General features: G+C 38.7%; 1 protein-coding gene across 1 annotated transcript; it reads right to left on the reverse strand.

Moving 5' to 3' along the window:
- Window positions 1-28,448: 28,448 nt before the first annotated feature.
- LOC115427997 (TBC1 domain family member 20) lies at window positions 28,449-52,839 on the reverse strand. The gene is given in 11 exon segments (XM_075353497.1): window positions 28,449-28,932; window positions 28,935-29,012; window positions 30,728-30,825; window positions 37,095-37,279; window positions 38,860-39,001; window positions 42,717-42,818; window positions 42,924-43,110; window positions 45,717-45,797; window positions 46,276-46,406; window positions 48,535-48,589; window positions 52,628-52,839. Coding segments are annotated over 11 exon segments (1,215 nt in total). The 5' UTR covers window positions 52,698-52,839; the 3' UTR covers window positions 28,449-28,846.
- Between the last annotated feature and the right edge of the window lie 19,250 nt (window positions 52,840-72,089).

Below are 72,089 nucleotides of genomic sequence, written 5' to 3' on the forward strand. Positions count from 1 at the left end.
AGCTTGTAAATGTAAACATTTTCATGTAATTTTGTTTTTTTACACTCAAACAAAGAGACACATTTGGAGTTGTCAGTATTTAGGTTTTTATGATAGTATTTCACTGGTCCGGTCCACTTCAGATCAAATTGGGCCGAATGTGGAACCTGAACTTAAATGATTCTGACATCTTTGACTAATATCTGTTAATATGCTCAGTGTCATTCTTGCAACAGTTCACCCCACAGCCTGGACTGGACCCTTTGGACCGGTTTTGGCCCACGGGCCGTATGTTTAACACCCCTGGGCTATGGTCTTAAACTTCTGATCAGCTGATGAACAGCCTGTTTAAAGTTACTCTTTGTGTTTGTCTCTTGCTCCAGTTTCTTCTTTTTGCATTTTAAATCTCTAATTACATTGGAAAATGTGAATTGCTGCAATTGTTTTGTTTTTTTTACCCAGTTTTAAGATTTTGCTCAGGAGTGTAACGTCTTTCTCCTGCTCATGTTTAATCGTTCACTGTCACTGTTTTGCTTCTTTCTGTGTCTGTCAGAAGCAACAGAAAATGTAAGTGGTGAAAAAAGAAAATACAATGAAGCTCAAAGTTCTTCTACCCATCTGATGCTTATGGGATTTCTTGACTGTGATGACACATAAGAAGAAATAAACAAAGAAGAGGAGTGTGATGGAGGGAGTGGGGCAGCAGAAGAGGACTGACTCCCCTTTTAAATGACGAGTCTTAGCTGTGCTTTCAACTGGTCACACTGAGGAAATTCCAGGTTAATTTCCCAGTAGACTCATGCAGGCTCTTTAATGGTGCACAGACTGTGCAGTAAGGAAAAGTAGAATAATGTGTCGGAATCTATACAAACAACCCTACTGACCCTTTGCACGTTACGTCACGCTCTGTTCATGCCACAAACGAGCGCCATGACGGACGGTGGAAGCACACTGGACGGCAGACCAGCTAATATCGAATTTGAACTGAACATTCTTGTTTTTGTTGGTTTTTAACCCTGCTTTACACGTCCAGTGGTCACACACAACAGTTCCATCCATGGTTTCAGCTGGTTCCAGACAGAACCTGTTCTATCTGTAATATCAGGTCCATCAGATCCAGGCTCTGTTTGGGTCCAGAGCACATTAGCTCCACCAAACGCTAGCTTGATGGCTAGACTGGGTTAACTACTATGATCCACTGTGTTCCAGTGTCTGTCATCAGTCCCTTCAGTATCAGCTCTGCTGTTCTAGTGTCTGCCTTTGGACCAGCTCCACTATGTTCTATAAATACTGTTCTTGTCCTGATGCTGTTCCATCTGTTCTAGTGGTGGAACTGTACATATGACTGTGTGTAGACAGTACAAAGGCAGACACTTCAACACCAGCGCTAATACTGTAGGATACTGAGGACATACACTAACATTATTACACAGTGTTCGTTCATTAGAGCTGCTTTTGGTTTCAGTTTACTTGAGTTTGGATGGCACGATGGAAGAAACATGTTAAAAACATACACAGCTAGCTAGCTAACGTTAGCTGTATCTGTCCTTTACCATTATTAGATCCATTCCTCTGCCGTGAGCGCAGTACAGCGACTGGGTAATTGAACCTGAGACTGTCAACTCTCACCAGATGGAATGTGACCCACACTTTCCAAACAGTCCAATGTTGGTCTGGTCTCACACAATATTTACCCATAAGTCTTGAGGATCATCCAGATGATTTTTGGTAAATATGAATCAAAGCTTTGTGTTCTTTTGGTCATCATTGGTTTTGACCTTTGACCTGCTGCACGGGGTCAGGGATCAGTCCATCTCAGCCCAGGTAGTGGGACAATACGACCAGTCTGGGTCAGTACTGGTGCTGGAACAGCCCATGAAGGAGGAAACATGTCACTGACCATGACTGACTGACGGAGCAGTGACTGGACAACGGGCTAGAGCGGAAGTTACCGGACAGAACCGCGAGGGTTATACAGGGTCTTTTGACATAGCTTGCAATGAACATTCACTACAGGTACCCTTTAGATGTTGTCCTGGTTCTGTAGTTCTTCTGTTGTTGCAGTCCTGTTGGTGGTCTGTCTCCTTTAAAGGCTCACCGCTGGTCCAGGTTGTCTCCATTTGTGGATAATAGTTCTCACCCTGGTTCCAAAGCCTTAGAAAGGCTGTTAACCCTTTCCAGACCAAGGTTGTAATAGTTTTGGATTTTTCATTATAGTTTAGTTTTATTTTAGTTTTGACTTTTTTTTCTCTAATTCAGTTAGTTTTAATTCGTTTTTAGAGCAGGTTTGCTAGTTTTTATTAATTTTCATTTTTTTCTAAATGCTTAGTTTTAGTTTAGTTTTAATTTTGTCGTATTTTTTCTCTTCTTCTCCGTCGTATTCAAATAAATCCCAGACAGGACTCTGCTGCTTTAGTCTCCATGTTTCCAGGTAGAGTGGGGACCAGGAGACGACTGGAAACCACAAGTGATGGACCATTAAATATCATATGGTGCCAGCAGCTAAAACAAAATAAACTGGTTTCGTATCAATCCAGCGTTGACAAAGACAAAAACGAACGAAATTTTAGCTATAACTTGTATCCATTTTAGTTAGTTTTGTAAACAAACAATACAGTTTCAGTTAGTTATCATTTTTGTCTTTTACTTATACCTTTTATTTATTTCAGTTAAAGAAAATGTTTTTTCAATTCTTGTTTTTGTCATTTCGTTAGTTTTCATTAACGATAATAACCTTGTTCCAGACCGATACATGTCAATGACTCTGTTTCATCTGTTGTTGAATTCCTTTCAATGACACGATGGGTTGTGGTTTTTTTTAGACTTTTTATCCTTCTTCACTTTGTCAGACGTGTTCTGTTGGAGTTATTTCTTGATTCAACTGGTCTGGTACTGATCAGATGGATGTGGACACTGGAACTGAACTTTAAAAAAAAAATAAAAATGTGGTTAATCACAGTTAATTTGTGATGTAACAACATAGGGCCAGGAAGGTTTACGAATACTTTTTCCCTTAATAAATTAAATCATCATTTAAAAAGTGCATTTTTATTTACTCAGGTTTTCATTGTCTAATATTATAATTTCTTTGATTATTTGAAACATTTAAGTGTGACAAACATTCACAAACGTAGGAAATCAGGAAGGGGGTGAATATTTTTTCACAGCGCTGTAGTTGAACCCTACAGAAGCGTATTCACATGAAAAAAAAAAAAAAAGGTTCAGTTTTTCTGAATTAACAAGATAATTTTCTCAGTTTTATGAAAAAATTTAAAATTGTCTGTTTTTTTTTTTTTTTTTACAAGATAAGTATTCAATTCAGAAAAAACAGCTGATTTTTATTTTTCCATGTGAATGCATCACACTGTAGAACCCTGTCTGTTTCAAACTTCAGTAAAAGGTGTTTCTAATGATTTACAATGAATAATTATTTTTAAAAATTAAATAAAAACTGGCAGCGTAGTTAATTTGAAGACCTCTGTGTGTGTGTGTGTGTGTGTGTGCTGATCTCCCTCGTCCTTACTCTGTGTTAAACTAAACCATTCTTTTATCTGTACACATTCAACTGTGTCGTCGTCTCTGCTTTTACAGAATCAATACTCATTAAAGTCCAACTGAATTGATTTGTCAGAGCTATTTGCTGATTGTTCAGACTAAACACTCACACCAAATGAACTCCAGGTCCACCTCTGATGGTATAGGTGAACAAATGTGCACGGGGGGGGTGTATGTCACATGTTAAAAGATCATGTCCCTTTACCAGATGATTCATGTGTTTATTTGGTCAAACATTTAAGAATAAGGCTGAAGTGGACTGGAGGTAACCGTACTAACCACTGTTGTCTCCATGGTTACTTATTATTTTTTGCTGAAAAGCTCCTGATTTGGAGTTCTAGAATCATCTCATTAATGACCACTGAACTGTCAGTTGTTGCCTAGAAATGTAATTAATTAACACATGTACAGACCTGCAAAGTGTTTCTGTTATTCTGATATCCTCCTGCTCTTCCAGTCTCAGCTGGTCCAGTATTCCCCCTAGGCCCTCCTCTTCTTTGGTCCTTCTCAGTCTGTCCTGTCTTTGTCTCTGTGGACAACACCCTTACCTGCTGTGCTTTTCTTGCTCCTTCAGTCATGTGACCTTTAGTCTATCTGTTTCTTTCCTTCACTTGTAACTTCGTTGACCTGCCTCGTCTTCTGAAGGTGGAGGGGGGATGTGATGTATGCCATAAACCAGTCCAGTTCTGTAGGTCTTCTTGTGTCTAGGTTCCAACCCCAAACCAGAAGTGTCCTAGTGTCAGTGCAGGAGATGCAGACGCTCTGGAGCCATGACCAAAGGGGAACTGAACCTGTTGGCAGCTGCTGTTCACCAAACTGACCTGGAAAATAAAGTTTGAAGGCTGAGAAACTCTGTTGTGTTGCTTTAAAGCCTGTTCTCTCTCAGTCCTCTTTATGCTGTCCGCCGGCTGTGGCTCAGTTGGTAGAGCAGGTCGTCCTTTGACTCAAGGGTCGGTGGTTCAAATCCTGGCTCTGACTGTCCACATGTCAAAGTGTCCTTAGGCAAAACACTGAATCCTAAATTGCTCCCAGTAGAGTCTGACAGCAGCCGCCTACTGGTGTGTGAATGTGAGGAATTGTAAAGTGCTTTAGACACCATTAAAGGTGTAGAAAATGTGAAATATAAGTTCAGTCCATTTACCATTTGGTGCTTAAGACAACAGCAAGGGACCCCCACCTGGTAAAGCCTGGGGTTCAAAAGACATAAAACATTTTAGAAAAACAAAATGTTTTTGTTGTGGCTGTGGTTCAAAGTCTTTTAAGGTTAATTAGAAAGAAACAGATATAGAGGAAAAAGACATGTACATGCATATTATTAGTCATAGGGATGGGAGGAAAGGAACAGTACTGAAGTATGTGCATGAACATGTGCATGTGGTAGTGCTTTCACATCAGGGACATACAGTCAGTCTGCACTGTTCAAAAGCTATAAACAAACATTTAAATCTACAGTCTGAGGCCGCTTAAGCCCAAAGGCAGTTCCAACTTTGGAGTGGATCTGCTCTGAACTGACAGGGGAATGGGATTTAAAGTAATGTGGTGTCCAAAGCTGTGACAGTGTAATCAAACATGGTCAAATACACACTCAGATATACTTATTTATAGTGTAATCTGTAGCCCTGGGTGTGGGCTTATGGCTTTGGATAGCACACACATTCACCCAGTCCTATCATTTATCCTGTTACTGGTAGTGTAAAGATAACTGTGACCTCTGCAGGGAAACAAAAAGGACATTTTTCCTTCTGGTGACTTTATAAAAACAGACTCATCTCTGGCAGATCTTATCACAGTCTCTTCATTTCTCTGTGTTCTTTAAATCAGTGTATGACTTTCATCACAATTTTTTTTCGAATTTGCAAAACCCCAGTGATAGTGTAATTCTCTCTGATCCATTCGTCTGTCTGTGCTTCTGCACCTGAACCACTTCCCTCACGGTGAACAACACTGAAGATGCCTCCATCATAAACACAGTCCGCTTGTTTACAGAACCAGTGGCAGTTTCTGGTATGTGCGTTATGTGTGGCCACACAGGGGGGCATTGCTGGGGGGGGGGGCAATGCACCCCAAAATACAAGAAAAAATGACTATGTGAAATGGTTTTCTGCTGTTTAATAAAGTGTCTCTCAACCTTTTTTGAACAAAGCCCCACTAACGGCAGCATCAGCCTTGCCTCCCTTATCCCCGGAAAAATGTGGGACTGTGTGTGGGGGGGTACATTATTCTATATGAAGTACCACAACAGACCTATTTTCAGAGGACACCACCTCCCAAAAATAAGTTTGTGACGGGTGGGGGGGGGCATTCAAGCTACCACTCACACTGTACATAAACTGAAATGTCACTCAGGGCCTTTTCGGAAATTTGGTTGAGAAGTGCATTGTGGGAATGGGAATTTCACACAGCAGCAATTTCACTGTCACTTGGTGAGTGTTGAACCCAAATGTGGCCTTTACCCCCCTCCGCCGACTAGACCAGAGGTTTCCACCTTTTTTTGCCTCCTGACCCCATTTTAACATCACAAATTTCTGTCGATCCCAGACATTCAAAACAGAGACATTTTTTTTGCTTAAATTACTTTGTTTTTGATCCTGTAATAATTTTCTATACTATGTTGCAAATCCAGGTTAATGTTAGAGGACATTTAGTCTGTATAATGTCTATTATTGTGGACAGAGGCAGTAAATCCAGGTGTAGATTACTGCACAAAGGGAGAATTTGATTTTCCTTGGTCAGGATCTGTCCAGTCAGTCCAGCTGTGATTTACCAGGAGGACAATTAATACTGAACAAACAAGAACTGAAACTATGAATTATGAAAGAGCTGCAGCATCTGAAACTGACCACAGTGAACATTTGACACACAAACAGAACCACGGTGCTGCAGTTTCACAGTTTGTCATGTCTGTTATGTACTGGGATTGTCTCTCTTAACTCACCATATATTTTTTATTTGTAAGTTGTTGTTTTGTTTTGGGTTTTTTTTGGTTTTTTATCAATAACTAGAAATTTCAGGCGACCCCATTTGAATTCCAGGCAACTCCACGTGGGGTCCTGACCCCAAGGTTGAAAAACACTGGACTAGACCCATTCTTTAAAACAACCCTGGTGGACTGTATAATTTTATGTTGTAGTGATCTGGATCATTTTCTTGCCGAATCTGTGTGAAACTGCTTTCCCTTGGTCACCATTCCCACATTGTACTTTGTGAAAAAATTTCCGAAAAGAGCCGAGTGACGTCTGGGTTTATTCTGTAAACAAGTGGACTGAGTTTATGATGGAGTCATCTTCAAAGCCGTTCACCATGAGGGAAGTGATTCAGGTGCAGAAGCACAGACAGACGAATGGATTAGAGAGAATTAGGATAGGACTGGAGTTTCACAAGTTTGAAAATATTTGTGATGAAAGTCCTACGCTGCTTTAATGTCCTTTCATCCTCTTCCATCTCCTGCCATTACTGTTAATGGAGCTGACAACAAAACTGGAGCTTTAAATCTCCCCTTGCAGCAGTTCTTTTAGTGAAATTATGAAAACAGTGCAGTGTAACTACTGAACCCACAGATAAGGTTTGTTACTGGGAATCTCTGCTCTTTTCAAACACGTGTTTTGTTTTGTGATGTAACTGTTAGAGCAGGAATAACGGAACTAAAGTGTTGAAACTGGGAACACTGAAGCACTAAATGTGTCATGTAGAGGATTCTAATCCTTTACTCAGTCACCAGGTTCAGTCAATAATATTAAACTGTTGGCTTTCACAAGCGTTCCTGTGTCTTTTTACACATGAATGTTGAGTCCATGTCCTCAGACAACCTGGAGAACATCTTAAAGAACCATATATAGAACCCACAATAAAGCACAGAGGGGTAGTGTCATTTGTTTTTCAATTTAAAACCAAAAATCATAAAACAAAAAAAAAAAGACTTTTTTTGTGTGTTTTTTTTGTTTTTCATTTTCAAAGCCAGAATGAAAAATGGATAACAGTTCATTTTTCCATTTCCCGATTTTGTGCTCAAATGAAAAATGGAAAAAACGGATGATAACCGTTTCATCCGATTTTGCTATTTTTAATATAGTTAAGTTGTCTGACCCGGAAGTAGTCATTACTGGGGAAAAAATAAACAAACAGAATCATGGCCGGACAGGACGAATATTTTGCTCTAATTAAGCAGTTGTTTGAGGACGGTAAAACACACACTGAGATAGCCATGGTGCTTCAGCAGACAGGTGTGCCCAGATGCTCGGACATGTCTGTAAGAAGATTCTGTGTCTGACACCAGCTCAGGCCAAAGGGCCATGTGACAGATGCACAACTGGAAAGTGCAATCAGGTCATCAGTTGATAAGGTAAGCGTTACAACATTAACGGTAACTGATCTGCATTTCATATTCATTATTCAGTGGAGATGGTGTTATTGTGTTATCAACACTTGAGGTGCTGGTTTAAGTCCAGGTTGTGAAGATATCCCCACCACTCCCACTCCTTTTCCTATCTTTGGAATATTTAAAATTCCCGGTGCACTGTGCCTAATTTCTATTTATTTATTTTGTATTTATCTATTTAGAATGTACCATATGCTTTCTGTAATTTTGTAAATTACACGTATATATTCTTTTTTACAGAAGTGTATTGCTTTCACACAGAAAAAAAAATTGGCTCTATTTTTCCAAATTAACGAGATAATAATCTCATAATTACAAGAAAAAATAAGTTAAACAAAAAAAAAATTCAGCTCTGTTTTTGTGATTTAACGAGATACTCTTTTGTGAAAAAATTTAAATTCGGCCGAATTTAAATTTTTTGTAGTTTTTTTGTTTTTCAATTTTAAATTGAACAATGAATGAATGATACACATTTGTCATCATATGGGGATGTTTTGTAGGTGATGAAGGAGAAGGTGTTTGAAGTAAAGGATGTGATGAAGGAACAGTTCCATCCATCCTCCAGGACCAGGTTCTTCCATCTGGACTGAGACTTATGGGTGTAAAGTTTGTGCTGAAGCAGGACAATGGCCCTTAGAATCTGTCCTCCTCTGAACTGGCCTCTTCTGTGTCCACACCTCTGTCCACTTGAGCTTGTGTGGAGCGAAGTGGATCGATCAGTCAGAACAGTGGGCCGCTCATCCATGAACTTTAAAAAGGGTGGAATGGAATTCAGTGAAAGCTGCAGAAAATATTTTTGGTGGGTCGCAGTATGCAAGTCAGTGTTCAGATGCACTTTAACCACATGTCACCACGAGGATACGGCAAAGCACTGTGTGTGTATGTGTGTGTGTGTGTGTGTGTGTGTATCTGCACAGTTCTGAGAAATGGAGATGTTTGTAATTGGCCAATTTGGTTCCTATAGTTGAGGAGCAGTCCTATCTCCACATGAAATATCTCAGCAAGTTATAAGACCAATATTTTGGGAGATAGTAATAATAATAATAATAATAATAATAATAATAATGATAATAATAATAATAGATTAGATTTTCTATAGTACTTTTAAAGGCACAAAATTATTGCTCCATTATTCATTCGCTCTCACATTCACACTCTGATAGTGGTAAAGTACATTTGACACCACAGTTACTGTTGAATACAGTAGCCTTACAATCATGTTGTTCAGTTGATGGGAAGTGCAGTACCACACTGCATGATGGGAAATGAAGTGAAAAACAGGAACAATGCATTTACTAGGTTCAGTCCTTAGATATCAGTATTAATATGACCTGTGGTTCCCCACAGAGCAACGCACTAGTTTTACAATACTGATTTAAATTAGCTTATGGGCTAACTTGTAATTTAGATGTTAGGATAAATTTGTGATGATGTGGGATTCAACAAAGTTTGTTTTTCCAGTTTTGAAGAATGTACAAAATGTATAATAAATATAAATGACATGTAAACAGTGGTACAAATGTATTGAAATCAAATCAGGTGACATATTTTGGTGGATTGCAAAAATACTTTACGGAGCTGATGATGGAAAGACTAAAAACCTAAAGACCTAAAGACTAAACTCTACTTCAAGCTAAATTAAATTAGACTTTTTTTTCCCAACACCTACTAAAGTTACACCTGCTACAAAGACTGATCTCATGAAATCACGTTATATGTCACACCAGTTCTTATGGCATTAGGCGTGCTATACGTACGCATTTTTGCATGAATTCAACACCATTTGATTGCGTATCAATTTACGCCAACATCTCTGGTTCACATAACCCTAACCCTCTGTGCGTGATATTTAATACAATGTGAACATACATGTGGAAAGCTTAGAATACGTACAGATAACGCAACAATTAAAAGTGTTGTGTATATTTACATATAAGTCATGATATCTTGTTGTGCTACAAGAATGGAAGGAGGTTTGAGAGGCAACAGCAGCAGTGATGAAGAGACTGTTTATCAGTTTTGTTGATAAAAAGAAAATATACTGATTGTGACTGATGAGCTCTGCCGCAGTAGGAGACACTTATTTACAAAGATGTTTTCCTTTTTTGTGAAGGCATTAGTGTTAGAACAGCATGGAACATGCAAATAAAAAATAAAGCACTGATATTAAAATGTACTTTGACTTGAAGTGTTTATTTGTAATCTTGCTTTTGTCTGTTAACTTCCTTCTGTCAGTGAGTATCCATCCATTCAGGCTGAAAAATATTCAACAAGAAGTGGGGACAGGGACAATTTAGATCTAATAAATAATTAGAATAACATAATAACAATGGGAGTAAAGACTCACCTGTTTAGACTGGCTTTGAACCCTTAGTACTGAGACACTGTTAGGTTTGAATCTGTGCTGTCTTTTATCACTGTGTGTTGTGTTCTATTGCTTTATACATATTTATGATACTTGATTAACCTGTTTCTATCTTATAATTTAATCATGTTTTTAGATGTAAAGCACTTTGGGCTTCTTTATGTTGCTGTAAAGTGCTATATAAATGAACTTTGATTTGATAAACAGTTGATTCTAAGCATGATTTAGGATAAATCTACACATCCAAGAAAAGTCCAGTCCTTTGTGAGCAATGTAGGCTGAGGATGTTCCACCCTCTATGATGCATTTAATGAAAAGACACAAGAAATATGACTGTATTTTAGTGCATAAAGGATCCATCACTCAACACTGTATCAAGAACCATCAGTCCTGTGCAAAGTTCTAATAGTTTTGGATTTTTCATTATAGTTTAGTTTTATTTAGTTTGGACTTTTTTCTCTAATTCAGTTCATTTTAATTAGTTTTTAGAGCAGGTTTGATAGTTTTTATGAGTTTTAATTTTTTTCTAAATGCTTAGTTTTAGTTTAATTATAGTTTAGTCGTCTCTTTTCTCTTCTTCTCTGTCATCGTATTCAAATAAATCCCAGACAGGACTCTGCTGCTTTCTCCCAACTTTAGTCTCCATGTTTCCAGGTAGAGTGGGGACCAGAAGACGACTGGAAACCACAAGTGAACACAAGTGACAGACTGTGAAGTGTCGTATGTTGCCGCTAGATAAAATTGCTAGAGAGAAATAAATCAATTTCATATCAATCCGACGTTGACAAAGATGCAAATGAAGGGAAATTTATCCATAACTTTTATCCATTTTAGTTAGTTTTATAAACACACAATACAGTTTCAGTTAGTTATGTTTTTTCTTTCAATTATAGTTTTTATTTATTTCAGTTAACAAAAATGTTTTTTCAATTCTAGTTTTGGTCATGTTGTTAGTTTTCGTTAATGATAATAACCTTGGTCATGTGTTTTTAGAACATGTACTGCTGGATGATCGTATATGTGATTCCATTAACGTCTTCAGTGACAGTTACACACTGTTACGTCCAGACGACAACACTCGTGGTATTTTTCTTTTGCGAATTCTAAAAGTTTCGCATCCATACACATATGGTTTCCATAAATATGTGCGTCCAGGTGGAAACAGGAAAACTGAGTTCAAACGGTGTCATACGTACGCCACACCTGTATGTGGCACTGTACACAAACACAGACAGAGCAGATGGCAGGATACACTCAAACCACAGAAGAACGCACTGAGCATGTGCAGGGGGTTCTGTCTGGGGTTTTCTTCTTCTGGTCACATGGTACTCTGGAGTCATCGTTTCCATACAGTGGTGTTGGTCCCACCCATACACCAACACCAGGGGGGCGGAGCTGAGACATGTTTACGCTCTGGGACCTGTTTCAGGGCACCAACAACGCCGGTGTCATGTGACCAACGGCTGAAACAATATTAAACTTTTGGGGATTGACGTAATTTTGTGGTCGTGTGTTAGACTGAACACTGTTGTTCCGTTAACAGTTCATGGAACGGACGGACAGACGGACGGACGGACGGACGGACAGATAGATAGATAGATAGATAGATAGATAGATAGATAGATAGATAGATAGATAGATAGATAGATAGATAGATAGATAGATAGATAGATAGATAGATAGATAGATAGATAGATACTTTATTGATCCCGAGGGAAATTCCAGTTTTCAGCAGCTTTACATTCAGCACAAGAAGACAAAAAACAAACAGTCCAGAACACAACAGTGGGTTAGTACCAGGTTGACATTAAGGTTAGTATATATACTGTCAAAGACACCTGCTAAAGAACTAAAGAACTACCTCAAAAAGAGCTTCTTGTACAATACTGTAAATATAGACTTCTGGTTGTATTTACACATTTCAGGGCAGAGATAGAAAGTCAAACAGTGATTTAAGTGTAACAGTTATTGAAGTGATCTCCGGTGGTTTGAAAAGTAGGTGTAGTCCAACTACGTAAGGAACAGTGGTGATTACAACAAACCACAGGCATCAAAATACTGACACTGGAAAACAGACTGAGCCAGTGAATTCCACCAGTTGTTCAACAGGTTTGACAGGTTTGTCACTGGTCCAACCCACAGTCTGCCACAGAGGCAGGGATGCAGACAGAACAGCAGAAGCCATGTCCTGGGAGCAGCTGGTCCACATGGAGGGTGTCCAAAGCTCCTAAAGGACTGTTCTGCACAACTGTACAAACCTGTTCCACCTCCGCCTACAGATGTGGACGGTTCCAGCTCTGTGGAAAACATCCAGTATAGTACCAGTCAAGGTTCTAATAGTTTTAGATTTTTTATTATATTTTAGTTTTTTCATTTAGTTTTGACTTTTTTTCTGTTATCCAGTTAGTTTTAATTCATTTTTAGAGCAGGTTTGGTAGTTTTTATTAGTTTTCATTTTCTTCTAAATACTGAGTTGTAGTTTTTTTCATATCTTTTCTCTTCTTCTCTGTTGTCATATTCAAATAAATCCCAGACAGGACTCTGCTGCTTTCTCCCAACTTTAGTCTCCATGTTTCCAGGTAGAGTGGGGACCAGAAGACGACTGGAAACCACAAGTACCGTATGGTGCCACTAGCTAAAATTGCTACAGCAAAATAAATCGAGTTTATATCAATCTAACACTGACAAAGACGAAAATGAAGGGAATTTTATCCATAATTTTTATACGTTTTAGTTAGTTTTGTAAACACAAAATATAGTTTCAGTTAGTTATTGTTTTTTCTTTTAATTATAGTTTTTATTTGTCAGTTAACAAAAATGTTATTTCAGTTCTAGTTTTCGTCATTTCGTTAGTTTTTGTTAACAATAATTACCTTGGTACCAGTACCCACAGTGGGGCGTCCAGCTGAGTTCAACAACTACAGACCAGTGGCTCTGAGGTCACACCATCATGAAGAACACAGTGGAATGGATGTTCTCTGGTACATGCTTCACCAACTCCACATCTCATCTGATGTCAGGACTATGTTCTTTGACTGATCATAAAACCTTTCATACTCATTTATTAGCTCTAAGAGTTGGGCATGGACCCTCCTTTGCCTCAGCTCTTTGACGTCTAAGATGTTGCTTGTATTTTACCGTTGGCGATCTGCTGTTGGGGAGGCAGCATCAAACACAAGGTCATGGAATGGCAGGACAAAGTGCTGAAGAAAGCTGGCCTCACTGAGGACTGTGGTGGACAGAAGATGGACACTGAATAAAGAAGAGGACATCTGGGACGATCTGGAAAATCCTCTTCACAGAAGCAGCTCCAAACCCCTCACCTCATGGAGACGCAAGACTGAACGTGACAGAAGACCCTCCATCCTCCATCCATCCTCACCACCAGCACATTCTAAAACACCTCAGTCTGATGACTGATGAGCTCATAAGGTTTTCTTTGTTGTCTTGGGCTGATCCAACAACCAGATACTAGACCTGTAACGGTCCACATACTGAACCGAACTGTTTCAGTTCACACCACTTCGGTTCAGTACACAGCTGTACCCAAACGGCACAGTATGTTGAGAAAAAGAAAAAAGACCAAAAGACGTTGTTTGATGCGGAACTTTAAATCCACGTTAGTTCCACACAAACATACTGAAGGAGCGCACATTGACCCAAAATGCGAAATAGCAGCTGATATAAGGTAAAAAAACAAACAAACAAACAAACAAACAAACAAAAAAACCCAAATATGATGTGAACCCGGAAGGAAGAGACCAAAGACCCTCCACCTGTCCACAGTCCTGTTTGGGATCAGTACAGGTTCAGGTGAAAGACAACAACGAGGGAAATCCAACGTTATTTGCCGACTATATACCCTGTATATCATTCCAAAAGGATTTAGTTTGAATGACATTAGGTTAACTAAAACTAGACTGAAACTAAAAGAGTTTAGATGATTAAATTATGACTAAAACTAAATAATATTTTCGTCTAAAGACTGTGACTAAAACTAAAATAAAAACTGTTGTCAAAATGAACACTGCTGTGACGTTCAACTGAGCAAAGTCACCTGGACCCCAGTGTCCATTTGTGATGTCCAAGGACTTACACTGACTTCTGTGACCACTGCACATTGATGCTATGGGGGGGGGGGGGGGGGGGGGGGGGGCTCATGACCAACTGACAGTTTGTGAGGACTTGGGAGTGGAAGTGGGCTCTAACGGGGGCATTTTGTCCCTAAAAATATCTGAGTTCCTACAAGAGGATGTCACACATTTACATCCTTCTAACATAAGTAATGTCACACACACACACACACACACACACACACACACACACACACACACACACACACGCACACTCATTTCATACACTTCTTCAAGATGACAGTTGCATTAGAATGCATGTGACTCTCTCAGCCAATCACTTTGCAGCTGTATGGATCATCTGTCAGCTCTGCCATTAGACTGCCAACTTCTTGACATTTACTAACAAATTCATATTTCTGGTCCACACCCACACAGACTAGAAAAGACACACACTCTGTCACCCTGTTGGTCTTCACTATGGTACGAGTACACACACAACCCTGCAGACACACACTGAACACTGGGTGACATTTCCACTGCAGATGAAGGACATGGAACAGATCCCTGGGACTTAAGACAGATTGATCCACTCATGTCATCAGAGGTCTTCCTCCGTCCACAGACAGGCTTCTGCATGTGCGTGCACACACACACACATACACACACACACACACACACACACGCACACACACACACACACACACACAGATTCAGTTTGAGCTGAATGTGTACATGTTCACGTCTGCTCTGTGGTGTGTTTGTGTGTAAATTAGATTATGTGAGGTTCATATAATGGATGTAAACTGAGTAGGACAGAAGTACTCAGACCTGGGTTGAAAGATTAACGAGGCATCATGACTTAGTTATGACACATTTTAAATTAGGCGGTGGAAAGCTTCAACCGAAGGCAGAGTGTGTAATCAGTCCGCATAGATTAAGTGGAACTGTAGGCTGTGAACTAATTCAACCACACATACAGATTTAAAGTACAACACTGACAAAACTGATGGTTTTACTGTCGCATGTCTGATTTTAGGTGAATTATCTGTAATGTCAGCTGTTATACTGTATTATTATTACCTGTGTATAGCCTTTATATGTTGAATATATTTCTATCTGTAGTATGCAGTTGGCTTTTCATATAGTATTTCTTTGTAGTTTCTGGTTTTTTTTGGTCAATATTTTTCAGTATATTTTTTTCATATATATACTATTGTGGGATATTTTATTGTCTTTTTGCGCTGCTGCTAAACTGATTTTCATTGCTCCTGTGACAATGACAATAAAGATCTATTCTATTCTATTCTATTCTATTCTATTCTATTCTATTCTATTCTATTCTATGCATGTTATTATGTGTACATGTGGAGTGTGGTGTTTACAATTGTGAGCCAAAAACTACTTCCTTTGCCTGAGTGCATTCTGGGAATGTTAGATACTAGTGTTGACCCCCATGGGTTAACATTCTAATATTTTCTAACATTCTAACATTTACTTGCAAAACTATTCAAAACGTCATACTCTGCATGGAGCGGCCATGGCTCAGGAGGTAGAGAGGGTTGGGTTGGTGGTTCAAATCCCGCTCCTACTCACCACGCCTCACGCTGGTGTATGAATGTAACTGTAGTGGGAGGGCAAACTGGCAGCCATGCTTCCATCAGCCTGCCAAGGGCAGCTGTGGATACAACCTATAGAAATGTAATCCATTATTGTTAAGAAAAAGTGTAGCATTTTTCAGATGCATGAAACAAAACTGAAGTACACTACAGACCCACACTGTACTACACACTAATTATAGACAAAGAATACTAAATATGCAGAAATCTCTGAAATGTTGTAGTTTGCTAATCATATATATACACACACACACACACACACACACACACACACACACACCTACACACACACACACACACACACATATACACACATAATCACTAGGTCTAAGTGGAAATGAGTGATCCCCAGAGTGGCCGATGAGTCTAACAGGGGTCTTTTACATTCGTGTGTCCCCCCTGTGGGAGGCTGGGGGGTTGGGGTTCAGCTGGGTGAACCGTGCACCTTCAGTCCTAAATGTGCCAGACTTTAAAGCTCCTCATGTAAGAACCAGAGGAAACCCAGAACCTGAAAATACAGGCTGTAGTTCTGCAGCTCTGTCCTCTGATTTCTACAGAACAGAACAGAGGTAACAGAGGGGGGGTCAGGACAGGTGGGGCCAAAGGGAGGAAGAGGGGTCACAGATCAGAGCCACAGGGGGTCAGTCCAGGTGGAGTCTCAGACGGACAGACAGACTGAGGCTCAGACCGAGGAATAAGTGGAGGTCTGAACAGAGCTGTTTCAGGTAATGAGACCACAGGGTTTTCAAAGATTCACTGGAAAGGACATTCCTTTGCTGTTCCACGGTGGAAGTAATCTGACATACACTGTTGGCCATGAAGTTGAAACAATACTGTTTTCACACACATTTCTATTTAATCACCTTTGACCAGGTGTAATGATTCCATAATAAGTCCACTTACACTTTATCTGGAGCTTAAGAATAAAAAAACATTTTAACAATCATTTCATCAGGAGAGGTAAAACTATTTTATAATAAAATCATAAAAAAAAAAAAAAAAAAAAAAAAAATATATATATATATATATATATATATATATATATATATATATATATACTTATTTTCATAATTCATGCACGACAGGGTTATTAACTTTTTTGGAGCTTTGATTAAATCCCTGATCTTTAAGAAAATCCTGTTTCTACAATGACAGAAAACGGACAAACTCTCATCCACATCATATTCACTGATCAGAAACAGTCATACATGATGACACAGAGGTTCTTCTGTTGGTAAAGACACTCACACTCTTTTGGTTTCCTTTTTGACAACATCAGCTACAGAAAACATATTAAAACCATCAGTTCAGTTTAGGAGGAGGTCACATCAGTAGAACCTGTGATCATGACCATGTGTGACTTTTCTCAGTGTTACTTTTACACTGATTTTCATGTGTATATGAAGCATTAACCTGTAGTATATCCATTTGGCTTCAGCTCAACATAACTGACTTCAAAACACACCTGTTTATCTTATTATGTTTGTACAACTGTGTCCTGTAAAGTAATTATGAGGAAATCAAATATGAAATGTCAGTGTTTTTATGTGTGTACAGAGGTGTGGGGGCTGCAGATCCTGTTCACTGTGGGTCTGTGGGTGAACGAGGTTCAGCAGGGAAAAGAAACCATCCAACAGACCTGGAGCAGCTGTGGTCCCCAGAGTGTCCATGTCCAACACACACACACACACACACACACACACACACACACACACACACACACACACACACACACAGTCAGCCCTTCTGTACTTTACTAACCTTCCCTTTTGTCTTTGTGTTTCTCTGATCCTTCCTAACCTGAGGTGTTTTCTTTACCTTTTCTCTCTGGTTCTTCTTGTGTATTAACGCTTGTAAAAGCTCAGCTCTATGAGGCACAGTCCAGTCATTTCCATCCTTTTACTCTGGACAAACAGGGTTTTCAGAATATTCATGCAGTAGTAGGTAGTATTCAGTGGTGGCTGCTCGTCTTTCAGACAGGGGAAGCTCACTGTCGGCTTACATCCAAAAAATCGTCAAGTTATTTAAACATAAATTCGTCCCTCCGTTCCTTTTTAAGAAAATGGTCAGTGACCTTATTGTACCAAGTAGGCATCTTTTCCAGGGACTTGAGAGCTAGTTTACTCTGACCTAGCCGACAGTTTGATTGATTTAACTATCTACAAAACAATATTAAACTGAACAAGAAATGATTAAATTATGGAACTGAAACAAGAAAACGCTGAAATTATGTTAAATTGAAACAAGGAAATACAATGAGTGTGTTTTATTTACAGTGCAAGAAATGAACAAATAATTTCGTAGTGGTTTCTCTGATTTCACAGCAGAATGTGTGACGGTATTAAACTGAACTGTGTCAGTGAAGGAGGAGATCTGAAAACAGCTGTCAATCAAATGGGATTCAGCCTTTGACTGATCCTCCAATCAGCACGTGGAAGCTCAGCATCCAGCCCGGCCAAGCTCCGCCCACAGCTCCATTCACCCCCAGAGACGCCGAGTGTCCGGGGGCGGGACAACATCGTGGCATTTATCCAATTACCGTCCAGTTTTGAGGCAATGAAAAAAACTGTTCCACTCAGTCCCATTGAAGTGCATGGACGCTGAGCGTCTGCGGACAAATGCACTGAGCAGAGATGGAGGAGAAAACAGAGACACGGGAATGGAGGAGAAGTGAACAACATCCAGTCTGATGATTTGTGATAAAACTGATTCTGAACGAACTCGTCTGTGAGATGAACGTGTTCTAACACATTTGTAGTCAATGAAATGTCAACACAACCGAACAGATTTAACCATTTAATTTGAGTCATTTTAGGGGAAGCTGAGCTTCCACTGCAGTCTGTGAGAAATCCCCACTGTGGGATATGATGAGAAAAAGAAAGGAGAAAAAAAGAGAACATTAATTTCACACATATTCATGCAATTCACACATATATAATTATTCTAAACAGATTTTTAGATAATACAGAACTGTTGGGTCTAAAGGATTAGTTTAGAGGGAATAAGAAGAAGGGCTACAGCTGTGGTACAAAACAGACTATTTACACTATTTACACAAATGTACACCTGGTTACATACAAACACACCATTATATACACCAATATATACACTATTAAAGACACCATTAAATACACCATGATAAACACTATTATATACACCACTATAAAATACATATGCCAATATATACACTATCATATACACCATTACATACACTTTTATATACACTATTAAACACACTATTAAATACACCACTATATACACTGTTATATACACCTCTACATACACTATTAAACACTTTTATACACAGTAGTGGTCATTCAAAGCCAATGGAGGAACTATGTGGATGTGGAACCATGTGACTGCACAGAGGTCTCTGATTGGACACTGAATTTGGAGGAGGTCTAACACAGTTTCTGGGTGAGATACTGATACAGCGGAGGTCAGGTTTGAAAAGTAGAAATGTTCCCTTTTTTACTGAATAAAACAGCAAATCTCTATTTTCCTGCATCCCAGATTTATGCAGGATGAAGTCACATATATCCTCTGGTGTCATCGATGATGCCATCGAATCGGACGGTTCTGTGTGCTTAGAGCTAAATGTGTAATAAAGTTCATGAAGACACACACGTTTGGAGTCGGGACCTTCACACAGAGCCACACTCAGAGGTTTCATTTACCCCCAGAGTGTTTATGTTTAGATCCAAACTGGGATGGGACCACCTCCATTTGTGCTTTAACTCGGACCACCCCAGCGTACGTCTGCTCTGACCTTCACCTCTCACTGGGTTCTAAGGTCTGGGTTCTGAAGACCCTTAAAGGCCGGTTCTGGTGGATTTCAGCTGCATCTGTGTCTCCATGTCCTTGTCTGAACAGGACTCTCCTCCTTCTCTCTTCGCTTGTTTTTAACCCTCACCTTCCTCCTAACCTCATGTGTCTGTAGTTGTTTCCCAGGGGTCAGACAGACAGATGCGCAAAAACACGTCTGACCTCATTTCTCAGTGGTTTTGTGGTCGTCAGTGTAACAGTGGATCTGAAAAGACAGCAGTCTGACTGAACGAAGATACAGAGAAACAAGAGGAAACAGGGAGGACGGGCTCTACACACAGATTAACTGGATCTGAAAATGTCTTCACCAGTGGTGGTCTGTGCATTTGGTACCTGGGCTTCAGTGAGGACCTGCTGAACTTAACCCACCTCTTACTGTTTATCACCACTATGACGTCACAATTACAGAAACCATCAATAGCATGCAAAAAATAAAATAAAATAAAAAACGCAAAATAATGAGGTGTGGCATTACATAGACAGACATTAGTGGTACTGAAGGTGAATCCCATTATGACGACAGCTGTAAACCCAGTTCAACTCCAGTCCTCTCCACTCTAACCACAACTGGACCATGGACGTCATCTGGAGCAGTTCACAACCAATATTTATCTAATAACAGGAGAAAAATATACAACATTTAAAACACAAACATCATATCCTGCTCACCAGAGACGTTCATTATTTCCATATAAATCCACCCTCCTTTCTTTGAACCCGTCCCTGACTCTGTCATACAGCTGACCTGTGGGTTTCAGTCCTTTTTCATGTTTTTCATGTCTCCTCTGTCCAGTCCGATTCCTCACAGAAGTTTAGATTCTCTTAAAGGGCTCAGATTTGTCTGAACCCACTTCTCTTAGTCTGTGCTTCATTTCTTTGTGTGTTTGGACCCTAATAGTTCAGACAGTTTGAATTTGAACCCTCCAGCTGCTGCAGAACTATCTTTAGATTCATTTGGACAAAAATCCAGTGGATTTCTACAACCTGTTTGAATTCCTGCTTAATTTGTTGCGTCTCTAATGAGTTCTGTCTCCACATTAGCACACATAAGGGCAAAACTTCAGACCAACATTTCTCCAGTTTTTCTCCATAATTGTTTGTTGTCATCAGTGGTCATAGTCCAGACTGAAAATATGTCCAAACTTGGAGCCATTTACCTCAAATGTTCAGTTGTTGGTTGAACAGGACAGAGCAGCACAGCCGACAACCTGGAGAGGGCGGGGCCTGAAGTGGCTCATGTGCATTTAAAGGGCCAGCGCTCCAAACCACCTTTCTGGTGTCATTAGTCATAAATAGGGTTCAGTGGCGGCTGCTCGTCTTTCAGACAGGGGAAGCTCATATTTGGCTTACATTAAAAAAAAAAAAAAAAAAAAAAAAAGTCAAGTTATTTAAACATAAATTCAGCCCTCCATTCCTTTTTAAGAAAATGGTCGTATCGTACCAAGTAAACAAGAAAACGTTGAAATTATGTTAAATTGAAACAAGGAAATACAATGAGTGTGTTTTATTTACAGTGCAAGAAATGAACAAGTCATTTCGTAGTGGTTTCTCTCTCGATTTCACAGCAGAATGCGTGACAGTATTAAACTGAACTGTGTCAGTGAAGGAGCAGATCTCAAACTAGCTGTCAATCAAACGGGATTCAGCCTTTCGACTGATCCTCCAATCAGCACGTGGAATCCTGGCGTCCAGCCCAGCTGAGCTCCGCCCACAGCTCCATTCAACCCCAGAGATGCCCGGCGTCTGGGGGCGGGACAACATCGTGGCATTTATCCAATTACCGTCCAGTTTAGAGGCAATGAAAAAAACAGTTCCACTCAGTCCCATTGAAGTGCATGGACGCTGAGCGTCTGCGGACAAATGCACTGAGCAGAGATGGAGGAGAAAACAGAGACACGGGAATGGAGGAGAAGTGAACAACATCCAGTCTGTTGATTTGTGATAAAGCTGATTCTGAACGAACTCGTCTGTGAGATGAACGTGTTCTAACACATTTGGAGTCAATAAAATGTCAACACAACCGAACAGATTTAACCATTTAATTTTCGTAATGTTAGGGGAAGCTGAGCTTCCACTGCAGTCTGTGAGAAATGGCCTCTGATAGGGTTGAAGATGGACCTGTGGAGTGGAATTAATGAAGAACTCAGACCCAAGCAGAGCATTTACAGTTTATGGAGACCACAGGGAAATGTGGGAAAAGGAAGAATTCCATTTAAAAACAAAAAATATCACTCCTTTAAAGAGAACCTGTACTGGTCTTGTTTACAACATTAATTGTGCATTCTGTTTATTTTATAAGCAAGAGCCACAAATTCAGGAAAAAAAAAAAAAAAAAAAATCTCCATGAATGCACCACACTGGACCTTTTTATTACATGATTTATGGGCGGGGCCAGAATTTATGAGGAGCGGCCATTGATGGCTTTACCAGTCGTTGATTCTGGGTGAAGAGACTGGGCTGGTATTCATACCAGTGTAGGACTCGTCTATGCCATGGTAGCTCCCTGTAGTAGATGTTCATGCTGGATCTGACAACCCCTAGTCTGGGGGGGGGGTACACCATCCTCTGCAGTATTTGGAATGTGACTGCAGTACCAGTTTTGGCCACAGTCCTACATATGACTCCTTTAAGTTCCATGAGCCTTCACTCCTCATTCTGAAGGACCAGGGCAGATTAGATGAACCCTGGCAACACAGACACACTGAAATCTGATTGGACCAAATATCTAACATCCACTTACACGTACTGGAAGCAGAGCAGCCACGAGAAACACTACAAAAAGAAGAGAATAGTCTACTGGGGATAATTTAATACAATTTCATGGAACAAATATTAGAATTTGGGTTGTAAATGGAGGTCAGTGTTTGTGATCATGTTTAGGCCCACCGCTGCTTTACACATGAAATATTCAACTGTGGTGTAACGTTCAACAAGGGTTTACCACACAAACATAACACATCTAGAAAACACATGAAATGACAGTATCAGGTATTAACCGTGGTACCACAGTCCCATAATTTACAACTTTAACATTATTACAAGTATTTTCTTCCAAAAAGAAATGTGTGAAAAAATTTTCTTTGGGTTTTAAATTACAACCCACTCTTCCACTTTTGTTAGGAGATCTTCCTGATGATTTGACAATAAATGACAAATACCTCCTAAAAATTTTTGGTGCTGCAGCAAAAAAACCACAATCACTCGAAAATGGCTTCAACTTGAGCCACCGGTGCTGGAGGACTGGAGGAAAGTGGAGGATGAAATTCACAGGATGGAGAGACGAACATTTATGGTGAGGCTGCAAACTGATCCATACATGAGAAGGTGGAATAAATGGGTTAGTTTCTTTAAAGACAATTAATGTGTGACTTGTCACACAGTCCTGAGAGCGTTGTGTGAACTGCTGCTCAAATTTGATTTTATAACTTGATTGCTGTTGCATGACTGTAACTATTACTATCTTTGCTTTTGGACTGAAACTATTATCTATCGCTGAATGTTGTTTGTTTTGTTTGCTATGTTTTGTGTAACAAAATGTTAAAATAACTAATAAAAATTAAGAGACAAAAAAAAGAACATTTTTTTCATAAACAAAGCCCATGACTTTCTACTGTTTTGACAGTTTTTCTTTGGAATTGTTGAAAAAAGACAGAACAAACATGGTGAAAAGTACTGTCTATTTATTCATTCTTCTCCTTCATTATGTTCATCACATGTCTGAGTACCACCACAGCTCATCAAATACAAGGTGCAAAGAACTTGATATGTCTGAAAATACAGCCACCATAAAACATCCATTAAATGCCCCCAGACCTGTTATATATATTTACACCTGCATTTGTCAAAAGCTTTTGATATGATCAAGTCTTGAGGACGTTTCTGAACCTGAGTTGGACTTGAAGTTACAGCTGAATCCATCCCATCAACAACACTGAATGTATAATTTGGTTTTTCTGATTTACAGATAACAACTAAAAACCATTAAAAGGAATTGCACATGCATCAGTTCCTTAAAAAACAAGATTTCCACGAAATAGCAACAATATTAGTATTTTAGTTTCCAAAAGCAGGACTAGAATGAGAACCGCATTTAGACAAAGTCCTAAAAACTGTTTGGGCAGTTGAACAGAACAGTTTGTAGGTGGAGTGTCAATAACTTCCACAGATGTGACCTGTGAGAAAAAGGATGACGTCACAGAAACTGTCATCAATAACACGATTCATTCCACTCCAGTCTGATGACATCATGTACCTTTGATTTTCAATTTCTACTTTGTTTGAATCTAAAAAGTTTACATGCTTCCTTTTCCCTGAAACACTTTTCTGAGTCAACTTAGTAAATTTGATCAATGTGTTTTATGTCTTATTTGGTTTCGCTCAGACTGAATAAAACGACTCAATCATTTTTCATGTCAAACACCTTCCAAACTCAGACGAGTACAGGTGTTAGTGCAGGAGTCTGAATATGTGCAAAAAAACCACAAAGACCCGGCTCATCTGAAACGAGCCAAGAGCCACAGGCAGAAATTAAATCCTCATTAGGATCTGGCAACACTACCACTGTCTCTGTTAATGAGAATGTGTGTGTGTGTGTGTGTGTGTGTAATGAAAACTATACTGGATGGTATAAAAGCAACTGTGCAAAAGCATGGTGTTTAAAGTTCACAGGCACAAACAGGAAACTTCCTGCATAATTACACCTTAGGCAGCCAAGTACAAGCAGAAAAGATCACATGCACATTACATGGTTTGTGTTGTTAAAACCATATTTGAACCTGAATCTAGTATTCATAGTCACACAAGTACATACAAATACTTCAACAGAATTCACTTGAGCAGGTTGAAAACGGTGTCAACTCTGGATGATGTCACAGAAACTGTCCCTTTGTCATGTTTGTTCATTATTTACGTGTGAATGCTCTTGGAACTGGCACAAGGACCTGACATACAAGAACGATTATGTTTAATATTAGAAATAATCTAAAGCAATAAAATAATAAATCCCAGCCCCAAGTAGGATTTTGGTACCCACACCTTCATACAATCTATTCAATAAATAGCCAATCAGATTGTTGCTTATAAATAAATAATCATACAATTATAATGAGGGACTTAAAGCAACAAAACCAAACATAAACACACTGAAGATGCCCAAAAAGAAAAAAAACTGACCTAAAGGTGAAGCTTTCTCTCACAGACAAACAAACAAATCACATTTAACCACAACTACACTGATACGAGCTGTTCCTTAAACCACAAACGCATGTTTAATACGGTCACACACACACACACTGGTCTGCAACAATTAAAACAAACTGGCATTTTGTTGAAGGTGGAATTTCTCACTTTTTTTTCTACACACTGTTCAACCTCTGCCTCGTCTCCACTCAACTAAGGAGGCAGAGACAGCAGTCATGTGACCAGTACAGCCAATGGGGAGAGTGGGCGATATTAGCCACAAACAAGCCCTGATGGTTTCACAGCGGGTACGTTCGAAAACACCTGCACAATCACAGAACCCGATGGGAATGTGAAATGGGACTACAGCAGCCTGGTGAAATTTACATATAAAAAATACATGACTGAAAACATACAGAGTATTTTTATTGAAATTAATATTTTAAAACAGCGGTGCGTGTGTTTTGGCGTATCCTAGTGGTGATATGTGGTTAAAGCGCATCCAAAAACTGACCTACTGCATACTGTGCCCACCAAAAAATGATTTCCCCAGCCACCACTGGTTTTCATTGGTTTGTTTTATAAAGTCAAAGCCCAAATGTTGACACCTACAAACACCCTGAGTACAGTAAGACAAGATGAAAAATGAAAATAAAGCCAGAGACCAAAGAGTCTGCTGTTAAATCCACCACCACACACCAACAGAGGATGACGACTGAGGAGGTTTACACCCAGTCTGCCCACGTTTTATTTAAACCTTCCAGATTTTACCCTTGTATATACCCTGCAGTAGTAGGAGATCCACTGGTAGTACTTGTATTTGGAGTAATAGTATTAACAGTTATGGGTATTTGTATTAGTTATTGGTATTTATTCTAGGAACAGCAGTTCTACTTTTTAACATCTATAGTTATGCATCCATGTGCCTGCCCCCCCCCCCTTTATCCCTCTCTCTTTAACCCTTTATCTGCTCCTGTCAGTGGTCCATCCTCCACAGTCTGGGTCTACTGCAGGTTTCTGTTAAAGGTCGTTTTTCCTTCGTTCCTTTCTGTAGGATTCTGCTGGTGTCTGTACTTTGGTTTAAAGTCTGGTTTATTCCAGCTCTAAATGGAAAGTGTCATCAGATAACTTTTGTTATTATGTGACGCTATTAGAGCTGTGTATCGGCAAGAATCTGGCGATATAATACAAATCACAATACTAGGATGACAATACGATATATCGCGATATATCATGATACTGTTAAAAACGCGATTTTTTGTTTGTTTCTGTTTTTTAAATGATTATTTCCTTGAAGAATTGAATTACACCAGAAATATGTCCAGATACTAATCCCATTTTTATGATCAGAACAGGATCTAATGTTATATCACAAAATGTTCCTGTGTTCAAACTGAAATTCTGTTTTACAGACAGTACAGTTTCAGATCCTGTTCAAATGTTCATATTCTATTAGTTCAGAACTAACATCAGAACGGTATTTTAGTTCAATCCAACAAATGAACTAACATTATTTAATAAGAGTGTTAAATTCTACTATAATGGATGTTCTGTGTCTGGCACGTCTTTGTCTGACGTGTCCTGATGTTGCAGCATGGGAGGGCGTACAGGTGCAATGCCGCTGTTGCACCACAGGAGGGCGCTATCGTACAATGGCACCACGTGTACAATGCCGCTAGTAATAATAAATAAAATATAAACAAAAAAGAAAAGCAAAAAAAATAAAACGAACCTCCACCATATCTGCATTTGAATAAATACCTAAAAATATCCATACAATACTTTTTAAAATCGATACAGTATTGTGAAATGAAATATCGCGATATATTGCAGAACCGATATTTCCTTACACCCCTAGACACTGTACAAATAAAATTTGACTGATTGATTGATATAATATATTGACAAGCTGCCTGTTCTTTTAGACTCTTCCATCCTCAGACCAACCTGAGGATACAACTCAGACTCAGTTTGTTCAATCTGACGTCAGAGGAGGAGGATGAGAGATGCAGCACAGTGGTGAGACTGAATGAATATTTCAGGATCTAAAGCAGACACTTGGACCATTCAGCGCCGTTTGGACAAACCTCTGTTCTTTACAAATGCATGCAACTGTATTATTAATATTCCCTTTTTAGATTATGAAACTCTGTGATTATGTGTAAAGCACTTTTACCCTTCCATGACACTGTTTCCTTCCAAGATGCACTTGAAATTCACTCGTCAGATTATTCCCCCAGTGTAACCATCCCATTTCTTATGCTCATCTACAGTGTAAAGCATAGGTGACCCATCCAGTCTTTAAGATGAACATTCAGTAGGTCTGTTGACAGCTGTTCAGGGTGGATGTTGGCACAAACCTGTTCAATATTTTAAGGATGTGAAAGTACTGAAGTCATCCCCATATTCAGGGGTGGGCCACCAGTGCAGGAAATTGCCACAGAAAATATATAAATAACATATTAAAAAAATATGTATTTCAATACCTCCTGCAATATGCATCTGTAAAAGGCACACTGCTTGCATTTAGTGCTGATGTAAGGCACACTAATGCATACTAACAGTGTGTTCTGTTCACACTTTGTTCCAGAAACAGGTCTGTCTGAGCGTTAAACTCCACTGTAAATGTAACTCGCTGACACTCGATGTAAAGCAATTAATTCCTGTAGCTCACAGGCAAAATATCTTCCTCCATCGCTCTCTCTTTCTCCCATTTCCTTTAAGCTCGTCTTCAGTCGTAACTGGAAACTTTCAGCAGACAAACGCTGCTCTTGAATAATTTGTGTTCATGTGTCATCATGCCGGCTACAGGCACTTCAGGCTCTCAGATATGGCTGCTGATCCAATAAGAACACTAAAACACAATCAAAACACATGCAACACCAGGGTGACAGTAAAAATGAGTTATCAGCAAAACCAGAAACTAACAGAAACACAGCAGACATGCAAATAAAATGGTACAATGGCACCAGCCTGAATAAAACTATGTCTGTGTGTGTCTCATACAAATGTAACCTGTGAATGTACATGTGCACATGGTTAGCGCAAAACATAACTGTCTAAGTCATCCACTATATGGACAAAAGTATGTGGACACGTTGAATTCAGGGGTCGGGATACAAAACAATAATGACTAATGTCAGAATATAGTTTTATATTATGGGATAAATGTCATTGCATTGGTTAGTTTGGTTTAAATTGTTCTCTTTGTTTCCAAAATGACTCAGAGATGGTTTTGACTTCATTTCTCTCAACATTGATTTTGTTTTTTTTTTTTATCCATGACTCTGATTTTAAATGTTCTTCCTCTAAATTTGTAAAATATTTTTTCTGCTCTGACTGTAGATAATAATTTTTTTTACCACAACTAATCATCTACTTTCATCACATTTGACAGAGGAAGAAAAATCTAACATTAAACTTTAAGGAAATATTGATGTTTACAAACTACATGGACAAAAGTATTGGGACACATCATGTCTACAGCTGTAAGATGTCCTGTTCATGAGGATTTGACAAATAAACATCAATATTAATAATCAATATGATATTTATCCCATAATATAAAACTATATTCTGACATTAGTCATTATTAGTCATATATAGCCATAGTCATATCACCATTGTTTCGTATCCAAGACCCTGTTAGAAAAGAAACACCTGGATTCAACGTGTCCACAGACTTTTGTCCATATAATGTATGACTTAAGCATTCATGGTATGAGGCTAACGACATGTACACATGTACACGGTCTGAATCCACTGTTCACGTATGTGACTGAGTAGCAACAACCTGTTTGGCACTAAATAACTGACCTCTCCTTGTACTTTCTCTACAAGCTTCAAGTTTTCAAAGTGTTTGTATATGGTCAGTCCATCAGAACAGCTGTAGTAAGACCTCAGGGCCCCATTCCATCGCCGTCTGAGCTACAGCAAACACGGCGGCTCCCAGGGTCGCCGACAGCCCCACACCGCCATCTTCACCATCCGGTTCCCCCTCCCCCACAGCTGGCCCTGGTCCTGGGACAGCGCTGCTTCCAGGCCTGGACAGAAAGGGGGGGTCAGACTGTATTATCACAGAAGGGAGTGAAGACATAACAAAACATTGGGAGTAGAAACAGGGAGGGGGTCAAAATATGTACAGTACTACAAACCAACCAGTTCTGCTCTCTGATCTTTAAAGATTCAGCATCAATGGATGAAAAGTCCACATTAGCATTTCAGACATTTGGTATGACCAGTGACAGGTCCATTTAAGGGGGGGTTCATTTTGTCATAGAAGAACATTAGCTACACAAAATTCTAAACTTCAAATCAGAGACAGCAGCCATTTATCCTAATGGACAACATGTCAGGTACGTAATTCCACAGAGCATTGTGTTATTGAGGAATTAGAATTCAAACAGAAGTTACACTAGTAATTAAAAGCATGCAGACCCACCCAAAGGACCCCCCCCCCCCCCGCTGCCACTGGGTTCCATCTTACTGTGAGTGCACTGTAATAATGTCTGTGTTTGTAACACTGTTAGAATGAAGCTGTTCAGATGCATCATGTGTGGTGTGAGTTTGTATTTTACAGCTGTTTCAGGTGTAAATATATGAAACACACCTTTGTTTCACTGACTTCCATTCACTGAAGTCAGGAGGTCCATCAGTGCTCTGTCTGACCATACATGTTTTATCTTGGATGTAGCAAGTTAAATTTGGAAGAATGGTCTGGGACTAAAGGGTGTTAAGTTTAATATTGTACTCGTTGGCCTGAGGAGACAGATCCACAGATGTTTGATTACTTATACATCACAGACAAACTCCAGAACACCACAGATCAGACTTCCACAAAGCCAACATGGATAATGAGTCTCTTTGTTGTGTTTTAGTCTCAGGGCTACTTCAACGTTTGTACTTTTTATTCACTGGTCCACATGGTTCAGGTTAAGACTGAGGCTATGTTTATACGTAGCTTGGTATTTTTTTCAAATAGAGATATCCCCCTCTGCATTTAAAAAAACACATGCAGACGTGATCATTTTCGGAAAACTCTGCGTGTATATGGCCCTGTATATCTATACCGTCAAGAGCATGCACAGCCTGTAGATGGCAGTGGAGTGGGACGATCAAGTACTATTAACCAATCAGAATCCTGTTGGGGTTTGAACTCTGAGTGTGTTAGTTCTGTAGTTGTTCACAGCTGTGTCTATTTTTAATCATGTTTTGTCTTTAGTTCATGTAGACCGCTGTGCATGGACGTAAATGATGACTTCATTTACCTTCTACTGAACTGGACAGAACAGAGAAAGAATAAACAAATAAAATAAACCACATATGAAGTCTGGCAATGTGGAAACACCTCAAAAAGCCTTATTTTATATCAAGTAAATACACAAAGATCCTGTTAAGCAGTGGGTGTTAATTAGCTAAGATGCTAACTTCCTTATTTTCTCATTTAATCCTTGTAACTTGACTTCTCAGCTCCATCCTCTTCCTCTAAACTGGATCACCACCTGTGAACTTGGTGGAGGATTTCCTTCATCCATCTGAGAATCTCTGTTTTTGTGTTTTTCTCTATTTACACGTAAACATGAACACAGATTTGCCAAAATCTCAACTTTGGCTGGAGGGATTAGAAACCTTCGATTACTGTGCACGTGCCCGTTGTTGTCGTGTAAACAATAGGCACAAATGCAGACAAATATTTCTGTTTACAAAATCCCCAGCTTCGTGTAAACACTATGTGAGGTGTTTTTTTTTTTTTTTTTACCGTGTCTGCCCTTGGCCTTGGTGAGGCGTTGGAGAACGGAGTCTGGCCTCTGGTGGAGGGTAGAGAGGTGAAACGCCTGGAAAGTACTGATGGACAGACTGAAAAAAAACAAAACAAAACAGGATGTCAGGAGTGAGAGTTAGTTCGACCCAAGTCCAGGTTGAAGCTCAAACAGCTGAAGGATGTGAACAGATGGACCAAGTAAGACAGGTGAGTAAAAACTGAGACAGCTATATGGAAAAAGAAACAGATGCAATGCATTATGGAACATTAGGTCAGGTCAGCTTTATTTATGTCTATGGCACATTTACAACAACGCCGTGTCCAAAGTGCTGTACAAGGACATAGGTAAAAATACAAAATATAGTAAAACTAATAAAAATTAGGAATGCACAATAACTATCTGCACCAATAATTATTAGCCTGATATTGAAAAAAATGATGTCATTCAGACAATTCCAATAATTAAAGTTTTCACTGATAAATAGAGCCCATATTAATAAATCTAAATTGGTTAGTTTGGTGCATTTCACCAGTACACCGTGCTGGGGTGCCGATAAGGGGGGGTAAACATGATAAATACATGGGGCCCAGCATTAGTGGGTGGTCCATCGATCAGTGGAGGGGGTCCAGTGGATACAGGTCAGGAGCTGTGAAAATTTCGTGTAAGATCTGCTGTATAACAGAGTCATAGAAGTCAGGAGTTGAACGCTGAAAGCATGTAAAGTTTCAGTTTCATTTCACGCTAGCGCAGGGTTTTTCAACCTTGGGGTCAGGAATTCAAATGGGGTCACCTGAAATTTCTAGTAATTGATAAAAATAAAAAATAAAAAAACTTACTAATAAAAAATATATGGTGAGTTGACAGAGACAATCCCAATAAATAAAAGACAAACTGTTGTTGTGAAACTGCAGCACTGTGGTTCTGTTTATCTGTCAAATGTTCGTTGTGGTCAGTTTCAGATGCTGCAGCTCTTTCATAATTCATAGTTTGAGTTATTGTTTGTTCAGTATTAATTGTCCTCCTTGTAAATCACAGCTGGACTGACCGTACATATCCCGACCGAGGAAAATCCAATTCTCCTTTTGTGCAGTAATCTACACCTGGATTTACTGCCTCTGTCCAGAATAATATACATTATATAGACTAAATGTCCTCTAAAATGAACCTGGATTTGAAACATAAGAAAGAAAACTATTACACAATCAAAAGCAAATTAATTTTAGCCCAAAAAAAAATGTCTCTGTTTCGAATGTCTGGGTCGCCAGAAATTTGTGATGTTAAAATGGGGTCAGGAGACAAAAAAGGTTGGAAACCACTGCGCCAGCGTAAGTGACATTATGTACAGATCGCACTATTGGATGTCAGAATAGGAAAACAAATACAGATACTCAGTTTTATAAAATACCATAGCTGAAAAGGATTTTTCCAGTTAAACACGGACATTAAAGGTCTAAGTGGACAGAATGGACTGGACCCAGATGGACACACACTGGATAAGAACACAGAAGACAACACACTGAACTAGTGTTTACAGAGAGTGGAGGTGAAACCCCCTGAAACACCGAGTCAGTCACTACACAACACACTGAAGCATCTGGCATCTGCATCATTCATCAAACACAGTCACTAATCAGGAAACTTACCAAGTATTATTTTACCCATATGACAGACTGGAGCTGCCGATCACTGAAACCAGACCCTCCTGCACAAATGCATTTAACCAAAGCTACATGTCATTATCCTCATAGCGCAAGTGCCTGAGTCATCCACTATATGGACAAAAGTCTGTGGACCCTTTGAATCCAGGTGTTTCTTTTCTAACAGGGGTCTGGGATACAAAACAATAATGACTAATGTCAGAATATAGTTTTGTAATGTGATAAATATCCTATTGATTAGTAATATTGATGTTTCTATGTCAAATCTTCATGAACAGGACATCTTACAGCTGTAGACATAATGTGTCCCAACATTTTTGTCCATATAATTTAGAAACATCAATATTTCCTTAAAGTTTAATATTAGATTTTTTTCCTGTGATGAAAGTAGATGGTTAATTGTAGTAGAAAATTAGTATTTACAGTCAGAGCACGAAAAAATATTTAGAAATTTAGAGGAAGAACATTTAAAATCATAGTCATGAATAAAAAAACCCACAAAGTCAGAGTTGCGAGAAATGAAGTAAAAACCATCTCCAAACACCAGTTATGTCATGAGGCAGATGAACTGTACACATAACTGTCCTGGTACTTTGACAGCCTCTGTGAGTGTAGTCCAGTTTGTGTCCCTGTAAACATCTATACAGTTTAGTAAACTTCACTGTCTGAACAGGACAGGACGTTATGACATGTTGGTGTTAACAACATGCAGCCTCGGTCAAAAACACACGCCTGTGGTTCACTTCCATGACTTCTGTGGACATGTGCATAAATCCTTCACACTGTGAAGGATTTATTTATTTATTTATTTCCACATAAGACTCTGTAGACTTACAGTACATTCTGTGATATTCTGACATTGCTGCTGAAGGTCTACTGCACCTTATTACAAACATTGCTCTATTGTCATATATGCTCCTGTTTTTGACCCATTTTTCACCAAATTGGAACCGTTTTGCACTACCACTGTAAACAGATTAATGTACATTTTATATTCTATTCTAGTTTATTCTTTATACTTCTTATTTATTCTTGTTCTATTTTATACCTTTTCTTTAATAACAAAGTGAGAGAAACAGCATCTCACTTCTCTGTATATCCTGAGCATAGAGTGAACTGACAATAAAAAAAAAAAAAAAAAAAAAAATATATATATATATATATATATATATATATATATATATATATATATATATATATATATATATATATATATATATATATATCTTTGAATCTTCAATTATCACCTGTTTGTTGTCAGCAGATACAGGATTACTTTCACCATGCAGTGGGTCTTCTAGTGAACCAGTAACAGCTCATTTAATGATGCTAGGGTAATGGCTATCCACTGTTTTGCTCTCTGGTCTGCATTTACCTGGTTTAAGGCAGTAGTGACCTCTGCTTTACTGCCACCCACTGGATTGGAGTGTTACTACATGTGCCATACCAGCTGTAGCGCGTCTGTGTCAGTATGATCGACGGATGTATTTGTTGTATTCATCAGGCCTGTACCGTCATGTCTGAACCATGTACCATGAGCCCACGACACCCCTAACAGGGAGATGAAAATTATGTAAAAGAACTGAAGTGTGACCAGCTTTAGTACATGTCAATAATAAAGGAAAAAAATCAACAGCAGTTTGTAATTTAATATAAATACTTGTAGTTGACAAACATGGTTAATTAAGAATTCCTAAAAGCATCAGTCTCACTATTTTAACAGCGTCCTTGGGAATATTACCAGTGTAATCATTTTAATTACTTCAGCCAAGGAGGTTATATGATCGCTCACATTTAGCAGGATTATGCAAAAGCTACTGCATCAATTTTCATGAAACTAAGTGGAAGGGGATGAACCTCAACATTAGTAGAACACTGGTTAACACTAGAGGGTGATGGAACATTGGCTCAAAGGCACAGATGCAGTGTGTGACCTTCAAGGTAATTTTTAAACCAAATTTATCAAGACTTACAGCTTAGAATAAAGCATCCATTACTTCCTCATGCATTACATGTGAATATAAAGCGGTTTTGTGTGAAGGCAGATTTTCAGAGCAATAGGATTATGGGTCAGGTCAAGCAGTGACATGTTTGCTGTTCAATGGGCTCTAACTTTGTACATATGTCAGTAGGTATCTGTAAGTACTTAAACATGGAAAGGATGATGATTGCATAAAATAAAATGTTTGTCCAAAAATATCTTAAAATGTGCTCGGTGACATGGTTTCATCAAAATGTCACTGATTTTGACAAGATTTATGCCAAAGTGCTAAACATGCAGTTCCCACAGGAAATTCACTTAAGTTTGCCTATGATGTGTTAAATAATATATTAGGTTAAACTGATGTCAATATTTAGGAAAATATACTGGAAACTTTTGGACTTACTGACACAGATTTAAAGTAACACGGTTTCAATTCTTGATCCTATTATGATGTAAAAACCAATGTGTCTAGAAAACAAGTCAAATATTTTTAATACAAGCATTTATTCTACATCACAGTAATAAGTGAACAAACGAGCGCAAACAGAATAGGATCAGAGAAACTTGGATTTTTCTCAGAGATGTGTGTGTTCCCTTGACCTGACCCTTAAATCAGCTGAGTTCATCTATATTATGCCAATAGGTCAAAAGACAAACATTATGTTGAGTTGTGGCTTTAAAGCACACAGAAATGTGGCTCAGAAGAGTCTGAAAAACTTTGATGAAAATAAATCCTTCTAAAGCTATTAAATCTTACTAAAACCCCCACCTGAAAACACTATGCCCCCCCTGCTCACTGATACCCTGGATACCCAGGGACTCATTTTTGTTCTGTAAAAAATGCGAGTGCAGAATTTGGATAAATAAAGTTTCAACATCTGGCTTTACCCGTCCAAAAAGACTTGTAAAAAAAAAATAAATAAATAAAATTATGTTTTACAGATTAAGGTCCTGCTCAAGTGTTCATATTCTATTAGCTGTGAAAATAATACATACAGTCATGGAAAAAATTATTAGACCACCCCTTGTTTTCAATTTCTTGTTCATTTTAATGCCTGGTACAACTAAAGGTCCATTTGTTTGGACAAATGTAATGATACCAACAAAAATAGCTCATAGCAGTTTAATTTCAGAGCTGATATCTATCCATTTAACATGTTTTCTCAATAGCTATGGCATTGTACTGACAAAAACAGTGCTTTTAGACATTCCATGTTTTGTTTTTCTCAAATTTTTACGAAACTAAATCTTACTAAAGCTTACTAATCTTACTAATACCCCCACCTGACAAACACTTTGCCCCCCCCTGCTCATTGATACCCTGGATACGCAGGGATTCATTTTAAGTCTTGACTTTCAATCTTTTCAAAAATTAAAAAAAAAAAAAAAAAAATTGAGAGAAAGGCACATGTAAAGAACTTGTGTGAAAGTTTAAAAGAATCGGGTGAATAGTGTTTATGAAAACGGCTGGACAAAAATCTTGGTCGGACAGACAGAATTCCTGGTATATCAATAAACTACAGGGTGGGTGGGGGGGGGACTGTAATAATAAAATTTGATTGATTGATTGATAAGGGTTGGTTTCAGTTCTGTACCGGTTACTGCCTAAATACCAATATCCCTTTCCATGTCCATTATATTGACAGTAATTTCACTGGGTTTTCTCGCCGTCATAAAGTCTTTTCCAACAAAACGTGTCCTGGTGCAGCTTGTGTTGTGTCACTGGTGTTTAAAGGAATCAAACCAATAAACAAATGAACTGCCTGAGGCAGATGTGAAGAACCATCACTGCCCCTGTGTGAGTCCAGTGGGTCAACACAGAGCCATAAAGACTGAGGTTAAGCAGGATACGACTTAAAGACAGAAGGGCTGAACAGCTGTGATCAGAGGCGCCAACATCCACACATCCTGGATACACCTGATGAAAGCTGAAGATAATTAGCCACAGGTCAAACTGGAGTCATTTTGTTAGACCACAGGTGTCAAACATACGGCCCTCTGGCCTGAACCAGCCTGTCAAAGGGTCCAATCCAGCCTGTGGGATATGTGAAATGCAAAAATTACACTGAAGGGTGTCAAAATCATTGTAGTTCAGGTTCCACATACAGGCCAATATGATCTAAAGTGGATCAGACCAGTAAACTACTACCATAATAACCTAGAAATGACAACCCCAACTGTTTCTCCTTGTTTTAGTGCAAAACAATAAAATTACATGAAAATGTTTACATTTACAAACTATTCTTCTGCCAAAAAATGTGAATAACCTGAATATGAACAAAATGAAAAGCCTGTTACTAGTGTTTAGTGTATTTGTAGATTCACTGTGATCTGTAAGTTTTAAATGTGTAAACAGAGACATAGCATTAAAATTGCACTTATTTTTCTTAAGACATTTTAGATTGGTTACATATTCAGATTTTTAAAGTAACTTTGTAGACTTAAACATTTTCATCATGTAATGTTACTTTTTTCACTGGTTGGGCTGAATGTGGCCCCTGAACTAAAATGAGTTTGACAGTTCTGTGTTAGACGGCCCCCAGGCTGACTTGATATTTGTTTTATTATTATTGGTAGTAGTAGTAGTAGTAGTAAGAAAATGCAGGTCATAATTTGTGGTTAGTTTAAGGTTAAATAATAATACACATGAGGAACAGAAGACCATTAGTGGAGGTCTGAGCTCTTGGAGTATTACCTAGTGTTAAGTGCTGTCCCCCTCACCTTTTACGGGACTGTAGCGATGCCTGTTTAGCAAGTAAAGAGGGAGGATACAGGTCAAACAGATGCTGTGACTGGGTGATCAGATGTTCATAGGGGAGGTCGTCAGGGATGCGGGACAGGAGGTGGTGGACCATGGCCATGTCACATTCAGTCTGCTTCACCTCCTTCTCTCTGTGCAGCACAATCTGTAATAAATAAATAAATAAATAAAATTTAAGGTTTTTTTAAAAAAGGAACGGTAATTTGCTGCTACCCTTATGTTACATGCAACCATGGCTTAGAAGTGAATTAGGCAGATGAAGAGTTAAAACCCTCGATGCTGTAGAGCTGTAGACCACACTGACAGGAAACACGATCCACAGTCTGTTCTGTTGTTTCACACACTTTAAACCAGGGGTGTCAGGGAACTGCGTTTCCACTACGTGGAACCGGCTTGACTCGGCTCGGCTCGACTCGACTCTGGTACCAGGTCCAATTCCAGACCGTTTCCATTACAGGATACTACCGACTTTATAGTACCTGGATGTCATAGTGATGTGGCACGTTACTTCTGTGTCGTCTGCTCAGAGTTGCTGATAAACTCACTCGTTGCGTGTTGTCTCGTCAAGCTCACACTGAATTTTACACCTGAACCTCCTGGAAAAACCATGGTGTAGTTTTACAGACTGTCATCATGTGGATTAACCTACCGCTATATTTACTGTAAACTTCTGCATCTGTTTTTTGTAAAAGGGCAGGTCACAGAGACAACTCTCTGGCCAGTCAGTGGTCTGCAGTGTTTACATGTCACCTTTTAGTGTCTGGTCCCCAGTCCTGGAACCTTGGTGGAGGTGATACTAAAAAACTAGTACCGGGTACCAGATTCAAGGTCCTTTTTCATAATGGAAACGCAAAAAGGCCAAGTCAAGACGAGTCGAGCCGGTACCACGTAGTGGAAACGCGGCAAAACATACGGCCTGTGGGCCACAACCGGCCCGTCAAAGGGTCCAATCTGGCCCGTTGGATGAATATGTGAAAAGCAAAAAATACACTCACATATTAACAATCAAGGATGTCAAACTCAGTTTAGTTCAGGTTCCACATACAGATCAATTCAATCTCAAATACTATCGCAGTAACTTAGAAATCATAACCATCCCAAATTTTTACTCTTTGTTTTAGTGTAAAAAGTAAAATTACATGAAAATGTTTACCTGGACAAATGATCTCAAAAAATGTGAATAACCTGAACAAATATGAACAACATGAAATGTCTTAACAGAAGTGCAATTTTAACGATATTCTTCTGTTACTAAATGTTTGGTGTATTTGTAGATCCACGGTGACCTTGTTGTTGTATATCAAAGGCTGTCAAGATTTTCATCATATAATTTCACTTTTTCACTCTAAAACATAGAGAAAAGTTTGGAGTTGACATTACTTATAGGTTGTTATATTATTATTTTAATGGTCTGGCCCACTTATCGGGCTGAATGTGACCCCTGAACTAAGAAAACAAAAAGGCTGCGCATTCTTATTCTTATTATTAGAAATATTTCAACTGTTTTCCCTCTATTATCTGTTTCTTTCTGCTGCTCACCATTGAACTCTACCTCTTCTTCTGTGTCTCCTTTTTTCTGTACGTCTTTCATTTGTTTAAGTTGCTCCTTATTATCAGGTTCAGAGACTTCACACTGCTCTGCTTTAGTGTTCTAAATAAGAGTGTCCTGGATTATTGACACACCAAAAACTCCCTGATTCTCACTTGCTTCCACCTCCATCTTACCGTTGCAGCGAAGTAGATGGGCATCAGAGGATGTGAGGACAGGAAGAAATCATAGAGTCTCAGGATGTGTTTGAAGTCTGACAGGACGTGACCATACCATGTGATGAGCCATGACAGTGCGAATATGGTCCCCACCTCCGCTCTAAGAACAAAGCAGGAAAAAACCAACATATTAAGCAAAAAAACTTCACCAAAACTACAGACACTTTTTAAATAATAGTTAAAAAGTTACTGTAGAGCACAAAGAAGAAAATATGTCATGTCTAAGTACACATCATCCACCCATGGTGCTTTTTCACTAATCAGTCAGAAACAAACACTTCTCCTGTGGATCACATTGGTATTCTCAGAGCATAACTGCTTAACTCATCCATTATATGGACAAAAGTATGTAGACACGTTGAATTCAAGTGTTTCTTTTCTAACAGGGGTCTGGGATACAAAACAATAACTAATGTCAGAACATAGTTTTATATTGGGATAAATATCATTGCATTGGTTAGTTTGGTTTATCTTTGATTCCAAAATGCCTCAGAAATGGTTTGGACAGATGGTTTATCTCAACAGATTTTTTTTATCCATGACTATGATTTTAAATGTTCTTCCTCTAAATGTCTAAAATATTTTTCATGCTCTGACTGTAAATAATAATTTTCTTCCACAACTAACCATCTACTTTCATCACATCTCACTGAGGAAAAAAAAAATCTACCATTAAACTTTAAGGAAATGTTGATGTTTCTAAACTATATGCATCAAACATCAATATTTCCTTAACCTCCTGAGACCCAGGAAATGTCAGCAAAGTACAAGCTTTTAAATCAGTGCCTATATTGGAAACATCATGATGCAACAGTTTTTTCAGATGCAGTTTTTACAATTTTTATGGAATGTCCTTTGTGGTGGACAGTTTTCTTTTCTTTTTGTATAAAGTTGTGAAACTCTTGTCCACAAATGTGGACAGAAAACTCATAGCTGGGTCTGAGGAGGTTAAAGTTTAATGGTAGATTTTTTTTTTTCCTCAGTGAGATGTGAACAAAGTAGATGGTTAGTTGTGGAAGAAAATTATTATGTACAGTCAGAGCATGATAAGTATTTTAGAAGTTTAGAGGAAGAACATTTAAAATCATAGTCATGGATTTTGAAAAAATGTGTGTTGAGATAAACCATCAGTCCAAACCATCTCTGAGGCATTTTGGAAACAAAGATAACAATTTAAACCAAACTAACCAATGTAATGATATTTATCCCATAATATAAAACTATATTCTGACATTAGTCATTAGTGTTTTGTATTCCAGACCCCTGTTAGAAAACTAACACCTGGATTCAACGTGTCCACAGACTTTTGTCCATATAGTGGATGAGCTAGACCAGTGATACTGGAAGTGTGGTCTGTGAGCGCCCCCAAGTGGTCCACAAGAGGATGTCATAAATAAGTCTAATTTATATCAGTGTTTCTCAAATCACCCTCATCTGACTTCCAAAGCAAAGAAACAAGTACTAATGATAGTTGTGCAAATTAAAAGCAAATCAGGTGTAGCCTAAATAAGCCACAGAGTAGACTTTCATTAAATTTGTCTGTGCAAACCCACATTTTGCGTCACCGTCTCTATACAGTTAAGTTACCTAGGTTGCCTATTATCATATCAAAGACCTCTCATGACTTGTGAATCGTGGTGGAAATGAAGTAGAATATCTAACTAAGAAACAAAGAGTGAAACAAAATGAAACAATGTTCTAAAACACAACAATGGATCAGTGACTGAAGAGAAAAGCTGGAGAAATAACAACCAATGTTAGCAACAAGGTGTAAACACATTCTGTTAGCATTGAGCTGTTAGCACCTTCTGTAATATACTAGACTTAATTTGGAATATACAAAATATAATAATATTGTAATATAGGCTGTTTAAAAAGTTTTTTTTAGGGTAGGAGTTGGAAACTGGCCGGCTGGTTAGGTGGTCTCTGATCTTTTTTTTTTTGTCAATGATAAAGTGGTCCTTGGTGGGAAAAAGTTTGAGAACCCCAAAAGCTTGACAATTATGGATAACGACATGTGGTATCGACTGTAGTTAATGAACATCAGGGCACAGACAAGGACCAACACTGGCTCTTCAGTTTATGTTTCTGTTGATTAATGTCCCTGTAAGAGAAATCACTACATGAAATGGCATAAAACAATGTCAAGTGAAATATATTCGCATGCTATATTGTTTTCCTTTTATGGTTTTACTTCATTGAGAATATAATATAATAGAATATAATAGAATAGAATAGAATAGAATAGAACAGAACAGAAAAGCCTTTATTGCCATTGTGTTACAAAATTAGCAGTGCTACTCCAGTCAGTGAAAAAAAAAATAATAATTTAAAAAATTACAAAAGAAAATTAAAAAGTAAAATAAGAAAATAGAATATAAAATTTAACAAAAGTAAAATAAGAATGGAACTAAAATAGAATAAAATAAAACCAGATATAAATATGAATTGACACAATGTTAAAAGTAAGCGTACAGGTCGGTAAAATAAATACCCACTGAATACGACCAGATGATAGTGGATTTAGTTTGGATTTAGTTTTAATGGTGCCTGAAATAGAAGAGGCTGTTTATTTTCACAGGCCTGTTTGGGTCTGAGCTGTACACGCTGATGAGTTCTTTCTACTCTTCAGTTTTTCCTCAACATTTACAGATTGGTCACATTTTGTTAATTAGAAGTGTTGGGAGTTTGTTTGGTTTTTTTTTTGTTTTTTTAAACAATTAGGCTTAATTGCACAGAAAGGGAATGATTTTGTGATATTACCCAATTAACATTTATTTAACGACAAAGTTTTCTTTCTTGACAGCACAGTTGGTGGTGAATTTCATTGTTTGTATGAACTCCTCCAGTGCCCCCCCCCCCCCCCCCCCCCCCCCCCCCAGCCAATGCCAACTACTTTCAAATACAACTTTGTGCAAAGGCAATACTGCAATAACAACAGGGAATGCAATTTGTTTATGCAGCCTTATTTCAAAATCATGACAAACTTGACTTGTGTAAATGTTCATGGATGCATATGAACTGAAGATTTACCATTTCTGGTCTTTGAACTAAGTGCACAATCTGACCTTTCAAAATCGACCTCATCAGGGAGATAAAAAAGTAAATGCTGGACGACTTAACACCAGAAATGAGACCACTATATAGAAACAGGGGTCCCACACATTTTTATAGACAAAATTTAAAAACTTTTAATGACTTCTGAAGGACCACTTCTATAATTTCCATGACCATTTACAAACTTTACCTGGACAAAAGTGGACTTAAATAATGTTCAGTTAAATTAGAGAAAATGAAGCAAAAGTGTATTTTTTAAAGAATGGCAACAAGAAGTGACCCCTGCTCCCGAGTCTGCACAAACTGAAGGAAAACTCAAAAGGTCTGCTCTGTGTTTACTGACTGTTCTTTCATTTAGTCCTTTCATTTAATCCTGGGGAGGATTACAAGGGTGCTGGAGCCTATCCCACCTACCAGTAGACAAATGTGGGGTTCACCCTGGATCTGCCTCTGGTTCATCACAGAGCTGACATATGTAGAAAAACAACCATTTCCTCTCATATTCACACCTATGGGTGATCTAGATTGGCCAGTTAACCTATTAAGGTTCATGTGTTTGGATGGTGAGAGGAAGTTGAAGAACCCAGAGTAGAAACCATGCAAACATGGTGAGAACATGGAAACTCCACATAGAAATGCCCTGCTGGAACTGAACCAAACTGATGATCATTTTTAAACTCTAGCACCCTCTAGTGGCTTTTACTTAAAAGTACAAATCTGTTCTACACACAGTATGTGGTGCTGGTTGGTGTGTTTACCTGATCATGAAGTCATGTAGTTCCGTGTCCACCTGTTCCAGAATAGGCATCAGGTAGTTTAAAATGTGTTTGGTGCTGTCCATAGTAGGGTCCATAAAGTCCCTACAGACACAAAACATAAGACACACCAAAACAAGAAGTTAATGGGATCCTTCAAAATTAAAAATCTGCAATATTTATACAACAGGATTGAACTGAAAATGTAACCTAAGGTGGTAATTAGACAACGTGTGCAGCATGGCGACGGCCATCCGCTTCCCAACCACCAGCAGTAGAGTGACGGCCACATCATGGTAACCCTGGTAGTAGTGGAGCTGAGGATTACACTTCAAAACCTCTAGGATGACGTCGATCAACTGCTCCTGAAGCACCGCTCTGTCTCTGGCTGGCATACCTGAGAGAGGTCAAAGGTCAAAGGGTTAGGAGAGTTACTACAACAAACCTGCCAAATATTTACAATTTACAGGTTTACACAAGATATTTAACTGGAGTCCAGAGCCAACTTTCAACTGACGCATCACAAATAAAATTGTAAGTTGGATCTCTAATAATGGCCTGGATCAAGTTCAACTAGTGCAATAAATATGTATCCAATACGCAGAAGGAATACTTTTACTATTTCAATACACTGGAAAAAATTTAAATCTGACCAAGTGTATTTTTCTCATTTCTAGTCCAAATATCTCATCACACTTAAAATAAAACAATCACCTAAAGAGGAATTTTTTAGTGAGATATAAGAACTGATTTTTAGACAATAGATTTGGAAAATCTTATTTCAACAAATCTTACCAAGATAATTTTCACTTGCTCCATTGGCTGGATTTTTTTTTGCTTAATTCAAGATTTTTTTTTGCTTAATTCAAGTAGCTGATGTGTTGGAAATAGTGACGTCCCGATCTGGACTTTTCTGCTTCTGATTCAATACAATCTTTTTTAGGATTAGTTTTGCCGATACTGATCTGACACCGATCAGATACTGACTTTTTACAATAAAATTTTGATTTCAATTCAGAGTCATTATTTATAAGTTATGTTATTATTTTACTGTAGACCACAATTGGGCTGAATGTGGAAGCGGAACTAAAACAACTATGACACCTTTGACTCTTAATAACTTTAATATCATTTATGCACTTTCCAAATTCATACTGTGGGACAAATTAGAACCTTTGGCCAGTTTTGGCCCGTGGACCGTATGTTTACCACTACTGTGGCCGGTCTGTGGACAGGTCCATCCAGAGACTATGTGGGGGTGCGTTCTGCGCTGTACGTTAATGATGCACACATCAGTGGGTTACTTGCAGGTCAGGTTGGCGCAGGTCAAAAGAAAGTCAGTTTATTTGTGGGGTGGGTTGGGTTGGGTCAAATAATTCCACAAAATCCCTGCGGGTTGAAAAGAAACCCGACTCGCACATCACAGCTGGACCATAAAGTGAAAGTGAAACCTATGGATGCTTTACTAATTCCTCTAAGCCTCCTGCTGTTCTGCAGCAAATTTTCCTTTTCCCTACCTTCGGAAACTTTAATTTGAGGGAGCAGGACGTGTGTTTACCCCTGCCCCAGAATCGAGTCCGGATCAGCCCGACCTCGTGACAAAATCCAATCCAATCTTCTAAAAAATGCCAGATCAGCAGCCGATACCGATCTGCAGATCGGACTGGGACATCCCTAGTTGGAAACAGCAAATAGATCAACCTAAGGAACTGAGAGACTTTGGTCCATTTTGAACGGTGACGGTCAGAGCATCTCCAACTCTAGACGTTGGGGTTCCTGGTCTGCAGAGGTTAGTACCAACAAAAAATGGACCAAGAAAGGACATCCACATCTCACCTTCAGAGGTCTGGTGGAGTCCAGGCCTCAGGTTGTCGTGAACACACGTCTTAAATCAAAAAGGGTCCTCACTCTCTGACTGGGCTTTGCTCTGCTTGCAGGGAACCAAGTTTATAATAGTTTTGCATTTTTCATTATAGTTTTGTTTTATTTAGTTTGGACTTTTTTTACTCTATTTTAGCTAGCTTTAATTCATTTTTAGAGCAGGTTTGCTAGTTTTTATTAGTTTTCATTATTTTCCAAATGCTTAGTTTTAGTTTAGTTTTAGTATTAATTTTAGTTTTGTCGTCTCTTTTCTCTTCTTCTCCGTCATATTCAAATAAATCCCAGACAGGACTCTGCTGCTTTCTCCCAGCTTTAGTCTCCATGTTTCCAGGTAGAGTGGGGACCAGAAGACGACTGGAAACCACAAGTGAAAACAAGTGACGGACCCTTAAATATCATATGGTGCTACTAGCTAAAATTGCTTGAGGGAAATACATTGATTTCATATCAATCTGACATTGACAAAGATGAAAACAAAGGGAATTTTATCCATAATTTTTTTATGTTTAGTTAGTTTTGTAAACACACAATACAGTTTCAGTTAGTTATTGTTTTCTTCTTTTAATTATAGTTCTTACTTATTTCAGTTAACAAAAATGTTTTTCAATTCTAGTTTTTGTCATTTCGTTAGTTTTTGTTAACGATAATAACCTTGCAGGGAACCTTCTAATCTGTCTTTGAATAAAGCTCCTACTGTCACCAAACTACCCCAGAACCAATAACATCTTATATATGTACTGAAAACTCTGCCTCAGCAACTACCAAGCTTTTCTTGGTGCAGAATTTTGCTGATGCATGTGGGCTTTTATCCTGTACGAGCCCCTTTCACAGCATGACTCCTGTGGCGAGTACAGCGTCAACTTTTGTAGGCAACGGTTTGTTCTCTCTTCCTCTAATATGCAAGTGGCTTCACTTGGTGTAGACCCTCAGGTCAGCTGTGCACAGGCCCCCCTTCACAGGTATGTCATCCTAATAGCTCTTTTACACTTTGACACCATCTTACTACACTATGTATCCTATGTTATTTAATAAGTCATACAGGAATGAGAAGTCCCACAGGCTGTAAGTGTGATGTTTTTGTCCACACAATTGTCATTAGGTTTCAAACCCACACCTACATACCTTTAGGGAAACGTTTGGTCGACCTCCTTACATCCAGCACGACCTGGTTGTAGTCTTTGTGGTTCTTCCTCACATCTTGACCTACAACAGAGGACATGAGGATGTGTTACTGTCTCACAAGTATCAGTTGTAAAAAGTGTATGTATTCATTTATATTAGGGATGGAAATTTTAATTACATTTGAAGTCAAATAATCAAGCCAACTTCAGCCAGTGAGTCTTTACATCATCATTACACTAACCTGCCACCAAAACCAAAAGGAAAAAAAACTGACCAACCAAGGAGTAGGTAAACTATAAATACATTATTAAAAAAAAACAAAAAAACAAAAAACACTTTCAGCACTATTTGAGATTTTGTTTAACATACGTAACACTTCGGCAGAAGCAGTGCCAAACATAAGTTCCACATCTCTAAATCCCCTCTTATCCCTGCCACAAAAAATGAGTCTACTATTAAAAATAGTTGTCAGCTAAGCTTACACCTCTGACTTTCTAATGCACATTCATAATTTATATCAATCTAACAATGCGTCAGTGGGTGTTTGAGTGGGGCTCACATGGTTTATGTGGTAAATTATACACGTTGATGTTCAGTAGTTTGGGCCAGACTTTCCTCCTCAACTCCTCAGTGAGCAGACCACCCTTACTGCCTGCCGCCCTCCTCAGGGTCCCGATGTCCACCGGATCACTGTAGATTCAAAAGTCAAAACAGTTCTATTAAACTTTTCAACTGGCCACTGGACAGCATCATCAGCTGCAACCCATAAAGAACCAAACATCCGCCATCGACCAAAATAAATACTGATGTAACTGTTTAATACCTGTTGATCCACTAATCCTATCAATCCATGCCAATAATTGGTGTAAAATATAGTTCTTCATCTTTTCATGGTCATCAGATATGAAAAATTTGGATGTTCAGAGGCTCCGTAGTTACCATGGAAACACTGTCATCTTCTACAACAGTGATTCACCAGTAAAACCCATGGAGTTGGATCAATGACAGTGGATGGACACACTGGGTTAATGTTCAGTTAATGATAGATTGGACTGAAAAAGACACTTTTTCTTCAATTTTCATATAATAACCTTTTAATTTACTCTGAGCTTTTATGAACACCTACATAATCAGTGAATTAAATATAGGAAAAAATAAGATTTACACCAAAAAAAAAAAATTAAAAATACAGAGGATAATATAATAAATTGTAATAAATCATGTAAGAAAGGTTAAATAAAGACAGAAATTCATTTGGGAACTGCCACAAAAGTAGCTCTGGGTCTGTATGGGATGAACCAGTTATATAAAATTCTAATAAAACTAATGGAACATATAGTGTATAAACTGACATATGGAGAATATGTAATCTTATGTTTCTCAAAGTAAAGCACAGTTTGAACACATAATGCTCTAAAATCTGTGCTATTTGTCCTCTTTTTGTTCAAACTTAACACAGGAATCTGCTGTGCATTTAGAGCAGCTCTGCACTGAATGGCTAAAGTGAACTTTGCATTTCCATTTGTGAGATCATTTTTGGCTGCATGGGCCTGTGTGTGGGAGGATTCCAGTGACATTTCCCATTTTATCACATTGGCATCCAGGTTTATGATTCTCATCACACTTTTCCTTTGAACACATATGACTAATGTTCATGTGTGAAATCATCTCAGTAGGGTTTGATGAGGGTCAGTCCTTGTGGCTCATCATCTACAGTGAAACAATGCACTGAACCAGAGGCATTTCCAGTTCTCTGGCCCATTCCTCTGGTGATAATGGAAACATTTCAACACTACAATGTAAAAAGTTATAAGAATTCTAAAAATATGTGTACATTATTTTAGAAAACTGAGAGTTAAAGGTGCAGGGGACTTTCATGATAAATTTTTCATCAAATCTGTCAAACCTCAGTCGTATCCTCAGTATCATGAATCTGTAAGTCTGTCTGTCATTACTCACCTGAATCTTTTGCATCACGGTGAACAGTTTCTTAGTGCCATCCACCAGAAACAAACCATGTGTTTACAAACACAGCCCGTAGGTAACTCGGGCGTCTGAGGAATTTTGTCAAGACGTGCATTGTGGGAAGCGAAGGTTTGCACAGCCGCCCAGTGGCAGGATGAAAAAGCAACAAACACAACATGGAAACGGCTGAAACGCGGAAACGGCTGGAGGAATATGCATAGAGGGAAGGGAGCACGTGCCGTTTCTGCATCGTGTCTGTTCCAGCTGCTGCTGCCAGATGGACACACAAACCTTCGCTTCCCACAATGCACATCACGACAAAATTCCGAAGATGCCTGATTTCCCTCCCGGCTCTGTTTGTAAACACATGGTTTGTATCTGGTGGATGGCACTAAGAAACTGTTCACCGTAAAGCAAGAGATTCAGATGAGTAATGCCAGAAAGACTTACAGATTCATGATACCGAGGATATGACTGAGGTTTGACAGATGTGATGAAAAATTGGTCACAAAAGTCTCCTGCAGCTTTAAGGATGTTATAACTGCTTGGTCTTACTTTCCACCAAGTAGGTTCTGTCTTTCTCGGCTGTACAAAAAAGCTGCTAAAAGATTACAGAGTGTGTTTAAGTGAGAAAGATCATCAGTGAAAAACCATTTATTAGCAATCAGAACATACCCTGATGAGGGGTAGCCATTATTGTACATATGAACACAGGGTGTAATTCACTTCAATTAAGTGAATCCTATTAACACTGATCTACTTCCTGTCTTATGCACACAACATTTTCACTTATTCAAATGTATTTGAATCACAAAATCACGTGTTGACGTTTACTGAGGATACTAATACCAACCTGTTCAAAGCCTGATGGATCTCAGCCAATTTGTGTTTCTTCCCACAGTCAGGTTCTAAAATGTCACAAGACAAATGAGAGGAAATATGAGGATGATGCAAAAAAAGTAGCAGTTACAGATGAGATAACAGTGGGAGGTGACTGAGGGAAGAAGAAAAAAATAAATCACCAAGGCAGAGGGTAAGTAAGACAAACAGATGAAGAAAAAGAAAAACAGAAGAGAAATTACACTGAGGTTATACAGGGTTCCTACAAGTTACATTTAAGACCTTTTAAGACTACTTAGAACAGAATTCAAAGCCCAGATTTTAAAAATTCTTTAAAAATTTGAACTTTGACCTACTTTTCCCTAAATGTAATCGCATCTATTCTGGGTCACTGGTGATCCATAAACCAAATTTGGTATGAATTCAACAAATAGTTTTGCTGCAAAGTGTTAAAGAAAGAAACAAACCAAATCAAAAATAACACCTCTTACTTCCCCTTCGGGAGGCGGGGTAATAATTAGCAGTTGCATTTTTGTATAGCACATACAGAAAAACAGAAAAAGATTTAGATTCAAAGCTGTTGTCCGTGGCTATCCCACCTGTTTCCAGATCACCACAGTCAATCAGGATGAGGACAATGAGTCACAAAAATGTGGGTGACTAAAACTGCATGGAATTATGTAGAAGAGCTAGAGCTGAAATGATTATTCAATTAATCAATTGAAAAAAAAAAAAAAAAAAAAAAAAAGATTTTCCTGAATCGAACCTTCGTTTCCTCAGTTTCGTTGCTGCTAAACATTGGTTCCACTGTGTTTCACATGGACGCTTAATGTGACGCACATGACGCCAGGATCAACACACAGTTGGATGTTAGTTCCATGTTCCGTTGGTATAAGTTTGTAAGTTGAATCCAAATGTGTGGAAGACTGCATATTGTTTATAGAGTTATAGTTTAGTTTTAAGTATCGCCTGGATAAATCAGACAACCACATAATAGAAGCCCTCGTCAGCCCCTTCAGGAAATTTTAGGGAAATGTTGATACTGGCACAAGGAACTAATGATTAAATTTTGGTGGTGATCTTGGGGGGGGGGGGGGGGGGGGCTGAGCTGCCTTGGTGGAGGTCTGTGCTCTCTGAGTGCTTTTCTAGTTATTGGTATGGTATGGTATGGTATGGTATGGTATGGTATGCTTTTATTTGTACAGGGACAGTGCACAACAACACATTGACCTAGACAGAGTCAGAGGAAAGATGCTCGGTGCCAGGTTATACCATGAGTATTAATTTTCACCTGCTTTATTTATCCTGTATGTTGTGTGTATGTTGTAGGCTTGTGTTATATTATGGACTTGTGTCTGCAATAAAAGTTTATTATTATAGATGTCATTGGACCGGTTTGTTGTTATTTCTATGCATGTATAGATATTTTTATATATACATTTATACTGTGGTTTTGGTTGTTATTTTCATGTAGATATTTCTTATATATTCTTTTCCTTTTGTCCTTTTTGTGGTTGTTGTTCCAGCTGGTTCTGGAATAAAAGAAAAGTTGTTTGTTATTTTCAGACATGTCTGTTTCACATTTTTACTGTTTTTTTTCCACTGATTCAAATAATTGTTTAAGTGAATTGCAGAAAATGAATGATAGATTAATCGATTATAAAAATAATCGATAGCTGAAACCCCGATAAGAGCTGTGTAGTGGAACAGTATCTGGAGAATGAGCTCAGGAATGTTGTGCCGAATTCCACTCCCTGCTGAAAACAGCTCCCCATTCCTAAGTCAGCCATGTGGAGGACAAAGTGCACCAAATTCACCCTGTCACACCAGAATAGCTCCAAATGTGTGCTGCTAAAGTCATTTCACTCCTTTGGCTTTGCAAGCTTATTCTGATGGGGGATTTATCGGCAGTATCTGTGTTTATTGTTATATATTTTGTGTGTTGTGTATCTAAGATAGAAGAATAGAATAGAATGTCCTTAATGTCATTGTACAGGTACAACAAAATTAAAAAAACTACATAAAAGATATAAAAGAAAAACCCTGACGGCATAAATATCTAAAAAAAAAAAAAAGCAGCATAAAAAAAGAGTGTTACTAGAAGTATAAAAGACACATAAAACATCATCATATACTCTGGACAACATTCAGCATTCCACACAATTAATTAATGTCCAGCAGTACTCAGTGCAGTTATGGCCCTGGGATAAAAGCTGTTTTTCAGACGGTTTGTGCTGGACTTTAGTGTCCGGAAATGTCTGCCAGAGGGTCAAAGTTCAAAAAGTGGAAAACCAGGGTGGGTTGCATCTCTGATCATATTCTGTGCCCTCCTGAGACAGTGGGAACTGTAGAGATCCTCCAGAGAAGGAAGGGGGCAGCTGATGGACTTCTGGGCCACGGTGATGACCCTTTGGAGCGCCTTCCTAGTCACAGCCATACAGCTCCAGTACCACACACAGATGCAGTATGTCAGGATGCTTTCTAAGATTTAACTTTTGAAAGTTTTATATACCTTACAGTTTGCCCATTCTTTAATACTAAACAGATAAAAAGCATAACTGCAATATCTTACAATATTATTAATTACTTGATTGCTACACAGCTGTGATACTGTTAAGAGGTTGAATAATTTAGAATTTATTTCATACCCTACAGCAGTGGTTTCCAACCTTTTTTGGCTCATGACCCCATTTTAACATCACAAATTTCTGGTGACCCCAGACATTCAAAATGGAGGCTTTTTTTTTGCTAAAATTAATTTGTTTTTGATCATGTAATAGTTTGCTATACTATGTTGCAAATAAACGTTTATTTTAGAGGACATTTAGTCAATATAATGTATATTATCATGGATGGAGGCAGTAAATCCAGGTGTAGATTACTGCACAAAGGGAGAATTTTATTTTCCTTGGTCAGGATCTGTCCAGTCAGTCCAGCTGTGATTTACAAGGAGGGCAATTAATACTGAACAAACAAGAACTGAAACTATGAATTATGAAAGAGCTGCAGCATCTGAAACCGACCACAATGAACATTTGACACATAAACAGAACCACAGTGCTGCAGTTTCAGCTTCACAGTTTGTTATGTCTTTTATGGATTCTGATTGTCTCTCAACTCAACATATATTTTTTATTAGTAATTTTGTCTTTATTTTTTATCAATTACTAGAAATTTTAGGTTACTCCATATGGGGTCCCGACCCCAAGGTTGAAAAACACTGCTGTAGACATTGCCATGGTCAACAAGACCAGACTGGATTTTTTGAAACTGACAGGAAGTGTACGTCTTACATCATAACGTACGTACTCCAAAAGAAATCAAATAATGAGCTGAAAGTAAACAGAACCACAGTGCTGCAGTTTCAGACTCATAGTTTGTCATGTCTTTTATGTATTGGGATTGTCTCTCTTAACTCACCATATGTTTTTATTAACAAGTTGTTTTTTTTTTTTATTCTTATCAATTGCTAGAAATTTCAGGCGACCCCATTTGAATTCCAGGTGACCCACATGGGGTCCTGACCCCAAAGTTGAAAAACACTGCCCTACAATCAGAAAGAAGACACAATTATCAGCCAGGGTGAGTAGAGGGAATTTGGTGCACATTGTCCTCTTAATGGCTGACTTAGGAAGGGGGAGCAGTTTTCGTCAGGGAGTAGAATTCAGTCCAACATGTTCAGCCTGTAGTTTGTAAACTGTCTTCTGTTCCAGTTGGCTGAGCAGCTGCCACGCATACACATAAACCATGCTAACAAACTGAAAACCGGGCAAAATAAGAGTGTTTCGTTCCCGGTCAGGATAACAGTGTTCAACTCGTGACTGTTGTGTTATATTATTCTTATAATTGCACTCATGGTGTGTGTTATTATTGTGTGTCAGCTCATGTGATAATAGTTTAACTTCACTGCTTCGTCCCAAACAGACTGTCGGTTCTCTGCTTCAGTCTGTCTATAGTCTACGGTTTATACATTATTAGTACACAGAACTGGCTCTGTTGATCGAATAAACAGTCATATTCTACATGTGTCCACTCGCCTTTTCCGTGGTCAGTTTATTATTATTATTTTTTTTACCGGTAAAACAGCAGTTTGTGTTTGGACTTACCTCTGCTTATTCGTCCATTCTCATTCACTACAACAGCCGCGTTAGGTTTCTTCCTTTTGACTCTTTTCATCACTTTTTCAAACCGAATGTCAAATAATGAAATGTACGTTTAGTCATGAGACAATTAATAAACAAAATCGTGTTTCTAAACAGGTCAAACATTAACTATCCGCAGCTCCATGTCAACACTTCTTCTACCGGGTAAACACAGGATCAACCTAGCATGAGATTATTGTGCTCATAGCGATTGGTCGTATATGTCACGTGACCCGGTACTTAGATGTTATTGGTCACACATCCACGTGACAAACTGACTTGACTGTAGTTTTTTTCCCCACACGCATTATACATTTACTTTACATAAGAAAACATATCCTTAAGTACCACTACATTATTATAATTTAGTGACAAGCAGTAACATATAAGTTGTAAATGGGTTGGTACCATATAAAACTACAACCTATATGACAAAGAGCTGGGACACTGTGTAAAATATAAATTAAAATTGAATTCAGAAATTTGCAAATATCATAAACTGTCAAATAAATATTTTATTCACAATAGTTTGCAATTTTGTGACAAATTTCACAACCTATCCCTTTGTAAGGATTGAAACTGTACTCATAGTTAATTATTATTCTTTATAACTGATTTCTTGTTGGCTTAAGAATCTGGTTTAGAATAGTTCTAAATGTACAGTGTCAGGAGATAACATTTGTTATGATGTGGCACTATATAAATAAAATCTGACTGACTGATCAGTTGATTTATGGATTACCTGAATTGGTACAGGTAAGGTCAGTGGTAAAGAGAAATGAAACCTAATTTGTTGTACACATTGGATTTTATTTGAAAAATATTGGCCTCATTTTCTGGCAGCAAAGATATCGTGAGCTGTGTGAATTTTCTGAGAGTGAGGAAATAGTTTTCAGCTATAACAGGAAACAAATTGAAACAAATAATTTATTTTTTAACCTTCATCTTACTAGACAAGATTTTAACAACCTCTGATTTACAGCGTCGGCCTCTGAAGTGACCGGAAATTATCATTGAAGGAAAGGAAAACAAATAAAAGCAATACAGAAAATAAAAGGGAACAAAAGCAGTTAAACAAGGAGGAAGTATTCTACAGAAGTCATATACATGACCATTTATTCAAAGGTAAAACATTTAAAAGCATCCTGTAATATATGCTGAAGGCTGACACTGAGATAATTTGTAATAAATAAAGTCATAAGCTGGAAATACAACAGGTAAATTATATAAGAATGTTATTGTCATCATTCTTGGAAAAAAAAAGACAAAAAACCTCAGTCGCAAAAGAATGAAGAATGATCTGAAATATTTGTTTCTTCTTTAATATGACAATTTCAGACAAATTAAGGCACTTAAAGTTACAAACATGTGTGAAGTAGGTGCAAATACATGAATTGTCTACTAATATTTGACACAAGAACAAACTGATGATGCATTTTACACTTGGACAGAGCCTTCACAGACTCAATATTTTATCGTTGTTAATGTGGAACAAAGCTGAGTAAGAGTGAATATCAGTGACACTCTGTCCTTTTCATTGTGTAGTACCTCTGAAACCTGGAAGCAGCAGGGTGTGGACATAGGTCTGACCATGCAAGACTAGGCTTTAAGTTTAGTTCAGGATAGTTTAACGTTACTTTTAGATACTTTGAAAACCCACTCAGATTTGTCATTTGTTTAGTAACTGTATATTGGAATGTTATTTACTGGGTGTGTGTTTACTTGTGGTGTTGGTTCAGTCTCATCTGTTGTCATTCTACTTATGCACTGTGTTAAAAAAACAAAAACAAAAAAACAGCTATTACCATGTAGGAGGGGTTCATCTGTGGCTTTACAGCAGTTAACCATTCCATTATGATTAATGACAGACGAAAGCTGTAATTAATTTGATTACTTCATTAAAATGCACCTGTTATTGAGTAGGAATTGGCAGCAAGTGAACATTTATTATTTATTATAGATTTATTTATTATTAGTCCTCAAAGTGGATGTATTAGAAGCAGTAAAATGGAAACTGTAAATATCTGAACAACCTTATGACCAGGATCAAACTGTGACGGCCTGTTGACCGGGTCAGATCATCCCTAAGTCTGCACATTTAGTACTTACCTTAATTTACATTACTTTTTTTTTTTTTTTTTTTTAACATATTTGACTTATGTGGAATTGTTTTATTTCATATAAAAATGTTCAGTTCAGTACCAACCAAGAACAAGAACAAGAACCTGCACCAACACAGACCTATAGTATTGGACTGATGATTAGGATTACTATAATATTTTGATTTAATAGGCTGGTTGTTCTCAAACTTTTTACCGTGGAGTACCCCCCTGAAATGTACTTTTTTAGCAAAGTACCCCCAACTCTCGCTTCAGCATTTTTGATTTTAAAAAATTAGGCAAAATTTGTTTTTGTGCCAAAGGTGTCTGTTTATATTTTCAAAACTTTGTAAACAAACAACATATATTTAACTGTGATATATATAAAAAATTAACATATTTTTATACATACATTTTGTTTGCAAGATATAATCTAAAAAGTGAACTCTTTCATTGATAAAAATAAACAAGTGGTGCCAGGCACAACAAACCCCGCCCCTCACACATATTTCACCCATTATAAGTAAATGGGAAGATTTTAAAAATTCATAAAAAAAATTTAACTTTGATCTACTTTTCCCAAAATGTAATAAGATCTATTCTGGGTCACTGGCAATCTATAAAGTCAATTTGGTAGGAATTCAACTAACAGTTTTGCTGCTACAGTTTTAAACAAACAAACAAACAAACAAACAAACTGAACCAAAAACAATACAATACAAGGTAAGGGGTAATAAACTGGTCATTAATTAATAAATTAACCCTTAATCGACAAAAAATAATTACTTAATTACTCAAATAAATTAATTTTCAATCATATAACATAGAAATGTTCTTCAAATGTTACCAAAGCTTAAAGATGATTGACAATAAAACTGACATATGAATCTATTTATTGTGTCTTATATTTTAGCATTAATTCTCATTATTTATTTTTTATTCAGTATATGATGACTTAGTGTATTTTTCCAAAAAATGTCATATATCCCCTGGGCTTCTTCCAAGGACCCCTGGGGATGCATATACCCCACTTAGGGAACCCCTATAGTAGACCGATCTACTTTACACAGACCTATAATACTAATGACAATCCTCTCCAGTGTGAGTTTAATATTTTCACATAATAGACCAATCAAATGTGACACAGGTCTTAGCTTCAGCCACCTTAGCTTTAGTATCTGCAGTGAGCTGCTCCTGAACACACAGACTCTATTTGGACTAAACAGGTTCATATTAGTTTACATCAGCCCAGACTAACATCAACACTCTGTCATTAACATGAAATCTTAAATACTGATTTGACTTGATGGTCTGGAGGGTGGAGGTGGAGGGTTTAGGGTTTAGGGTAGAGGGTTTAGGGTATAGGGTGTTGGTGGAGGGTTTAGGGTTTAGGGTAGAGGGTTTAGGGTGGAGGGTGGAGGGCTTTGCATTTAAGGTTTAGGGTGGAGGTGGAGGGTGGAGGGTGACATCCACTGTTGTTCCTTTGGCCCAGGGCTTCAGTTCCTCCCACAGCAGGTAGGAGGGAGGAACATTAAAACCACATCCACTGGCCCAAATCTGTCAGAATGAAAGCAGAAAAAAACATCATGGCACTGATTTCACTATGAACTTTTACTGATATTAAAATAATAATGTAATCATGTACCTTTACTGATATTAAAATAATAATGTAATCATGTACTTTTACTGATATCAAAATAATAATGTAATCATGTACCTTTACTGATATTAAAATAATAATGTAATCATGTACCTTTACTGATATTAAAGTAATAATGTAATCCTGTACCTTTACTGATATAATAATAATGTAATCATGTACTTTTACTGATGTGAGTGGTGACAGCTCTTCCCTCTGTGAGTAGGGCTCAGTAGTTTACAGCCTTTATGAGGCCAGGTGGGAACAATTAGCCTATTGCCGCGTTTCCACTACATGGTACTGGCTCGACTCGACTCAGCCTTTTTGCGTTTCCATGATGAAAAAGGACCTGGAGTCTGGTACCCAGTACTAGTTTTTCGGTATCACCTCTGCTGAGGTTCCAGGACTGGTGACCAGACACTAAAAGGTGACGTGTAAACACTGCAGGCCACTGATTGGTCAGAGTTGTCTTTGTGACCCACTGTTTTACAAAAAACAGATGCGGAAGTTTACAGTAAATCTGTCAGTAGGTTAATCCACATGATGACAGTCTGTAAAACTACACCATAGTTTGTCCAGGAGGTTCAGACGTAAAAATTCAGTATGAGCTTGACGAGACAACACGCCACTAGCGAGTTTATCAGCAACTCTGAGCAGACAACATGGAAGTAACGCACACTATGACGTCCATGTACTGTAAAGTGGGTAGTATCCTGTAATGGAAACGGTCTCCAGGAATAGGACCTGGTACACGAGCTGAGTCGAGCCGAGCAGAGCCAAGTTGAGCCGGTTCTACGTCGTGGAAATGCAGCATATGTTCAGACTGCAGACAAATGTGGCCCAAATCTGATTTTTTTGTCCATATGTGACCTGTATCCGATCTGTTAAAGACAATTTGAACAGCACAAATCCAATTTTTTCAAATCAAACCCAGGACACTTTCATATGTGGTCCTAATTCTGATATGTATCTGATATTTTGCAATTTGACTTCAGTCTGAACGGCCAGGTTGCATTTATCCGACCTTTATGTCATTGAAATGTGACAAACGTCACAATTGTGCATTCCACTGTATTTATTTCTATAAACACAGTGTGTCTGCGTGGTCACATATTCCGTCAGGACCTCTTTAGTGCATGTGGGTCACTTCAGGACCTCTTTAGTGCATGTGGGTCACTTCAGGGTCACATTCAGTTCAGACTCAAAACTGATAGAAGTCATATTTAATGTGGAATATGAACCAGCACACAAAAAAATCAGATTTCATCTAAAAATCTGAATTGTGCATTAGACCTGCTGTGAACGGAGCCTTAGAGTGTGTGTATGTGTGGGGGGGGGGCTTAATATCAAATACAACATTAGCCCTGATTTTCTGATGCAACAAGATGTTCTAAGCACTCCTGTGTAATTTTTTGGAAATTTTTGTCCAAACCCCCACCCCATCCCGAAAATTACTTTTTTAATTCTGAAAATTGCAACTTTCACAGCTTCTCCACTCTTTTGTCCAGTGCAGTGTATAAATATGTTCATGATGGGACATTTAATGATCTTGTCAGTGCCACATTGTATCATAAAAGTACTTTGTACTATAAAAAGTCCAAAGTCAAGGTCATGTTGTAGGTTAAAGGTCACCAAAATGCCTAGTTTTTTCAAAAAATTATATCATTCTGACATTTGATCAAATCTGTCCTCAGTTCTCTTCCCTCTGGTTCCCTGGTGGGATCCCCCAAGTGTCACATCTGCCACCAGACATTAGTCTGGTTTTGTCTGTCTTGTGTGTTTTGTTTGTCACTTCCTGTTTTATTTTGTTAAGTTCTTCTCATGTGTCATGTCTGGTGTCTTTGCTTCCTTTCCCCAGTCATTTCCACCTGTGTGTGATTACCTGTCCCCGCCCTGATTTGTTCCACCTGTGTCTCATTGTCTTCCCTCCCTCTTGTGTATTTAAGCCCGGTGTTTTCCCTTGTCCTGTGCCAGTTTGTATTGCCTCGTGTGTTACTTACCAGTGTTTTTGGATCCTGTTTGTCTGTCTGTCTGTTTTTTGACCCGGATCGTTTTTCAAGACCTCTGCCTTTTGCCCGGCCCCTGTCTGTGCCTCAGCTAATGTTGCCTCAACGTGTGTTCGACCTTCCTGCCCGTTTTACTGGTACGTGAGCTTGTCTGTCCCCCATGTACTGTTACCTATCCGTTTGCCTCACCGTGTATGTCCTGGTCTGTTTACTGACATCCCTCTGCTCTCCCCTAGTCGGATACCCAACGTGTGTTTTTGGTCCGGGCTGTGAGGGTCCACTTCACAAACCCCGTGAAGAACCCTGAACTCTGTGACCTCAAGAATCTGTGTATATAATCACTATCCAAGACTTGTCTGTTAAACCTGTGTTTAACCCTTAATAGGTAACCTGGGGTCCCAGCAGACCCCACGTTTTTAATTTTTTATGGAAAGGAGAATTTATTTGGAAAATAAAGCACAACTTTGTTATATTTTTTTTGTTTCATTGCTATCCTTTCATACTATAAGCAATAAAGTATTGTAACTGACTAAAAAATAACATTTTTAGTTGGTTACCTATTAAGGGTTAATAAATACTGTAAACTTTCACGTCTGCTTCCGGGTCTTGCATTTGCGTTCAGTCACCGTACTCGGATCATTACACCAAGGCCTTTGGCCCTTTCAAAGCCACATTTGAAACTAAATATTGCAACATGTACATTCCATTTGAATTTGCCACCATTAGTGTGGAGGGAAACACTAACACTTCATTCATTTTCTGAACTCCCTTTATCCTCACTAGGGTCACAGGGGTCGCTTGGAGCCTATCCCAGCTACTTATGGGTGAAGGTGGGGTTCACCCTGGACATGTGACCAGTTCATCAGACTGAACATATAGAGACAATCACTGTCACATCCACACCTATGGGTGATTTAGATTAACCTATCAGTGCATGTGTTTGGATGGTGGAAGGAGCCAGAGAGCCCACGCAGACACGGGGAGAACATGTAAACTCCACTCAGAAAGGTCCCACCCCCATCGACTGGTGTTGTAATGGAACCCAGGACCTTCTGTCTGTGAGGCACCAGGTCTATCCACTACACCGCTGGGTCGCCCACAACGGGACATATACATGTAAATGTCAGTCATGTGAAACTACAGTTTGTTCATTTTGACATGTCTATATGGAGAATACATTGAGTAAATAGTTGTGTTGAATGTGTCTTATTGAAAGGAAGTTGTTTGCAGTCAATAGATGTGTTATGAGGAGAGAACCTGAGCCCAACATTTGGAAGAACCCACATTAAAGCTCTACCATATGATGTGGCATTTTTACACTTCTCTTTTGTCATCTTAAAATGCTCCTAATAAGCCTGTGTCAAACTAAAATGTAAAACAAATCCACCAGGTATTGAAACTCAAAAATGTTTAATTCTCATATATTTCTGATAAAAGTCTGACCAATCATTTTAGTCGGTCCGAATAAAATAATTGGCCAAACCTGGCTGAGCCTCCTGTCAATCATCCATTACAGCCGTCCAGCATCCGATCCATTATCTCCGTCTCACATCCGATATGTGTACCTCTGAATCTGACGCTTCACTTGCACTGCTCCTCCTTTCACTGACCACAGTCTACTGTCCAGGATGTGAATGGATAGAACTGAAATGCACACGTGGAAGGGAAAAAACGGATTTATGAACAGAAACAACAACTAAGGGGAACAAACAGGAGTCCGACGAATGAAGGATGGAGATAAAAGTCTGGAAGTCAGCTGTACTGGACTAAACAGGTCTGCAGGAAGCTCAGCTTTTATGACCGTGGGACTCATACAGGTAAATGGTGTCACACAATGTAGGATGATGTAGGATGATAAATGTATGGACTATGAAACCTCAAATGTCCAGGGAAAATTCGCGGAGGCCGTGCGTTCACAGTGCGCGCACCTGGGCACCTCATCTCCGTGGTGCAGTGAAGACACTGACCCAGTACTGCACAGACCAGACCCTTAAATACAGGGTCTACTGATGGAACAGGAGCCGCAGGCCCACGGCAGGTGGATGATGTATCTGATTACTGAGGGAGGGGTCCACGGACACACCGAAGCGGACCGGACCTCCACTTCCACCGCGTGCATCAGGTGAGAGTGGAAGGGAGCGTAAGACCTCAGGGAGGGGGAAGTGGGTGGGGCTTTGGAGGGAGGCGGGTTGTTCATGTTCAAATTTTTACTAAGTGCTGTGAGAAATGCCACATCAGTAGGTATAGCTTTAACAGCTTAATTCCATCAAATATGCATTTTTGACCATTTGGGTGACCTTTGACCTATAATTTGACCTTGACTCTACACCTTTTGTAGTGTAAAGCACTCTTAAGACATGACATGTCTCACAAAAAAAAACATTTAAGGACCCAGCATGAGCAGATTGCAACATTGTATTTTATCAAAAGTGAAGAAGATTTGAAAGTTGCCAAAACCCCCATGTTTTCAGGGTTGAAAAAGTAATTTTTGGGGGGGGGGTTGGGCTTGATTTGAAATTTTTTCACATTTTTGTATTCCCAAGACATAGGAGCATTAGAAAATCTGGGCTAAAGTTGAATCTGAAAATTTTCCTGAAATAAGGACCCCCCCCACTTAGAGCCTGTTGGAATGAATCCAGGCCCGTCTCTCAACCTGTTTTCCTCAGTTTCAGACTGAAGTACCAGGCTGCTGCTTTGTTTATCAGAAATAATCCACCCATATGGTCTGGTTTATGTCGGTGGTCTGTGTTGTACTGGATTACTCTGCTTCTTAATGGACCGTCTGTGTGAGGACTTTGTTCTACTCTAGTGTTACACTGAACTCAGTGTTAAACTTCAGTGGACACCACTGTACCTGGACCAGCTGACATTTCCATGGTTGGTTTGATCTTTTCCTTGGCAGGAGGATGAGCTGTGTGTGCATGGGATCCACTTGTATGGTTGGTAGGTCCATGGTGCTGGTCACATGACTGTTTGGTCCCTTTTGTTTGCACTGATAATTTTAGAGTGTGGTGTTTTTTTTTTTTTTTGTGTATAATTATGGTTTGCGATAGAATCTCCCTACAGTACTGTAGCAAGAATTGGATACCAATTTATTTATTAATTGAGTGTTGATTTATTGATTAATTTAATTATAGATTTATAACCAAACTTAAACTTAAATCAACTCAAAACAATAATTTGGAAATCTTGCATAGGTTGATAGTTCGTGGACTGCACAGATGAACCCATGTGTGAATAATAGTACACAAAGCACAACTGAGGCAATGGATTTATATACATATAAATACTTTATTAACTAAACTAAGACACACAAATAACATAAAGACAAGAGACAAATACAACCAAAGGAGCAGGAGATTATGGACAGGAGAATATGTAAATTAAGTTGGCAGATAGCTATATTCAAGAGATTATAATGTTAGTGAGGTTACGTTGAGGTAAACCTACTTAACTTGGAATAACACCAACTCAGATAAATCAGGAGCAAGTTTTCTTACAAGTTGTTGCGGTGCGGATGCAGCAACTGGCACGGCCTTGACGGCGGATGGATGAAGTCTTCTGACGTAGTTCGAAGCAGGAACAGGCTGTGAAGCGACGTGCTTGCGCTGGAGGCCTGAAGGTCTGGAGTTCTGAAGTTCTGCTGGCTGGAGGAGGTTCACAGCTGGCTCTGGCAGCTGGTTCTGGAAAGCTCGCCAGGAGAAGATGGAACAGCTCTGAGAGCCAAGGAGATGGTCAAGACTCCTTGGAGAAAGCTCTTTGTTCTTAGGTGAGAGCTCAGAAGAGGTGGAGAAAGCTCTTTGTTCTTAGGTGAGAGCTCAGAAGAGGTGGAGAAAGCTCTTTGCGTAGGTGAGAGCAGCCAGGGTGGAAAAAGCTCTTTGGAGAGCTTAGAGGATAGAACAGCTCTGGAGAAAAGTTGGTTTCATTCACTTTTATAGTTTGTCCAAAAACCAGCTTGCCACGCCTTCCTCGTGCATATAGATGAGTTATCGATGCCTTGGGGCGTTGCCTTCTTTGTCTGTTTTCGGCGGGAAAACGCCTCCTCGTGAATATTCAAAAATATCACGTTTCTCTTCCCTCTTGGGAAGACAGAGGGGGAGAGGACTGTGGCTTAGCCTTGTAAGAAAACTTTGCATCCTCAAATAAGATCCTCTTAAACTTTATACATCACCTGTAACCTCACTTAAGCATCAGTAAAATAATAGCATGATTATTCAGACATGCTATAAGCAGTGATACTCTTACTTTCACATAATTCACCGTGAACATGATCAGGACACACATATGTGAAACCACAGGTCAGGCAAATGGCTTAAGTATTACATGCATACAAGAGTTAACGTGCTGAGTTAATCAACATTAACACATAATGTAATACATTATTAACATGGCACATAGAGTGATTTTATCATTCAGTCCTTTGTTCGTTTCTGGGTTCATCTTCACCTCTGGATAAGCAAGAATAATGGGACACAGATGTTGAGAGGCAAAAGGTCAGCTTAGTGTCAAAACCGAGTCCATTAGGCTCATTCTTTAAGATCATCTGTCTGCGTAAATGTCATTTGCAAAGGATGTCCCAGTACTGACCTGGTGACGGACCAATCAGCATGGTTGTTCAGGAATTTGGTTTGACGCGGAGAGGAAGATAATATAATTTATACTTCTGTTTTTGAGTCTGTTCACTCACTCCACCGTCATCCGGCTACAGTACGTACCCTGTCTATCCTTTATTTTAACATAGTTTATATTGAGTCTAATTTAAAGAAATAATTTTACCTATGGATTAATAATTGTCTAAATAAAGGTAATATGGTCTTTTAACTGTTTCTTCATTTCCCAGGTCTCCCTACCATCTTAATTCACTATTAGGGATGGGAATCAAGAACTGGTTCTTTTTGAGAACTGATTCCCAGTAGCTCAATTCCTTGGAATCATTTGCCTGCCTGCTTAACAACTCTGCTTATCGATTCTACCTTCGTTGCGCAGGCATGACGTCACATGCATGCTGCATTATTTTGGTTTAGAACGTAGCCAACGTGGCATTGAGGCAGAAACGCTCCAAAGTATGGCATTATTTCACGCAAAAAGATGACACCAGGGCCGCTGGGAACAACTGTCAAAGGTTTCATTTCTTCAAAGGGAGGAAATCCCTCCAATATACTCAGACATTTGTCCACACAGCAGGCAATTCATTTGCAGGAATGTCATGTGTTTGATATGATACTTAGCGCCGCTTGTGAATGTAGTGGCAGAGCGAACACCAGAGCGTCATCTGGGCCCAGTTCTGGTGGGGGCAACAAACGTCCTGCCCCCTTAAATAAAAGTTTCCGAAGGTATGGAAAAGTAAATTAGGTGCAAACCAACGGAAGACATAGCGGAATTAGTAAAGAGTCTTAAGTTTCAGTTTCACTGTGCGGTGCCCCCCCCATGCGTCATCTGTTCTTATCATTCGTTCATACTGTATATGTTATATTTTCTGTACAGAGATGGAAATATAAAAGACAGTTAATGCAAACAAACCCATGTGTATTCTTTTATTCCCTCACCCAATGAGAATCAAAAAGGAATCAGATCGATAAGCAAAATCAATAATAGAATTGGAATTGTTAAATTCTTATTGATTCCCATCCCTATTCACTGTGTTTAAATAAACTATAAAATTGTGAAACTGAATGCATGTCTCCTGCTTTCCCTTGAACCAAAACATTTGTCTTGTGCTGTATCACACTTACCGTACTTTCCGGACTATAAGCCACTACTTTTTTCTTGTTTTGAACCCTGTGGCTTATACAACAATGCAGCTCGAGTATAGACTTATACGGGCTAACGGACACCAGGGGGCGCTCTATCAGGAAGTGTAAAAGTGAGACAGAGGGGTGGAAGAGGTGATGAAGAGGAGAAGTTTTAAGCCTCATCATGGAAAACACACGAATAAATGCATATGATGCAGCTTTGAAGTTCAAACCAATCGACGTGTCTGTAAAGAAAGAAACAGAGCTGCAGCACAGAAGTGACACTGAGAGCGACAACGGAAGAGAGACGTAGAAGGAGTGTGATGGAGCCTTTCTGAGGCTGTTCCACTCTGACACTGAAGAAGACGACTGCAGTGATTTAATGAGCAGAAGCAAGATGAAGATACAGATCAATGACTTTTCTGGGTTTTGAACCAGCCGTGTTCCTGCTGTGTTACAGACACTGTTTGGAAAAAAGCAGTGAAGGGATGGAAATACATATTTAAATATTCTTTCTGTTTATCATCATTCTGTGTAAATATCTTGTTACATAGTGGACACCTGCAGCTTATAGTCAGGTGCGCCTTATATTCAGGTGCAGCTTATAGCCTGGAAAGTACGGTAGATTAAAATAAAAATGTAATAATTGGGTGGAGCAGTGGTCAGCACTGTCACCTCACAGCATGAAGGTCCTGAGTTTGAAACCTTTCTGTGTGCAGTTTGTATGTTCTCTCCATGTTTGTGTGGGTTCACTGTGGCTTCCTCCCACTGTGCATAGTAGGTTAATCAGTTAATCTGAACTGCCCAAAGGTGTGAGAGGGATTGGCTGTTCGACTCTATTTATGTCCAGGTCATTATTGAAAATGTCAATCAGTTCTCAACTAACTTACCTGGTTAAAAAATGTACTTTTCCTCATTAAAATAATAATGTTATCATGTACCATAACTCATATTAAAATAATAATGCACACAGGACTGAAGACCTAAATGAATAAACAAATAAAATAGTCCAGACTCACAGTGACAGAATTTCCACAGGTGAGAGTGAACGCCTTCTTAAATGTGTATGTGTTATCTCCTTTTTCAGTGTGTAGTTTTATCTTCCATCCTTCCAGCTCCAGGTTCTGCACAGAAAACACAGACTATTATTATTATTATTATTATTATTATTATTATTATTATTATTATTATTATTATTATTATTATTATTATTATTATTCTTTTATAGTCACTACACATCCTTGGTCTAAATGTAAAAACACATATTTATCATCTCTCTGTGGTCAGTTTAACAGACAACCATTACAGTTCCATGTAACTGTTTTCTCCTTTACTGTATTAAAATGGTTCTGGATCAAATATCTGACAGAATGCATTATTTGTATGAGGCCCAACCGTCCAAACCCAGTGTTCAGTTCTCTGGATCCAAACTGGGAACGGTGAAATTTGTACTGAAATATTCCATTAAATCCAGGTGAATAATAGTAGTTTTTCTGCTTGTCCTTGACTCTTGTGTTCAGTAAATATGCAGATGATCAGAGGTAAATGTTCACCTTATTGGACCGGTTTTGGAGAACGATGTATTTTCCGTCTTCATTGCTCTGAACCTCGATGTCTGGTCCTGTTTCTGAACTCTGATGGGTCACATCAGTTCTGTTCTGCTCTGGCTGTTTCAGTTGTTCACATTTACTGTCCTCCACCTGAAAGAACCCCCACACACAGACCCCCCCACAGTGAACAGATCCAGAGTCTGTGGATGTAATAGGAGGACATGTCTCACCTGTCCTCTTTCATTGTAGACGGTCACACACACTGTCTGTCCTTGTGTCCAGGGTTTCTGGCCGTACCACACCAGGTCAGTTGAGCGGTCATGTGATCCACGGACTCCCTCGGCCCAGATCTGTTCACATTGAACTGATCAGCCACGTTCTTTACTCTATTATTACATAAAATAAATCTTTATATTTGGAACAAACACAAACTAAGGATTTCAAATACTCACAGTGAAAGTTTTTCCAGGTTTGAGTTTGACTGAACCATCAAATGTGTATTTGATGGGTTCGTTGCTGTCGGTCTTTATCTCTAATGTCCATCCTTTCATTGGTTGGACCTACAGTAAAAACACAGATTCACCTTTGACCTTTGGGCTTATATAGACTGATCTGGTTTAAAGGTTCTGAAGGTTCTGAATGAGTTTGGCCCATTTTAAAGTGAACACATGTTCTATGGATGGGGTTACAGGGTTAATAAGGTCTATATTCACATCGTCCTCACCACAGATTCTTCTCCCTGAGCCCGTTTACATCCACACCAATACTCCCATCATTATCTGATTTCTGGAGTTCTCAGATTATTCCAGTGAACCAGTAAACAGGATAATCTGATCGGCTTTATTCAATAACGGCAGTTATTTGATTATGAGAAATCAGATTAACACATCTGGACTTCTCCCCAACACTCTGATGTCTTCACACATGTATACAGGTTCATCTGATTTGTTTCATTTTTTAACCCTGGGCCAAAATGGTCTGAGGAGTATCATAATCATTGTGTCGTCTCTCTGTCCATTCAACTACGTAATCACATTATCTGTAGAATGCATTGACAAATCTGCACCAAATTTATCCTGTGGAGGCATCTTGTCATGGAGCAGAAGAATATTGAACATAGGTGACCTTCACCTACTTTTTCAAGGTCAAATGTCCTTGTGCAGTTATAATATCTGAGTACTTTCAAATATAAATATGTATGACATAAGTTTTACACAAAGACAGTCTAATCTAAATTATAGGGCAGGAACTTTCAACACAGACTTATACTGTATTTGGCCGAAAGGCATTAAAAGTGCACAACACGTTATGTTTTACAACTGTGCATGTGTAAAAAAAACATCTATATAACGGAAGTTAAACAGCAACAACGTCAGCCCAAGGAAAAAGGTAAACAAACAATGAAATGAAATGAAGGATGAAAACGACATGTGACATATTTTGTAGTCTTGTTAGCTCCTCCCACAATAGGACAGCTAACGCTGACACCGTAGGCGTTGCTATGGGCAACAAGACAAGACGGGGTGTTTTGGAAATGACAGTAAGTGTACGTCTTATGTCATAACGTATGTATGAACTCTGAAAGAAATCAAATAATGGACTGAAACATGTAAACCAGGGTTTAAGATTATCGAGTTTCTGAAGTACAAGTAAACGTGTTGCATCTGATTACAGCAGTTATCGGATTACTCCCAGTTATCAGATTCTTATGTTCATGTAAACAGGCTCAGTGTCATGTTCTACAGGTTGTTTGATGATATTAGTTCCATTCTGGTGAAATAGCTCATCCACACTAACATGTCCCAGAGGTTTTCCTGCACAAATGTCCATAGGACTCCCTCCACTGTGCACTGATACCTGTGTGGAGGTGTTTAGAAGACAAACACTTTTGCCAAAGGGGTCGATGCTGTCCACAGTGACTGTGGACGGTCCACTGGTGTTTAGGAGCTGATGTGGGATCTGAGACAAATGAGGACAGGATAAAGAGAAGAGCAGACACATGAGAAGACTAATGGAGCACATATGAACCATCTTTATCTTTGTCCACCACTGGCCCAGTTTCTGCTTTAATTTACACTTCTCATAATTCTGATGTAAAGTCAAACAGTCAAATAAAACTGATCAGTCTGCATCCATGAGGTTTTAGGACATTAGTCGTTGTATTACTTTGAGTTAAATGTTGATTTTAAACTCAAACATGAAATGCAAAGCAGTGAACCTGAGGATCTGCATATGTCTAATCTGTACTAGCCCCTTACCCTTATCTATACTAACTCCTAACCCTGGTGCCTGTCAAAGAAATTTGGATCAAACAGATGAACCTTCATGTTCTTGTCAGTCAGTATCCTCAGATCTTCCATGAGCTGATCTTTCCTCTGCTGACACACCTCCAACTGAGAGACAAGACATGAACAAACATTTCATTAGTACATTAAGTGTTATTACAGGTTAGTTTAGTTACTCGATGGTCTTGATGGCACATTTTTTAAGGACTAATAAGAGAAGATGATGTAAGAACACTGTTCAGAAGAATTTAACCTGACTGGATTTAAACATTTAATACTTTTCCTTCTACTTCAATGACATTTTGAGCTACTGACTAATGACTGGGTTTGTTGGTGTAATTAAAATCTACTTTACAACATTTCAAACTGTCAGATCACCAATCAGAACCTTTAATCTATTTTTACATGTGAATGAAAGGAGGTGAAACAGTGAGGAAACAAGATGGATCAGATGGACAAAAGACAACAGAGCATGTGGACAGTTAAAGGACAAGTGTAGAGGACGAGTGAGAGACAAATGCACTGAAGAAAGACAAGAGGCAGAGCTGAAGATGATAAGGACGAACAGGAAGGACACATCAGAGGGACTGACCAGGTTGGACATGGACAGAAGACAGAGTCGTGTTTGTATTTCAGATCATACACAGATATTTGATAAAACAGAGGTTTCATTAAACCATTAATACCTGAGTGTAAATCATCCATATTAGTGTGGACAGGACGAGACAAAGAGAAAGGACATCAAACCTCATCTCCAGGAAATAACTCTAACTTTTGGAATGTGTAAAAGTGTAAATGCTGTCAGTTTGTTCAATGCTTTGGTTTTATTCAGACACAGAACATGATGTTAGTAATAATATCAGGGTCAGATTCATGGTTAGTTACAGTAATAAACACAGGGTTAAAATAATAAATGTATTTAAATAAAGTAAAAGTACAAGGAAACATGACACAGAAAACCTTTAATGAAAATGAGTCAAAGTTCACCTGTTTATTCTTCATGTCCAACTCCTGTTTGAGCTTCTCGTTCTCATATATGAGACGATCTACCTGAAAACAGTGATTATATAGAAGACATGACAGACAGACCTGGGGTTAAGGTTAGAGTTCAGAACTGATTAACTATAGAATTCAAACTGTAACAGAAAAATGAACCACTTCTATTTATGAACAGGTCATTTTATTAGTACCTACATGTGTCTGAAGCTGGTCAGTTTTAAAGTCCTTCTCCTTCAGTTGACGTTGAACAGATTTCAGATCTTCATTGGTCTCCTCTTCATTGGTCTCCTCTTTCTGCTCTTCCTTTATCTGACAAACACATGGATGATCATGGTTGAACAAACATTTACATTAAATTTGAGGCAGTTGAATAAAGATAAACATGAACTAAACCTAAAACACAGACAGACTATAAGAAGAACTGAAGAAATGGTTGAAAATCAGAGTTAAAAGGAAAAGTACAAACCTGTTCTTCCATGTGTTGGTCGGTCGTCTGCTGGTCTGTAGGAAGTCGCTGTTTAGTAGATGATGAGAATAAACTCAACTGTAATAGAGACGGAGACTGGACATGAAGGACACGTTCTACTTTTAGGTATTTTACATTCAAATGACTGTATGTCTGAAAAATAAACTGTGATCAAACCAATAATAAACATATCCATAAAATAACTGTTATAACAGAGGAATAAGTGTACATGTAGAATTAAGACTCACTGCTCTGAAACCACTGGTAAATGTGTTCCACTGGGTGGAGGTTGGCACCTTTATATCCAAATGAACAGATGAACATGGATGAGGATTTATTTCAATATAGGAGAAAAGTGTTGATATTCAGCCCAGACATGGATGGAGAGTCAGAGAACAGGGTTAAACATGAAGTACACACATAGATAGATAGATAGATAGATAGATAGATAGATAGATAGATAGATAGATAGATAGATAGATAGATAGATAGATAGATAGATAGATAGATAGATAGATAGATAGATAGATAGATAGATAGATAGAGAGATATAATTTTTTTTTACCTGTGTTCTTCCAGTATGCTGTTTCTCCTCAGGTTCTTGGTTCTTCTGCTCATTATTCAACTCTGTCTGCATGTTGGTTTCTTCTACAGACTAAAGGACACACAGATGAACGTTCATTTACAGGTGTACAATAGTTCATCTTCTGAAAATGAGTCTAGTTTCTTACATCTTCAGTCTCATTCTTCTTTCCTCCGTTGTCCACAGGTTCAGGGTTCATCAACAGACCTCGCTCTTCATCTTTACTCAAATTCTGATCTCTGTCTTCATCTGGTCCACAGTAGGTCTTCATTTCTACTCTCTGGTGGGTTCCTTTGGTCTCTGTGTAAAAAAGTGACCTTTCTGTCAATCTGACATTTTAACCAGATGAAATATACATATTCAATGACATGAGTTCCATTTCCATTTATTAACTTACTGTTTTTGCTTAAATTTGTTTTCACCAGAAAAACAGTGACTGAAATCAGTGCTACAGTGACCACAGCCAAACCAACAGCTAAAGCCTGTATGATGGTGGAAGAACCAGGATGAAACATGAAGAAATCATCTGGAACGACAAAACACAATGAAGTTTAATTAGACCTCAGTTATTTCAGACTGAAAGGGGATCTGCATCTGTTGACTTTTACCTGGAACCTGTATGTGGGTCTGTGTGGTCTGTTCAGTTCTGTTGTGGTTCCTACCTGAGACTCTGATCTGGGCCTCCCTGGTCTGGTTGGTCCTGTCCTGGTGGACTCTACAGGTGACTGTGCTGCCGTGTCTCTTGTCCACAGTCACTCTGCTGCTGACAGTATAGAGGTCATCAGGACCTCTGACTGTCTCTGGAGGTCCAGCAGAGACCAGCTGTTCCTCAGAGTCCATCCAGGACACCTCAGGTTCTGGATACCAGCCTGATGACAAACACTCCAACACCACTGACCCACTGGGTTTGAGGATTTGAACCAGTTTCATGATGGGTTTAGAGGATGTGGCTGGAGCTGAAACAGGAAAACAATACAACACACAGTCATCTCACACACACACCAGGCCTGTTATACTGTAACTGACACTGAATTCACTTCTGAAACAGGATTATAAAATGATTTAATTTAATTTTATTTATTATTTAATTATATATATTTTTAACTGAATGTATTACAAATTGCACATCAGACACAAAATCCATTCACTCACCAACAATAAGCTCCACTGATGTTTCCAGATTGTTTGCTAGAACTAAACATGTGTATGTTCCTCTGTCAGACATTTGGACGTTGGTCAGTTTCAGGGACATGTTTCCTTTCTTCAGTTCATCCTCAGACAGAGATGTTCGTCCTCTGTACATCGGGTTTTTCATGTATGTGTTGTCCTGACGAGCGCGCCACAAGTAAACAAACATGGGATCCAGATCAGGTCTGGACCACCTTATTATCATGGCAACAACATGCTGGGCAGGTTCCACATGACATGGTAAAATGACATCATCACCAGGTACGACCTCTATTGGCTGAGCAGAACCAATCAGCTGAGGCTGAGCTGGAACAGAACACATGTTTAATTAGTACTAAACTCAGTGCACATGTGTCAGCAGGTATGAAGAATGTTCCAGTTACTCTGCCTTTTCCATACTTTAGAACAGTGGTGTAGTCCAGGGTATACAGCAGTATGTGGAGTATAACTACTTATTTTTCCGTCAGCATTGGGTATACCCACTTCTAAATCCCCCTGATGCACACCGTTCAGTACTATCTGTGAGCCACAAAGTCGATTTTCCCCCTAGAATGGTGATGCCATGCCCCGCCCACTCTGCCTCTAATTGGCTAGTACTCGCTGCCTTCACTGATTACCGTAAATTCCAGACTATAGACCACACCTGAATATAAGCCGCAGACCCTAATTTTAGAAAGAAAATCAATTTTGTACATGTATAAGCCACGCCAGTTTATAAGCTGCGGGTGTCCACCAGTGGGGATTTCTCACAGACTGCAAGAGAAGCCCGGCTTCCCCTTTCATTACAAAAATTAAATGGTTAAATCTGTTTGGTTGTGTTGACATTTCATTGACTACACATGTGTTAAAACACGTTCATCTCACAGACGAGTTCGTTCA

This window comes from Sphaeramia orbicularis, chromosome 11 (genome assembly GCF_902148855.1).
Source record: "Sphaeramia orbicularis chromosome 11, fSphaOr1.1, whole genome shotgun sequence".
NCBI lineage: Eukaryota > Metazoa > Chordata > Actinopteri > Kurtiformes > Apogonidae > Sphaeramia > Sphaeramia orbicularis.